Source organism: Rattus norvegicus, chromosome 6, assembly GCF_021556685.1.
Source record: "Rattus norvegicus strain SHRSP/BbbUtx chromosome 6, alternate assembly SHRSP_T2T, whole genome shotgun sequence".
NCBI classification, from domain to species: Eukaryota; Metazoa; Chordata; class Mammalia; order Rodentia; family Muridae; genus Rattus; species Rattus norvegicus.
Genome location: NC_141539.1, coordinates 100727471 through 100799387, shown reverse-complemented (window position 1 = coordinate 100799387; position 71917 = coordinate 100727471). Strand labels below are relative to the sequence as shown.

At 43.5% G+C, this 71917-nt stretch overlaps 1 protein-coding gene, 1 long non-coding RNA gene and 1 pseudogene across 3 annotated transcripts; all 3 read left to right on the top strand.

The window, feature by feature from the left end:
• Positions 1–28994: 28994 nt before the first annotated feature.
• On the top strand, positions 28995–50150 carry Sgpp1 (sphingosine-1-phosphate phosphatase 1). 2 transcript variants are annotated; one of them, NM_030874.2, is given in 3 exon segments: positions 28995–29799; positions 41968–42057; positions 47724–50150. In NM_030874.2, coding segments are annotated over 3 exon segments (1293 nt in total). In that variant the 5' UTR covers positions 28995–29148; the 3' UTR covers positions 48276–50150.
• A 555-nt stretch (positions 50151–50705) lies between these two features.
• Positions 50706–59940, top strand: LOC148005320 (uncharacterized). The gene is made up of 2 exons (XR_015623128.1): positions 50706–50893; positions 58605–59940. It is a non-coding gene; the product is annotated as an uncharacterized LOC148005320 (long non-coding RNA).
• On the top strand, positions 56795–57143 carry LOC148005321 (cytochrome c oxidase subunit 7B, mitochondrial pseudogene; annotated as a pseudogene).
• Positions 59941–71917: the final 11977 nt, after the last annotated feature.

Below are 71917 nucleotides of genomic sequence, written 5' to 3'. Positions count from 1 at the left end.
TTCAGTGTAAGATCCTCTCACTCTTCTATGCCTCCAGAACCAGGACCATGTGTGTGACATCTGGCTACCATCTGGAGATGAAGCCTTGTTCCCCTAGACTACAGCTATGGTAGCCTCTGAATCCCTAGCTTCTGGGTGCTCAGCTGAACCTTGAGGGATGGGAGAGATTTCACTGGAAGGCCTCACTCTATGGCCTGAGGCTGTCTTTGTTCTAGCATCTCTGTAGTAGTTTTTTAGCCCAGGCTGACCTGGAGCTCACTATGGAGGATAAACTTGAACTTCCGTTTCTTTGTTTCTTTGCCTCCCTTCATCTTTTGAGTAACAGTAGTTGTCACGGTCACGTCCCTAAGCACTGTTTTTAAATGAATTTGAATCAAGTACTACAGTTATCTTCTGATCTCTAGGCATGCATGCTGTGGGGTCTGTGTGTGTGTGTGTGTGTGTGTTTGAGCATGAGAATACACACACACACACACACACACACACAAGGGGTGGGATGGGGGTGGGGTTGTGATCTGGATCAGAATGGTGGTCTCTAGTTGGTGGGATAGTTTGTCACAGATTAGGATATATGACTTCGTTGGAGTTAGTGTGTCACTGGAGGTGGGCTTTGAGGTTTCAAATGCAAAGCCATTCCCAAATAGCTCTCTGCCTCTCCCTGTTTCCTGCTCCTGTGCTATGCCTGCCTGCCTGCCTGGTGCTATGTGCCATGCGCCCCACCATGACGGTCATAGACCAACTTTTAAAACTGTCAGCTCCAATATATTCTTGGTTCTATAAGTTCCCTCAGTCATGGTGTCTCTTCACAGCAACAGAAAGATAGCTAAAAGACAGACACACAGACACAAAAACACACACCCACAGACACACACCCACAGACACACACACCATACACACTAAAAGAGAGATTGGAGCTAGACATAGTGTTATGTTTGTGACCCTAGCACTTGGGAGGTTGAGCTCAAAACCAGCCTCAGAGAGTGAGTTCCTGTCTGCCTAAGCTGTAGAAGGCACTGACTCACAAACAAACAATAAAGAAATAAACAAACAAACTAGCAAACAGAGAAAGGAGTGGGGGAGAAACCCAGAGAGACGTGTCAGTGGTTAAGAGCTCGCAGGTTCACGTTCCAGCAACCATCACACGGGAGTTCACAACTCCAGGACCAGGTCATCGGACACCCTCTCCTGGCCTACCTTGGCCACCTTCATATACGTGGTATGCATGCTACGTGTAGGTCAGCATGCATACACATAAAAACAAACCTTTAAGGACAGAAGGAAAGAAGTCTGCAGAAGGACTCCACTGGCTGGATGCTGCACAAAGCCCTAGGTGCCTTCTGTTTTCAGCACCACACAGAACTAAATATGGTGACCCACACACACCTTTAGGATCAGAACTAGGAAAATGGAGGCAAGAACATAAGGCTACTAGCTACACATCACGTTTGAGGCCAGCCCGAGCTCCTTGGGACCCTGCCTCAGAGAATGCTAAAGATATTAAAATGTCTTTTCAAAGACGACCTAGTATTGTATACATGAAGAAAAACTGACTTTATGATGGAAATTTTTGGTGGCCCCCACTGTCAGCCAGTGATTATCTTGAACATCAGCCGCACCAGGACAATCAGACAAAGTGCTCCTTCTGTCGTAATACTCTAGGAATGGTGTAGGGTTGCTTAAACACATAAACCAAATTTAATTATGACGAAATGTCAGCCAAACCCAAATTGAATGCCATTCTACAAAATCCCTGACCATGCTTTCGCTCTGGGGAACTTTGCCAGGTACAAGGTGACTGCTGATCTGTCATGGCCACACAGGACACCCAATTCTGAGCTGGCTTCTGGACAAGAACAAAGAAAGATCTGTGAAGGATACTGTTTGACAGCTTATGAAAGTTGAATAGACTTTGGATTAGATATTAAAGGATTAATATTAAAAATTTTAATTTAGGTCACTTTACGGAATGTGTAAGAGAATGCTCTGTTTTTGGTAATGCACACGAAAATATCTGGTGTCAAAAGGAAAAGTTGCCTTCTAAGCCTCCTAAGAACTCGGTTTAAAAGATTCACACCTTTTAAAGTATGTGCACACAAAGACCAAACCAGTGGTTCTACCAGGAAGAGTACTGTGCTTGGCTGGAGTAATTTATGAGTCTGATGTGTATATGGGAATTCCTCAGACTAATCAGCAAGGGATTGTAAACCTCAATAGGGCAAATAAATCCTTAAAATGCTGATCACAATATATATGTTCATGTGCCAGGGCCTGTGCGCATGTTTGTGTGTGTGTGTGTGTGTGTGTGTGTGTGTGTGTGTGTATAATATGTGTGTGCACTCACTAACTGCATGGGAGTTTACTTTATTTGTGAGTTTAGAAAAAGACCATAAGCTTTAACATTAAGTTTGGAATGTTGTGATGCGGTGGTATCTATACTCTCAGGCAGGAGGATGGTTAAGAATTTGAGGCCTGGGAACACCCATATAGAAGGGGAGGGGAGTTGGGGATTTAGCTCAGTGGTAGAGTGCTTGCCTAGGAAGCGCAAGGCCCTGGGTCCCCAGCTCCGGAAAAAAAAGAACCAAAAAAAAAAAAAAAAAAAAAAAAAAAAAGAAGGGGAGGGGAAGGGGTTAGGGGAATGTTGGCCCGGAAACCAGGAAAGGGAAGAACAATCGAAATGTAAATAAGAAATACCCAAGTTGGGGCTGGGGATTTAGCTCAGTGGTAGAGCGCTTACCTAGGAAGCACAAGGCCCTGGGTTCGGTCCCCAGCTCCGGAAAAAAAAAGAACCCAAAAAAAAAAAAAAAAAAAAGAAATACCCAAGTTAATAAAGGTGAAAAAAATGTGTTACAAGATATTTGATATTTGATTATTGTACATAAAAAACCTAATTGTGGGGCTGGGGATTTAGCTCAGTGGTAGAGCACTTACCTAGGAAGCGCAAGGCCCTGGGTTCGGTCCCCAGCTCCGAAAAAAAAGAACCCAAAAAAAAAAAAAAAAACCTAATTGTTAGCAAACAATGCAAGCTTAAATAGATATTCCATTATCAGATGCAGTTAGGTGTGCCACGAGACGCAGTTTGGGTGTGGCTCTGAAAGCCTCCATAGATAAGCATGGTAAAGAATGGAAAGTTCCTGCCTATCCTAGTTTAAGAGCTGAGGAGAGCTCTGTGGTCTTTGCTCTGTGACCCAAGGGAAAGTCAGCTGCTTGGCCTTGAACTACCTCTCAGTAAAGGTGAAATGATTCAACTCCCACTGATGTAGCTTGGAACTGCCTCCTCACTTTCCCCCAATGACAGTGATGGTGATGTGGTTCAGGCGGCCAAAGTGTGGAGGAGGAGCAAGAAACTTCTTTCATAGCAATTGGACCTTTGATGGCGCTCTCTCATGGTTTGGAAGAGCCTTTGTAAGGAGCTCTGGGTAAGAGGATTTTCTCTTCCGGCTTGCTGGAACCACAGAGAAGCAGCTGGCAGGGCACAGGTAAAACAGGATTCTAGGAAAGAGCTAAGGAGCCCTCTTGGCTTTGGGGGAGCTCATGAGAAAGGTAGGCTAGCTCGGTAGTATGACAAAGAGCTTTCTGAAGAGCTAGCAGTTTAGTTGCAGAACCAGGCTTGTAGATACTTTGTATATAGTTAAGAACAAAAAGTTACCTCGCTGAGCTAGCAGGTTTTTACCTCAGTTTATGCCATCCCCCAATATTTTTATAGGTGTAAATATAAGTTAAACAGATAAATATTACAAAATCCACACACACAAAAATAATCAAACAATAAGACGCTTCTGTCTTATCTCAGGTTTCTATGACTGTGAGAGACACCATGACCTCAGCAATTCTTATAAAGAAAAGCATTTAATTGGGGCTGGCTTACCCTTCAGAGGTTTGTCCATTATTGGTCATGACAGGAAGCATGGTGGCATGCAGGCAGGCAGACCATAGTGCTGGAGAGGCAGCTGAGAGTTCTGCATCCAGATTCACGGACAGTAGGAAGCAACTGAGACACACAGACCCTGGCTTGAGTGTCTGGAATCTCAAGACCCACCCCAGTGACACACTTCCCCCAGCAAGGCCATACTTCCTACTAGCACCACTCCCTACACTCCCTATGAACCCATGAGAGCTTTTTTTTTTTTCTTTCTTTCTTTTTTTCTTTTTTTCGGAGCTGGGGACCGAACCCAGGGCCTTCTACCACTGAGCTAAATCCCCCAACCCGAGCTTTTTTTTTTTTTTTTATTCAAACCACCACAGTTTCCACACACACACACAAAAAAAAAAAAAAAAAAAAAAAAAGTAGTTAGAAGTTTGAAATAGGGGCTGGAGAGATGGCTCAGCGGTTAAGAGCACTGTCTGCTCTTCCAGAGGTCCTGAGTTCAATTCCCAGCAACCACATGGTGGCTCACAACCATCTATAATCATGTCTGGTGCCTTCTTCTGGCCTGCGCATACACGCAGGCAGAAAGCTGTATGATGTATATAAATAAAACATAATAAATAAATGTTTTTAAAAAAAGAAGTTTGAAATAGCATTGGTTTTTGTGTATGTTTGAGACAATATGTCATGTATAGCTTAGTGTGCCCTTGAACTCCTTTAAACCAAGCGCTGGGATTACAGGCAAGCATCAAGACACACACCCGAGACTCCTCTGTTGATGTATATATACCCAGGGTGTCTCCACCTCATGGTAATTCCGCCTCAGTCTTCAAGGGCTGTGATTTCAGGCTCGCAACGCCCTGCCCAGTTTGGTTATCTATGTATTCTGGAGTTAATAGTGTCCTGTTGTTTCAATTGCCCTATTTTTCATTTAGTTCCAAACCCTTTGACAACTGCTTAAATCTCCCGTCAGAAGCTTTGAGCCCAGGTACAGCCTGGCTACAGTTCTGTCTTCTGGAAAGTGAAAGCAACAGAGCCTTGATTCCCTTTCCACCAGGTCATAATTCAAGACCAGCTCTGCATGAGAGCTTGTCCCAGAAAAACGATAAACGAATGAGATTGAGGGGAGGAGATGGCTCGGTGGTATTTGCCTTGCACAGGCATCAGAGAAAGAGAGAAAGAGAGAGAAAGGAAGAAAGGAGGAAGAGAAGAGGGAGGAAGAAGGGAACGTTTCAATTTTGGAGTCATGAGCGAGTGGGCTGCAGACACTGCCTGTCTCCTGAACTGCAGGTCTGCCAGAGAGCTCCAAGCTCTACTGAATGCCATTTGACACTTTGCAGAGGCGGCTGGCTCTGTGCAAGAAGAATTGCCACAATTTTCCAAGCTCCGCAGAGAACATAATAACTTTATTGTACCTCTTGTTTACCTCCTAATGGGAACTTCATTCTCACTGGGCCCTCTTCAAACCCCGGTGTCTAGACAGAGAAGAAAATTCCATCTAGAGAGATAGACTGGAGAGAGAAGAAATCCTTTAATAGCTACCCCAGACCTGATGTCTGGGGACCATAGTCACTGGAAAGAAAGGATGTATTCCCCTAGTCACTCAGCTGTGTTTTTCCTCTCCCCTCCCTCCCTCCCTCCCCCTTTCCCTCTCTTTCTCCTACCACTTTTATGTGGGTTGTGGGGATCAAACTCAGGTCACTAGCTCAACAGCCTCCCCCTGACCTCTGCTGAGACAGCCTTACTTACACAGACGGAGAGTGAACTTCCTCAGGACTCCACTCCTCGGGCACCAGGACCCGCCACACCCAGTCTTATCGTGTGCTGGGAATCGAACCCAGAGCCTCGTGTAGGCTACAACCCCAGCCCTTCTTTCTCATTAACTACGTGGGAATTGTGTGGGTTCTGATTTGTGAAAGGCCCCACAGGCTCCTTACCAGCTTAGCACTGTTGGGGTCCTTTGGGCTTCACTGGGTCTGCCTTTGTGTTTTCGGTTGGGGTTTTGGATCATCTCAACTTGACAACCGTACGAACTGGCACCCGCTGCCCCTCCCAGAAGCAGATTCTTAGCTCCTTTCCATCTTGGGCCAAACTGATCTCTTGGTTTCAAAAGCATCTCCATAAACAAATCTTCCCGCCATTTCCCTCCGGGCTTTGTAGGCAGAGTCGCTTTCCCACTGAGACTAACCGTACAGAAAAAGTCCCCTCAGACTCTTTATTATCTCAAGATCCTCGAGGGCCGTTGGACTTTAATTCACAAGCGTTTCACAGACTTCGTGTTTCTCATTGGTTACTGGCACTGGAGAGTTTTCTGGTGGAATTTGTAAAGAGCCAAGAAAGCTATCTTTAGCTAGTAGATAAGTAGACCTAAATTTTTAGGAACGAAAATAAATTCAATTTTACTGCCATGCTGTATTATTTAAGTTTTTTATTTTTTTTACATTTTTTTATTCAAGGGGGGAAGGGGACACATGTCATGGCACATGTGTGGAGGTCAAAGGACAGACTTGCAGGAGTAGGCTCTTTCCTTCTACCACATGGGTCCCAGGGATCAAACTCAGATTGTCAGGCTTGGCAGCAAGAATCGTTACCTGCTAATCCAGTGGGTCTCACTCTTCCTAACACTACAACCCTTTAATACAGCTCTTCATATTGTGGTGACCCCTCCCACCACAAAATTTTTTGCATTGCTACTTCATAACTAATTTTGTTACTGTTATGAATCAAAATGTGAATATCTGCTATTTCTGGTGGTCTTAGGAAACCCCTGTCAAAGGATTGTTTGACTCCTGAAGGGGTGGAGATCTAGAGGTTGAGAACCACCTTCCTGGAGGTGTCGCAAGCCAACACCTGGGAGGCAGAGGCGGGTGGATCTCTGAGTTCAAGACTAGTCTGGCCTACAAAGTGACTGCCAGGGCTACACAGTGAACTCCTGTTTTGAAAAAACAAGAACAAAAGGAAAGAAAGATTTAGCTTCAGAGCTTGGGAGACGGTTCAGTGTGGGTAAAGTGCTTGATATGCAAGCATGAGGAATTGAGTTCGGATCCCCAGCACCCGTGTAAGAGCCAGGCTCCCAGATAAGTAGCTGTAACTCTAGCACATGAAGAGATCCTTGGAAGGGCTTGTTGGCAGCCAGGCTAGCCCGAAACAGGCTAGTTCCAGATTCAGTGAGAGACTCTATCTCAAAAAAGATGTGGAGAAGACTGGAATGATGCCACAGAATCTCCTGCTGAGAGATGTGCACACTGCCTGAGGAACTGACAGCTATGGAAGCAGGGACATGACTAAGGCTGACCCAGATAGAGGAAAAACATAGGGATAATAAAGGGGAGTAGTGTAAAGGAAAGTTGACAACAGTTTGAGAGTTGGGTGGCTATCAGTGTAATCCAAAAGACTCTTTGTATGCTAATCAACGAGGCCCATGGTTTCAGGGTAAAGGATGCTGCAGTCTTGCAGACCTGCCCGGCAAGAATACCTTTACCTTGCTTGCATAACCACATCTCAGCACTGTGCTAAGGGTGCTAATTAATACCAATGTAATTGGGATCATGTATATGGGTTATATATCAATCTGCATGCCACCCATGAATGAATCCTACTGCCCCGAGCCAACCATAGTGGTGTACACCTTTAGTCCCAACACTTGGGAGGCAGAGGCAGGTGGATCTCTGTGAGTTCGAAGTCAGCCTGGTCTACAGAGTGAGTGCCAGGACAGCCAGGGCTCCAACAGAGAAACCTTATCTCAAAAACCAAGCCAAAACAAAAGAGCTTACTTCCTCAATGAGAAGCAAACAAAGAACAAATGAACAAACAAATCCCTTAGCTGGGCAGGAAGGGGTTACTGTGACTGTAGATACAATGTTACAGACATAGTCTTTGTTTGTTTGGTTGGTTGGTTAGTTGGTTGAATTTCAGGGTTTTTTTTTGGGGGGGGAGTCATGAAAAAGGGCCTCTTGTCCAGATCTTATGGAAGAAAACGCAGTATTTCACTAATAATGGGAGATTATCTCCAAGTCCTTTATGGCAGCTCTTCTTTCTCCAGCTTAAGACGGCAGAAATTTAGGTCACTGACATATATTTACTGTATTTCAAGACAGGGCTCACTATGAAACCCCAGCTGACCAGGAACTTCCTATGTACACCAGGCTGGCCTTAAATGGACAATGATCCACCTGCTTCTGCCTCCTGAGTGCTGAGATTAAAAGTGTGCACTAGCATGCCTAACCTGACTTCCCGACTTCCTTCCTTATTTTCTTCCTTTCTCTTCCTTCCTTTCTTACTTCTTTTCTCTTCCTTTCCTTCCTTCCTTTCCCTTCCTTCCTTCCTTCCTTCCTTCCTTTTCTTTCTTGGACTTTGTCTTTAAAAAAAAAAAAACTTTAAAAACTAGAACATAAGATTTCTCTGTGTAGCCCTGGCTGTCTGGAATTCACTCTGTAGACCAGGCTGGCCTCGAACTCTGAGATCCACTTACCTCTGTCTCCCAAGTGCTGGGATTAAAGGTGTGAACCACCACCACCACCCAGCTAGGACTGTTTTGAAAACTAGAGTTGTAACTCATTAGATAGAGTGCTTGCCTAGCATGCTTGAAGCCCTTACTTTGGTCCCTAAAACAACATAAGCCAGCCATCATGGTACATGCCTATAATCTCAGCACTCAGAAAGTGGAGGCAAGAGGATCAGAAGTTCAAAGTCATCCTTAGCTATGTAACAAGTTTAAAACCAGACCGGGTCATATGAGGCCATCTAAAAAGCCAGGCATGGTGGTGCATGCCTTTAATCCCAGCACTTAGGAGACAGAAGCAAACAGATTTCTCTGAGTTCAATATCAGCCTGGTCTTCATAGTAAGTTTTAGGCCAGCCAGGGTTACATACTGAGATACTAACCTGAGACAGTGGGTTGGTGGGGCTTGGTGGCTTACACCTTTAGTTACAGAACTTGAAAGCTTGGGAGGCAGATTTCTGTAAGCTTGGGACCAGGTTTGTCTGCATAGTAAGACTCTGTCTCAGAAAGAAAGAAAGAAAGAAAGAAAGAAAGAAAGAAAGAAAGAAAGAAAGAAAGAAAGAAAGAAAGAGAGAGAGAAAGAAGACAGGAAGAGAGAAAGTAAGGAAGAGGAAAGGAAGGAAGATTGATTAAATTAACCTGTGTAGTAAGTATAAATAAATGTAAGCAAGTGATTCTAACCAGATCTGGACAAGTTTCCATCAATAATGATTTCTTTTCATGAATGAGAAAGAAAACACAATTTTTCGCTGTTCTCATTTGAGTTGCAAGCCTGCCAACTCCTGAGAGTATCAGAAGTGGTAATCCGTAAATTCTCTGAGCCTTGTGCCTTCCCGGGTATTAAAAGCCTCAAGTATGGGCTCTTGGATTTTCTACAACCTTTTAAAAGATTTATTTATTTTATTTTCCATGTATGAGTGTTAGCCGGGCAGTTAGCCTTTGATCCCAGCACTCAGGAGGCAGAGGCAGGTGGACGTCCTACTTCCAGGACAGCCAGGGCTGTATGGAGAAACCTTTTTTCAAAACATAAAACAAACAAACATGACAAAACCAACCACCACCACCAACACCCACGAACATTAAATGCACATATGAGTGCTTTGTCTGAATGTATGTGCGTGCACTACACATGTACAGTGCCTGAAGAGGCTAGAAGATGATGTCAGATCCCCTGGAACTGGAGGGACAGAGGGCAATGAGCCACTTAGCCACCAAGTTCATCTTTCCAGCCCCATTTTCTAGAATTTTAGACAAAGGAGAATTTTCTACCTCCTTCCAAATAGATGTACTTTATTAGTTTTATATGTATATCTATTGTATAAGATTTTATTTAAAGATTTATTTTTAACTATGTGTACACCGGGAACCTAACTCACATGCTTTGGAAGAATGGCAAGCACTCTTAATGTGGAGGCGTCTCTCCAGCACCATAACGTTCTCCTTAAGGAATTATGATAAGAATTATGATATTGTTTGCTTTTTTAGACATGACTTGTAAGGGACTTGGAAGGATGGCTCGAGGTTAAGAACATTTGCTGTGCTTACAGAGGACCCAAGTTAGGTTCCAAGCACCCACGTGGTATCTGGCACAAGTCCAGGGGATCTGATGCCTTCTTTTGACCTCTGGGAACGTGTGACACATAAATAATGCACATGCATACATGCAGGCAAAACACACTAAACTTATCAATTGTATCAGGATAATTGTCTGCTCTCTAGAATTAAATGACCTAGTACATTTCAGTTTGGTTAACTGCAAAAGAATGCTAGGGGTGTGTGTGTGTGTGTGTGTGTGTGTGTGTGTGTGTGTGTGTGTATGTGTGTATGTGTGTATATGTGTGTGTATGTATGTGTATGTGTGTATGTGTGTATGTGTGTATATGTATGTGTATGTGTGTATATGTATGTGTATGTGTGTATGTGTGTGTATGTATGTGTGTGTATGTGTGTGTATATGTGTGTGTGTATGTTTGTGAGTATGTGTGTGTATGTTTGTGTGTGTATGTGTGTGTATGTGTGTGTATGTGTGTATGTGTGTGTGTATGTGTGTGTGTGTATGTGCGTGTGTATGTATGTATGTATGTGTGTGCATATGTGTGTGTATATTTGTGAGTATGTGTGTGTATGTTTGTATGTGTATGTGTGTGCATATGTGTGTGTATGTGTGTATGTGTGTGTATGTGTTTGTATGTGTGTGTATGTGTGTGTATGTGTGTGTGTATGTGTGTGTGTGTGTGCTCGTGTTCTCTGGCACAGAGATCTCAGGGGTCTTTGAAATGTGCTGCCTGTGATATAGCAGAGGGCAGAATTCCCTATCAGTAATAAATTCCTGAGATCTCTACCTGAACGTGTCTAAAAATCCAAATCCATACCTTTCTCTATTACTAGTGATTTCACAATCAGCATTACTAGTCTACATGATTTGAACTCTTCAAGGTCTTCTGTGATTTGCTTGCCTTTGAGACAGGATCTCAGTAAATAGCCCTGGCTGGCCTGGAACCCACAGAGACCCACCTGCTTCTACTACCACATTTGAGAGCTGTGGTTAACAGTGCATACTTCCGCACCTGGTGACATTTTCAGAATAGCAAAATACTACAGAGGCCAGGCATGGTGATCCATGCCTTTAATCCCAGCATTTTAGGCGGCAGAGGCAGGAGGGTCTCTGTGAGTTCAAGACCAGCATGGTCTACAGAGGTGAGTTACAGGACAGCCAGGCTAACATAGAGAGACCTTGTCTCAAAATAAACCAACCAAACCCCAACAATAACAAAACCATAAGAGCAAAAAGAAGAAAAGGGACAAAACTCTGAAAGAACAAGAAGATTTGGGGCTGGGCTGTAGGTAGGTCAGTGCTTATGCTTAAAACATGCGAGGCCCTGTGTTTGATCCCCAAAATAAAGATAAGAAAAGGAAAAAAAAAGGATTTTTACTGAGAAGTTTACCTGGTTTACAAGGGAAGTTGCTTGGGTTTAAAGGCTCCTGTGTAGATACATGGAAGGAAAGGCAGGTGCCTTCTCAGAAAGGCTTCAGTGTTCCCAAGTGTTTATGTAGCCATTTCTCTGATTTATTGCAAGTGTCAGGGTGAGCAACTGGATTTCCCTGTTTATCAAGGAAGAGGGAATCATCATTATTGCTGTGACTTGGAACTCACAGAACTTCTGTTATCGGCTCAATCAAATCGGTGACTCTTGAAACCGGGTTACCACTCACCTCCCAGGAACCAAGGCATCAGGTAAGTGGCAAAACAATACTTGGCATACAGGTCAGTATGTTCCCTTTGGCTTGCTGTGCATGATTTAACGCACACACTCTGAACGCTTTGATGGTAAGGGAAAAGTACTAGGTGTTTCTTTCATCGTATCAAGAAGACTATGTCTCCTGTCTTCGACCATAAACAAAGCTATCAGGATGCCAGATCTCAAACCCTAGCAGATTACCTCTCCTTTATGGTCACCTTATTAATCTTTGCAATTTCCTCAGTGCCTACCATGCATGTATTTACTTAGATGTGTTTAATCGGAGGAAGGATTGTCAGCAAAGACTCATTAGCTAAACCGTCAGTAAAGTCTGTCAGTTTTATCTTATTTTATGGTGCTGTGGATTAAACCCATAGTCTTGTGGGTGCTATGCAAATGCTCTACCACTGAGTCACACGCCCCGGGCCTCCCTACATTGAAGTTGTCTGGATGACAGGAATACATCAGGCCCTGATAGCTTTTGAAGCTAAGGCCTTGCACATGCTGAGTGTGTGCTCACCACCGAACTTCAGCTCCAGATTTATCTTTTAGTTCTGAGTTTGAAATGGTCTTATTAAGTGGTTCCCAGCTGTTCTTGAACTTGCTCTATTACCCAGGCAGGCCATCCTCCTGCCTCAGCCTCCTGAGTAGCTAGAATTACAAGCCTATACCACCAGGCTTGGATCTGATAACTCTTTACTATCTGAAAGGGATTAACTCCAGGCCCCCTTTGGAGATGGAAATCTGAGGCTGCTCAAATCTCTTATGTCAAATGATCTAATATTTGCATATAACATATACATAATAACATGCTTAAATTATCTCAATTGTTTATAATACCTTTACATTGCGTCATCCATAGGAAAGAATATCAAATGTGTTGGGGGAGTCTATACTGTTTAGTATAGAAACAATGGCGTTTTGTTTTTTAGAGGCAGGAGGACAGGAGAGAAGGAGGGAGGAAGAGGAGGTCTTCTTTTTCCTCCATTGTCTGCCATGCAAGCGCTCAGCCAAGGAGACAGCTGTGCACAACCCAGACCGGTGTCATCTTAGAACTTGGCCATGATCTGATCTTGGCTTTCAAGGCTGTAGAACTGTGAGAGATGTAAGCCTACATTTAAGTCACTCAGTTTTTGGGGGTTGGAGAGATAATGGCTCAGTGTTTAGAAACACTAGATGTTCTCCCAGCAGACCTGGGTTCAATTCCCAGCACCCACATGGCAGCTCACAACTGTCTGTAACTCCACTTCCAGGGGATTCGACACACTCATACAGACATACATGTATGCAAGACACCAATGCATATAAAATAAAGATAAGTTACTACAAAAGGAAAGGAAAGGAAAGAAAAGAAAAGAAAAGAAAAAAAGGACAAGGTCACTGGAGACATTGTTACTCTAACCAAAATGCTGGCTGGCTGAGACAGCTATCATAGTAATTAAAACTCCTTATGTAATTAGAGCTATTTTGCTGATAAGACCTCCCTTATCTTAGCCTCCTAACCTATGAAAGAGGAAAATATCTCCTAGCGACAGTTGATAACCTGTAGAGTGTTGCAGAGAGACAAAGCATTGATGTACTGTAGTTGTGAAAGTCCTCAGAGGGACAGGATTCCAAAATCTGCGATGATATTGCAAAACCAAGACAGGCTCAGCTCAGACAAGAGCTTCTCTGTCAGAAATACAGCAAGCACTCAGAGACAAACTTGATGTGCCTGCACCCTTCATTTTAAACGTCAGTCTAAGGCGTCAGGCACGGCAATCCTAATATTTATAACCACATTTTAAAAGGCGCTCTAGAATAGCTTTTTAAAATAAGCTTTCACAGTGTGCTTCGTTATATCTGGGGCAGTGGGAGGAAGGTTGGGACAAGGCATCCTATGGCCCAGGCTGACTTTTAGCTCTCTCTGTAGCTCCTCGTCCTCCTGTCTCTACTTCTGGAGTGTAAGGAGCTGCCACACCCAGCTGCTTCTCCTCATCCTCCTGTCTCTACTTCTGGAGTGCAAGGAGTACAATGTGAGCTGCCACACCCAGCTGCCTCATTAAGTTTTAAAATAGCTTTTGTGACTGGAGAAATGGCTGTTAAGAGTACTTGTTTTTACCGAGGACCTGGATTCAATACCTGGTACCCACATGGGATGCACAAAGCTATCTGTAACTCCAGTTCCAGAGACTCGAACACCGTCCTCTGACCCTCTGACCTCTGTGGGCATCAGGCACATCTGGGGTGTGCCTATATGTCTGTGGGCAAAACATGCACACACATGAAATAAAAAAACCACAAAAAATAAAGTAGCTTTTCTTTTCTTTCCATCCCTTCCTTTCTTCTTCCTCTTCCTCCTCTTCCTCCTCCTCCTTTTTTGAGTTAGGGTCTTACTAGGTAGTCCTGAAAACGCATTATGTTGAGCAGGCTTGTCTCAATCTCACAGAGATCCACCCACTTCCTCTATCTCCTGAGTACTACCCCAGCTAAAAACAGCTAAGATACAAAAAAAAGGGGAAAAAACATTTACAAAAAAATATTACTACTAATTACTAAATAGTAAGAAAATTACTAATATTTTATTCAACTATTAATAGATAAAAGGGAGTTCAACAAAATAAAATGTGTTGTGTTAGGCCAAGCATAATGGCACATACTTTTAATTCCAGCACTGGAGAGGCAAAGACAGACATGATTTACCTAGCAAGCTCCGGGCCAACAGAGCTACACAGTGAGATATTAGATACATTCGGTCAGGGACTATAGCTCAGTGGGTAGAGCACTCACTAGCATGCACAAAGCCCCAGGTTCCATCACCACTTAAACCGGATGTGAAGGTACATACCTGTAACCCTAGCATTCCAGGCAGAATGACCAGGGTTCGAGGCCATCTTTAGCTACAGTGAGCTCTAGGTGTGCGTGCTGGTCAGACTTCGTTACCTACTTGGTTGCATTGAGAATCACGTGGAAGACACATGCTTGAATGTGTGAGTTTTCAAACAGGATTAACGGATGAGGAATGGATCAGCCTGGAGTGGCACCACCCATGGGCTAGGAGCCCAGACTGAATAAAAGGGAAAGAAGGAAGGCTGAGTGGGGCGGCATACGCCTTTATTTCTGGCATTTGAAAGGCAGAGACACAGGCCCAGCTCTGTGACTTCTAGGACAGCTAGGTGTTAGTGGCTTTTTTAAAATGTGTTTGTGGAAGTTAGCTCAGTTAGCTAGACTGGACTATTATATTTATTTATCAAGCTTTAAGGCCACACAGTTGAGCAGTTTTACTCTATTTTAATCTGACTACTTCTGAACCAAAATCCCCATGATGCTTGCATTTTAGTACTGATCTGATATTTTCTCAGTGTCTTGTGGACTCTGTCCCCACTCAGTGAATTCCAGGATCAAAGGCGTGTGCCGCCACTAGGCACTCTCAGTTGTGTTTTCAAAACAAGTGGACTCTAAGCATTGTAGAAATCAGTTAGATGCAAAAAGGACAGAATGTGGAGTCTCTAGTGCAAACCCTTAGTTGTCTGAAAATGGAGAGCACAGGTGGAGGAGCGCGTGAACCCTTGATGCTATCACTGTCCATCTTCCAAGGCACATATTTTTAAGTCCAGCACTTGAGAGTCTTAAAGATTTGGCCCTCAGGCTAGTGCTACAGCCAGATGGTTTTTTGAAAGTAAGGGTTTATTTTATTTTATTTAAAGATTTATTTATCATATATGAGTACACTGGAGCTGTCTTCAGACACCAGAAGAAGGCATCAGATCTCATTACAGATGGCTGTGAGCCACCATGTGGTTGCTGGGATTTGAACTCAGGTCCTCTGGAAGAGCAGTCAGTGCTCCTAACCACTGAGCCATCCCTCCAGCCCTTCAAAGTAAGGTTTTAAGCACAAAAACCATGTTCTGAGTTGACACGCTTCAGTTAACAAGAAGTTAGCCGGAAGTGGAACTACAGACACTAAAAGGCAAGTTTGGTACACTCTGAGGCTTTCCCAGAACTAGACGGACCTCGATGGATTAGGTCTATTTTAGTTTTGGCAGACAGTGTTGCCTGTGTGTCGAGCTTTACAGCCTGAATGATTCATGGAGTCAGTTGCGCTAAGGTCCAGGCCCTGTTACAGGTAAATATTTTAATAAGTTGGGGTTTGATTAATGTCTCATCCTGATTTTTATTTTATTTTAGACAAGAGTCTCACTGTGTGTCCCTGGCTGTCCTCAAATGCATGCAGTCCCCCACCATGCATGGCTTAGTGGGGTCACTTACAGAACAGCTGGTGACTAAGGGGTAACTTTGCTGCTGAAGCAACCCCACCCCACTCCCCCCAGCCCCCAGTCATTTTTTTTTTTTTTTTTGGTTCTTTTTTTCGGAGCTGGGGACCGAACCCAGGGCCTTGTGCTTCCTAGGTAAGCGCTCTACCACTGAGCTAAATCCCCAGCCCCCATTTTTTTTTTTAAATCTTCAATTTACCACAAATAGTTGAGCAACGGGAATGGTGACTGGAGTTTGGAAGAATGGGTCTCATGACCCATCTCCGAGAAGCCCAGGTCTAGCCGGTTAGCCACTCTTGTCTTTATCAGTGATGTTTGGTTTCATTTTGAGACTATCTCATGTAGTACAGGTCGGCCCAGAAACCCCTGTGTAAGTGGAGCTAGCCTTGAACTCCAGAACCTTCTGCTTACCATCCAAGCCCTGGGACTGCATCGTGAACCAGTGCACCTGGCTCAATGCTAATCATCCCCTTTTACGTTTTTCCTGTTTTGGGTACTAGGTGCATAGTCCTGCAACATAATAACGTTTCTAGATGCTAAGGGGGTAGGCAATAAGAAGAGTTTTTGTTGTTAGTGTTGATTTTTTTTTCTTTCAGATACAGGGTTTTTCTGCATAGCTCTTGCTGTTCTAGAACTCACTTTGTAGACCAGGCTGGCCTCGAACTCACAGAGATCCACCTGCCTCTGCCTCCCAACTGCTGGAATTAAAGGTGTGTGCCACCATTGTTGGGTATTGGTTCTAATGCTTTGTCTTAATCCAGCTCCCAAAAGCTTCCCTGAGGGTCCCTGCCCCTAGCTGGCTTTGATTGGTAATAAAGAATTGCTGTTCAGCCAATGGCTGGGCAGGGAGACAGGGCGGGACTTTTAGATTGTGCATGCAAGGGAAGAACAACAGACGGAATAGCCCCGATGGGGGAGCAAAGAGAGTGGACTTAAAGGTCCGCCAACACTAAGAATCTGGAAAGTGGCCCTAGGGGCCACTTCCCCGATTGTATCTGGGGTAGCAGAGATGAAATGTAGAGTTTAAAAGATGTTAACTCAGGAATACTGGAGAGGAATGAATGCTGGCCAAAAGATGGTTAAGAAGTGCACAGCCATTGATCTAGTCTAGGCATATCAAAATTAGGTATGTGTGTGTGTGTGTGTGTGTGTGTGTGTCTGTGTGTCTGTGTGTCTGTGTGTGTGTATTAGACAGACACCTTTCTGTCTGTCTAATATTCACTACTATAAGCACTGTCTGCCTAAGGTTTTGTTTGTTTGCTTTTTAAGATTGATTTATTTTTATTTTATGTGTATAGGCATTTTGCCTGCATGAACAACTGAGTAGCGTGTGTTTTGTAGTACCTTCAGAAGCTAGAAGGGTATTAAATCCCCTGAAACTGAAGCTACAGATGATTGTGAACCATCAGGTAGGTGATGGGAACAGAACTCAGGTCCTCTGGAAGAATGATCAGTGCTCTTTTTTTTTTTTTTTTTTTGGTTCTTTTTTTTTTTTTCTGGAGCTGGGGACCCAACCCAGGGCCTTGCGCTTCCTAGGTAAGCGCTCTACCACTGAGCTAAATCCCCAGCCCCATGATCAGTGCTCTTAACCACTGAGCCATCTCTTTAATACTGACAGTAGGAGTTTATTGTTCATTTGCAGGACTGGGATGGAGCTCACTTGGTAGAATGCTTGTCTGATATACTGGACTCCATTCCCCGGGACCACATAAATCAGATGTAGCAGTACAGAGACAGGAAAATCACAACAAATTCAAAACTATCTTGAGCTAGAAAGAGTTTCAGGGAGTCTGGGCTATAAAGTGAGACTCCATTTTTAAAGATGAAAATAACTTATACTTTATAAATCGGATCTGAAATTAGAAAGTTGGTGAGTCGACGGGCAAAACTGTCTTCTAAATTGAGTCCTAATTCTCAAACAATTGAGTCGGAAGTTCTTAGCATTTGCCTGGCTTCTTAAACAAAAGTCTCTTGTTTTGACTAAAGCAATATATTCTATGAACAAGCAACACAATTAACACAAAAGCTGTGGGCGTGCCCTTGAGCTATCTTTCCTAAGAAAATATGATTTCCTAGTCATTGTGGCACAACTGTCTGAATAGGTACTTGGGAGTTTGAGGCAGAAGGATCATAAAGTCAAAGCCAACCTGGCCAAGATATCTAATTCAAGGCCAGTGTGGTTTCTGTGGAGGAACTTTGTCACCAAAATAAATAAATAGAGAGATAAACAAACAAACAAACAAATAGAATTAGGGACTTTAAAAGCAACTATGCTTATAGCCAATCTTCGGACGTGAGTTAAAGTTTGCATACATGGTGTGTATTGAAGGCCCGGCGTCCAGGTGGTAGTGCTGTCTTAGGAGGCTGTGGAAAATCTGGGGTGCTAGAACCAGCTGGTGAATCTAGGTCCCTGGAGGTGGATCCCTGAGAGCTGCATCTCCCCTACCCCACCTTTCCAGGCCCCACGAGGTGAGCCGTGGAATGTCTACTCGGTGGTTTCAAGTATCTCATTCAAAACAGGGCAGACATCTGTTACCCCATTGCGTGGGAAGCAGAAGCAGGAGGACCAGAAATTCAGGCTCATCCTCTATTATATGGCAAGTTCAAGGCAAGCCTAGGCTACACCAGACCCTATTGAGAAACATCCATAGAGAGAAGAATTTGAAATTCAAATCCATATTAGAGATACAATAAAATGGTTCACGAACAACGAATGCTAGGACCTGAGCACTGAAGTCCACGACCATGGTCTGCGCATGTTCTTTTCTTTTCTTTTTTTCCTAGAATGCCTTTCTTGTGGGAACTCTATTTTAAGGGGGTTCTGCTGGGCTAGCCCAATCTCCTTTCTTATGAATTCCAACATTGTCATTGCCACAGCAGCAAATAATTCTGACCCCCCAGATTCTGTATCTGGAGGCAGCAGAGCCCAGTGGCAGAGGAGCCTCCCAGGGCTCGCACAGTCCTCTTTGCTGGCCCTGCGTATTGGACCCACTATGTCCCGACGATGACTTCAAACTCCGAATCCTCTTGCTCTTGCTTTTATTTCTGGAGTGCTGGGACTAAAGTTAAGAAAGTTTTTTTTTTTTTCCTTGCTCTTGCTTAGGCCCTGGGTTTGGAATCTGCAATATTCTTGCCTCAGGCCCCTGGGTGCTGAGGTAAAAGGCGCGGGTCACCTAGTTTATCCTTTCTAATGAGCATCTCACACGATTTAAGTTGCTAATGCTCAAAATTCAGATCAATGAATTAAAGGAAATAAATTTAGATAAATGAAATGTGGGCCGTAGGGACTGGTGGTCTAGCCCAGTGGTAGAGACTCTCCCCTACCACACTCTGTTTTCTGAGGTAGTCCTGTGTCGTGTGGCTCCAGTCTCAAACTCACTACGTAGCTGAGAGAGGCTTGATCTCGGGTCCTGGGTTAAAGTGTGAGCTACCACACTCCCACAGTTCACTAAGACCCTCATCCTACAGCAGAGTCTGGGGGAGATGACTCGTCGAGTTTGAGGTTACCTCACTGATAGTGTGTGCGCAGACAATACACACTTAACTCCCAAATGTTAAAAGCAAGCATGCACTACGGAAGTGCTCAAGGACATGCCCCCAAACACATCAGCTCTGCGAGTTATTTTAAAACACACCGGGGGCAGAAAGGGAGACCTGCCCTGTCTGTTTCTTCCTAAGGTTGACAGTGAAGCTTCCCTTGAGATTATGTCCTCTCTCTCAGGAAGGAAGAAATCCCTTATCAGAGGCCACTGCAAATCCACGCTGGGAAGCAAGCAGAATTTCTGCAATAATTCTTTTTTTTTTTTTTTTTTTTGGTTCTTTTTTTCGGAGCTGGGGACCGAACCCAGGGCCTTGCGCTTCCTAGGCAAGCGCTCTACCACTGAGCTAAATCCCCAACCCCTCTGCAATAATTCTTATCGTTCACGTCACTCCATCCCTCCCCGCTCCCCGTAGTGCCCAGTGACTCCTGTGCACGCTAACATTTCCTGACTCCAATCCCTTTTGTCTTGTCAGGTCTTTCTTTAAAAGTCACTTACTTGTCTGTTCATGCCACTTTGTAGACCTAATAGACGTGCAAAATTGATAGAAAGGATAGAATGCAGATGCTGTTCTCCTGTTCCCTCTGACATTTTATTTCTTGAGCACAGGCAAGATCTCAAGCACAAGAGAGGTATTTTTTTCCCCTCTCCCCCAACACTTCCCATAGAACTGGGCCATAAAATAAGAGTCTCTTGTGTGTGCTTGAGCTTTCCAACTGGACCATGCTTCTTAGATAATCAGATAATGGTCAATCAGTAGAAATGACACGAAGGCCAGATGACATTGAGAATTGCACCGAGTTTGACCTTATGTGAGATAATCTATTTTCCTTGTGTATTGAACTCAGGACACTACACATGGGAGAGAAATACTGTTACCTCTGAGCTTCCAGCCCCAAAGAAGTAGCTCTTTAAGAAAAAAAAAGTTCTCTTTTTGTTTTCGTTTTGTGTATACGCCATGAATGAAGATGACCCCAGAAGCCAGAGCATCGGTTACCCCAGTGCTGGAGTTACAGGCAGATGTGAGCATCCAGATGTTAGTGCTGGGAGCCCAACTTGGATCCTGGGCAGTTCTTGGATCTTAACTACTGGGCCATCTCCCCAGTCCAAAAACATCCTTGTTCTTATAAAACACATTTATGATTTCATTAACCTATTCTGGTAACCACAGTGGTCTCGTAAGGATTGACAGAAATGGTCAAGATTAGCTATATAACTCCTGTTTCAGATCAGGTTCTCTTTCCTAGTGACCAGACATACTACAAGAATTAGCTTGCAGCTCTACAGATTAAAAAAAAAAATCATGCTAAATGATTCCATACAATTCAAACTCAGGGTATAAATGTGTACTTTGTGTCAAAGTGCTTATCTTACTAATATAGGTATTTATCAGTCGTGTTCTTTGCATTTACAGAGTCATCCTATAGGATTATTCACACACATATGAAGTGGTTACTGCAGAGACTCCTAACGGGAAAGTGCTAGGCAGAGAAAACTGGTGAATGCTGGGCACCAGATAAGCCGGGTATACACCACTCTGCCCCAGTAAGTCTCTGCCGAGGAGGAGGAGGAGGAGGAGGAGGAGGAGGAGGGTGTAGGAGGTGTGGAGGAGGTAATGGAACGAGAAGAAGTCTGTCTGTCTGCCTGGCACAGCCACTGCACTGGCGAAGTCACAGTAAATCCACTTAAATTGAATTCTGGAGAGAGCCACCAGCACAATATACAACTTTGAATTTTCCCACAAGTTCATTCCTTGGTCCCTTGAGTCGTCTTCAGCTCAGATTTGATCATTTGGCCCCAGGGAAATCTGTGTCTGCTTCAGACTTTAAGAACAGCGATTTCCCATCCCAAAGAGGATATTTGCACTAATGTCATGACTTCACCTTCCTGTCCTGCGTGGCCGACAGTACCTCATGCCGGATATCCGGTGCTCTGAAACCACAGGCAGCCTCGAGTGCTGCGGCTGCTGCTCCTCTCAGCAGTAGCCCTATTAATTAATTGCGGGTGGACCTAAAGTCTTCTGGATATCATCTATATGTTTTATATCTTTAATTGATATGTCATAGATGTTTAAATTAACTCATTATTTTATTGATTTAGTAGTATGTGGTATTTTTATAAATACTGTTTAATTTTTTATACTCATCGTTTTGGGTACAGGAGTCTCTAGATACTAAATAACTAAATAACCCTATATACTTATATCTAGCTAAAGACTCTCATAATATCACACATTGTAATTACTTTTTACCTCTTCCTATTTCTAGTTTATTTGTGTTTATTGGTGTATTTTTGAGACAGAGGTTGACCCTGAACTCACAGTGATCATCCTGTCCTGCCTACTGAGTGCTGGGACTCTAAGCACAAGCCACTATACCTGTATGGGTATTTTGATTGCACATGTGTATTTTACCACATACATGCCTGGCACCTGCAGAGGTCAGAGGAAGGTGTTAGAGTCCCTGGAACTGGAGCTAGTGACAGGTATAGGCAGCCATGTTTGTGCTGGGTACTAAACCCAGGTTATCTGTAAGAGCAATAGTGCTCTTTTTTTTTCCCCCCCTTTTTTTTTCGGAGCTGGGGACCGAACCCAGGGCCTTGCGCTTGCTAGGCAAGTGCTCTACCACTGAGCCAAATCTCCAACCCTTAGCAATAGTGCTCTTAACCATTAAGCAATCTCACCGGCCCTCTCCCACAAGATCCTCCCCCCCTTTTTTCTTTTGTGAGATGAGGGTTTCTTCTAGTACAGGCTAGACCTCATTATGTAATCAAGGAGTATTTAACTCAGTCTACGTGCTTTCAGCTCCGAAGTGCCAGTGTTGCATGTAACCCCAGCAGAACACACGCGTGCATCCTCTTAGAGCTTAACACCAGCAAGTCATGCAGGTTTTTTTTTTTTCTTTTGTGCACCAAAATAACATACCCTGGTTGATACACTTTAGTTGGTAAGAATACTTAGCAAGAAACAGAATTACAAAAGCCAAAAACTCAAGGTTGATACATTTAGGGACTTCCCTGGATTCTGGATCTTTGATGGATTAGGTCTTTGTTCCCAGTTTGACAGGTGTTGGGGCCTATGCTCTGGATTTAAAAGTCAGAATGGTGCCTCTAACATAGTGTCAGTTGTGCCGGGGTCTGGTATAGGCCAGTGTCCTCATAGACCAATAGTTTGCCAACGTAATTTTTGCTTCTTTTTTGTGACGTTAGGGATTGACCTAGCCATGTGCTCTATCATTGAGACATTTCTTTAGTTCTCCCTCCCTCCCTCCCTCCCTCCCTCCCTCCTTCCCTCCCTCCCTCCCTCCTTCCCTCCCTCCCTCCCTCCTTCCCCCTGTGCCTCTGTCTCCCTTCCTTCCTTCCTTCCTTCCTTCCTTCCTTCCTTCCTTCCTCCCTTCCTTCTTTCCTTCCTCCTTCCTCTTTCATGAACTATGCAGTCCTTATTGACCTAGAACCCATGGCCTCAAGGTTCCCCCTGCCTTAACCTCTTGAATACCAGGAGCACAGGCACATAGTACCATGCATCGCTTCCATACAATTTTGTTTTTGGACTTCAAAGAAATTGAACTCATCAACCAAAAACGTGCTTCAATCACTGTTTTAGTTCTCTGCATTTTCATGACTTTAAAAGTGAAATGTATCCCCCCCCCCATGATTGTAAGTGAATAGTTCTGAAATTGTATTGAATACAAGTGACTGATTAATGAATTAAACATCACCCCAGTGGATTGGTACATCTAGAAACTTGAAGAGAGGCACAGGGTTCTTTTTGTTTTCACTTTTCTCTCCTCCCCGCCTCTTCCCTCACTCCCTCAGCCCTCAGCACCGATTGGACCCAGAGTCCCATACATGCTAGCTTAGTTCTTTCCATTGAGCTACAGCCCTAGCCCTTCTTTCCCTTTTCTTTTCTGTCATTGTCTCAGGAAGTCATACTGGCTGGCTTTGACCCTTATAGCCCAGAGAGGCCTTGAATTTGGGATCATTATGCTGTGCATGGCCTTCCAAGGCTAACAAGCCCTGAGCCACCAGGCCTAGTCTTAGCACTCTCTCTCTCTCTCTCTCTCTCTCTCTCTCTCTTTCTCTCTCTCCTTTCTCCTCCTCCTTTTCCTTCTTTTGAGGATAGGGTTTTCTGTGTAAAAGTTATATCTCAACTGGAACTTCTTTGGTAGACCAGGCTAGTCCCAAAATCAGAGGTAGGACTACCTCTGCCTCCAGAGTGTTGGGATTAAAGTTGTGTGCCACCATACCTGGCCTACCATCGAGTTTCTTATAACAATGGAATAGTAAGACATGGTAAGCCAAAGGGAAAACTTGCGTTTAGTTCACTCAACCGGAAATGCTTTGTTACGCAGACAGATGAGGTGTGCATGTGAGTCATGGTGAGAAGAACAGTTTCATGGTCAGAGCTGAATCAAACCCAGCAAGATTCAGAGGAATTGCTCCAAAGAATTACTTCCCTTATCCAGTAGGAAGGGACCAACAGAAAGATAACTGATCGATTAGTGTCAAGGAAGTTCGAAGGCTTAAGTTTGTTAGCTTGGTTTTGAGACCAAGGTCTCAGTGAATAGCTCTGGCTGCCTGGAATTTGCTATGTAGACCAGGCTTGCCTCAAACTCACAGAGATCTCCCCGCCTGTGACTCTGGAGTGCTAGGACTAAAGGCGTGTGCTGCCAGCCCAGCTTGGTAAATCATTATGTAAGAATCAGGGCACAGGACAGTTCATTATCATTGTAACTTTGATCTGTTCCCAGGTGAAATCTAGACCATTAGTTATCTTTCTCTTTCATTTCCTCAAAGGCCAGGTAACAGCTTAGTTCCTCTTTGGACGGGGAACTTTGATATGGGTGACTGGATTCGGATTCCGAGCTTGGTCTATCAGAAACGAGTGGGTCATTAGTCTAAAGCAACAGCACGCAATAAAATTATCTCATCAGTTTATATTCCTATTCACTCAACCCATTTATATTAATCTGTTTGCAAATGTTTAGGAAGAATGATATACTCGTGTATCCCTGTAGTCTCAGGGCTCAGGAGGAGGCTGAAGCAGGACCATTGAGTGTCCCAGGACAGCCTGGGCTACACAGACATGCTTTGTTAGAAAAAAAAAAACAAAAACAAAAAAAAAAAAACAAAACAAAAGTCCAGAAGGTGGTATCAAATACCTTTAATCCCAGCACTAGAGAGGCAGAGGCCAGCCTGGTCTACAGACGGAGTTCCAGGTCAGCCAAGGCTATACAGAGAGGTCTTTGTTCCCAGTTTGACAGGTGTTGGGGCCTATGCTCTGGATTTAAAAGTCAGAATGGTGCCTCTAACCTAGGGTCACTTGTGCCAGGGTCGTCATAGACCAATAGTCCAAAAAACTTTCAGGGGTTCAATTTCTCCTTTGAGGAAGTACTTATTCATTTGCATATGTGAATTTGATCTCTCTCTTAATGGAGGCTTCCGAAGTTCATAGTTAATGAATGCCTGTCAGGGGCTTGGAGACTTATTACACTAGTAGAACACTGCCTTGGCATGTGCTAGGTCTGAGTTAGAAGTCAGCACTTCGAGATGAGATGGGGGGAAAATGCAGAGCTCAGATTTATTCCAAGGAAAGGCTTTTAGCTATAGTGTTATGTCTTATGAGTGCTTTGACCTTACAGCCCTGCCTAGAACTTTGTTCTGAGCGTCCAGCAGGAGTGAAAAGGCAAAGAAGACCCTACCAATACCTAGCAGACAAGGTCCCGTTCCATCTCTACCACTTTCTATTGTTTCAATGGCGCTGGTGAAGTGGCTTAGCCAGTAAGGGCTCCTGCAGTCCTAGGATGCCAGCCTAAGAAACTGAGTTCATAATCCTCAGGATCCACATAACGTGGAAGAGAACAGACTCCACAAAGTTATCCTGACTTTCTCACGGGCATGATAGCCTGAGTGCCCCACACCAGAATAAACAACCAAAATAGGCTGGAGAGACGGCTCAAGGGTGGAAGAGTGAAAACAGTTCTAGCTGAGGACCTGAGGTTCATTCCCAGCACTCAAAGGGCTGCTCACAGCCACCTGTAACCAACACCCTTTTCATTCTCAGCATTTTTTTTTAATCAAAAGATTGCCAATTAAAAGGTCTCAAGAACCTTTTACTCTCCCCCACCTAGTAAAACAATTGTGTACGAGAAGGGTGATAGCCTCAGGCAGCTGGACCCTTCACCTTTTTGTTTACTTCCTTTACTCAGATTCTTTTAAAACTAGCCAGTCTTGAAAGACTGTGAATTCAGACCCCAGCCAATGGGGAAACAACATCACCACCTGCCTTGAAATTAAAAAATAAACAAAAAAACCAAAACAACAACAACAAAGCCAAGTGTAGCTGTGTTGAAACTGTGTGTGTTGGAGCAAGCCCTTAAGCCCAGCGTTCAGGAGAGTTGGGCTATCTCTGAGTTTAGAGCAGCTACATAGTGAGTTCCAGGCCAGACAGGGGTGTGTGTGTGTGTGTGTGTGTGTGTGTGTGTGTGTGTGTGTGATCAAGAATATTTGTTTTCAACACCTAGAAATTAAGTACAGTTCTTTAGCCCACTGTGGTAGCACATGCCTTTAATCCCAGTACTTGAGAGGCAGAGGCAGGTGGGTTCTAGTCCAGCCTGCTCTACTACATGGTGAGTTCCAGGGCAGCCAGGGCTACATTGAGAAACCCTGTTTCTAACAAACAAACGAAGTAAGATTCCTTAGCAGAACTTTTAGGTCTCTTTACAATGAGATTTCACATTACTCCTCCCTCGGGTGAACTCGTTGAGCTGTTTTAAAGCCTCACTACCAGTCTGTAGACCACAACAATTTAAAGATTGTCAATGAAAAATATTTAAGTAATATTTAATCTTTATGTGTAGGCTGGAGGTTAGTTCTACAGAAGTCAGTTCTCTTCTCCCTGAGACTGAACTCAGGTTTAGTTCCCCGGCAGACCCTTGCTGCTCTGAACCCTCTTATCAACCATCAGAATGTGCAGTTACGGGGTTGGGGATTTAGCTCAGTGGTAGAGCGCTTGCCTAGCGAGTGCAAAGCCTGGGTTCGGTCCCCAGCTCCAAAAAAAAGAAAAAGAAAAAGAAAAAAAAAAAAAAGAATGTGCAGTTACGGAGTTAAATTTCTTCTAAATGCACAGCCATTTCCAATTTCTGTTTAAATTTCACCAGATTTCTAGAAGTGTTTTTCTTTTCCTTCCAGAGGCTACAGGGCACAGAGTTTTTACAATGTATACAAGACCTTATTACAAAAGCTGCCTTTGTTTAAAGGCTGTCATGGAGGTGGTGGAAGACACAGGGTCAGGAGAGTAATAACAAAAAGTGCTTGTTCCTGCTAGAGAAGGAGTAGGATTTGTGACAGAAATTCAGACAGAATTTGGAGGAGAACTGGATTTGAGAGACAGAAAAAAGGATATACAAGCACGAAGTTAAATAAAAGTTACAGAAGATCTTTATTTTAGACAAGGCCTTGGACTAGGCTCAAAACAAAAACAAAAAAGGACTAATCAAAAACAGAGACACTAGGGGTTGGGGATTTAGCTCAGTGGGAGAGCGCTTGCCTAACAAGCGCAAGGCCCTGGGTTCGGTCCCCAGCTCCGAAAAAAAGAAAAGAAAAGAAAAAAAAAAAAAAAAAAAAAAAAAAAAACAAAAAACAAAAAACAGAGACACTCCCTGCTAAAGGTCTGTGCCACAAAACCCAAACTGTTTCTACTCCACTTCTGCAAGGAAGAGTACCTTAGAAACGACCACTTTCCCACATTTTATTGTTTGAAAATACTTTGACCCTCCTGCCTCCCAAGTGCTGGGACTCTAGGCAGGGAAAATCATACCCAGTTTGTAGGCATGGGTTTTTTTTTTAATTCATGCATTCACTTTTATTCCTTCAATTATTTGATATTTGTGTTGGGTGCTAAGAATATAGAAATGGAGGGTAGTGTCCCTGAGGCAGAGGCAAGAAGATGCTACAAGTCTGAAATCAGCCTGGTTTACACAGCTAAATTCCAGGACATCCAGGCCACATAATTAGACCCTAGGGGTTAGGGGACATACAAAAAATTAATTGTGATGGTTCATCCTGTGACCCTACATTTTGGTCCTCTGGGGTTTCAAGACAAACAAAAGGCCCAGTTATAGTAAACACCTGTTAGCTCAGTACTTGGAAATCAGAGCCAGTAGGAACTAGCAATTTCCTGGCCGGCACAGTGTGTTTTATTATAGATTACTTTCACCAAATTCTAAAGTTTATAATAACGGTCTAGATTATTCAGAAACATCAACTAATCACACTACTCTGTGTATGTTCTTCTGGGATTAAACTCTTGGGGCTTCCTTCTTGCTGGATAAGTAGTGACACCCATAGCAAACCATGGTTACTTTGTATACCATTCTTCAGGCCCAGTATTCCTTTCCTCAGGCTTTTACAGGGCTGTACATGCTTTTACTTATTTTGATACAGTATCTTGTTATGCAGCCCCAGCGGACCTCAAACTCCAAATCTTCACCTGTCAGCCTCCAAGTCCTGCGATTAACCTGTGCCTTGTCAACCTTTCCAACCTCGCAATTTGAGGGCCAAAGAGTAGAGGCAATTCTCTTTATGACTGCAGCAAGTGAAGTGGAAGGAGTCGGGAGCAGTCTTTCTCGGGAAATGAACATATTTCTAATGACTTACCAGCATGGAGCATTTTCCAGCTTCTTTCTTGGAAGTAGTTCAGCCTTTAATTATAGACATTCGCTTGCCTTGCCTGAAATAACTTCCCGAAATTAAAACTTTGAAATCTTTTAATAAAATCGGTTCCATCTAGAAGTTAAAGTCAAGTTTGTGACTTGCAAGACAGTGATGTAAAGAGTCTAGATCAGCCTATCAGATTCAGACTTCAAACCTGGCACGGTGCCGCAGTAACCCGTGTCTTGGGAGGTTGCACCAGAAGGATCAACAGTTCAGGGCCAGCCTTAACTACACTTAACTACACAGCAAGGCTGAGGCCAATCTAGGCTAAATGACATACCCTGGTTCAAAAACAAACAAAAAACAAAACCCGGAAGAAAACAAAACAAACAAAAAAATACCCGCAGAATTCTCCACCCTGCGTTCTCCCACTAATTATGTGCTGAGCGATCTTGCTAGGTGCTAGAATTTATTAGGAAAGTTTACACTTCAGTTCGCTTAAGAAAACGTACGTGATGAGTGACAGCCTGGTTTGACTTTGTAGGCGACTGGCTTTTCTCTTGCAGACCACAGCTGTGTCAGCGATCACATACCCAGGCTCTGCCCTGGATTATCTAAATCTTTCTAATCTTGCCACCGCTGGTCAATTGGCACGTGGCTTTCCGGACATCAACCATCCGAGACAGCTCTGAAATTAGTTGCTAATTAATGGCGTGAGTCGGACGATTCCGGTTTCACGGCGGTTACTTCGCCTCCATTCATCACGCCCCAGTTGATTCCAGGCTAATAAAACCTGCGCGCGGCTCCTGGGTCATCAGCTCTGCCTAGGACCACAGGTTCCGCACACAGCAGCCTGGGGCACCGGAAGGCGGGGCTTCGGGGAACAGCTCCGGGCTGCGCGCGCGGCGCGGGCCTCCGTGAGCGCGCGGGGCGGGGAGCGCGCCAGGGGAGGGGCGCGCGGAGCGCAGGGCGCGCGCGGCGGCCGCTGCGGCCTGTTGGCGCGGTCGCCGGCAGCCTCGAGCGAGTCGAGCTAGGCACCGTGGCGGCTGTGGCTGGCGGGGAGCGCGTGGCCGGATCAATTCCCGAGTGGCCCGCGACCATGTCCCTGGGGCAGCGACTGGCTCTGCTAGCCATCCGTCTGCAGGAGCCGCAGCGGGTGGCGAGCTTCCAGCGTCTGTGTGGGGTGGAGGTGCCGCTCGGCAGCCCGGCGGCGGGCGAGGATGCAGAGACCGAGGTTCGCGGAGCCCCGGGAGACCCCCGGCGACGGCCACGGCAGTCGGGCGCTGACGGCAGCCCGGCCAAGCCCGACTGCTGCGGTGCACCGAACGGCGTGCGAAACGGGCTGGCGGCCGAGCCGGGCCCGACCGGGCCCCGCCGCGCGGGCTCGCTGCGGCGCAACTCGTTGACGGGCGAGGAGGGCGAGCTGGCCAAAGTGAGCAACTTGCCGCTCTACTACCTGTTCTGCTTCGGCACCGAACTGGGCAACGAGCTCTTCTACATCATCTTCTTCCCCTTCTGGATCTGGAATCTGGACCCCTTTGTGGGCCGGAGGCTGGTGATCATCTGGGTGCTGGTCATGTACCTGGGCCAGTGCACCAAGGACATCATCCGTTGGCCGCGGCCGGCCTCGCCGCCGGTCATCAAGCTGGAGATCTTCTACAATTCGGAATACAGCATGCCTTCCACGCATGCCATGTCCGGCACCGCCATCCCCATCGCCATGATCCTGCTCACCTATGGCCGCTGGCAGGTACGCTGCGCCCCTCACTCAGCTGCACGGACGAGTTTCCAGTGCTTTCTGAACTTTTTTTCCCCCTTTTTTAAAAATTTGGCTCTTCCAGTCCAAAATACCCATAGGTTCTCATAGTACCAAAGACAGGCCCTGTCAGAGTTCTAGAAAATCAATGAAGGATAATTAACTACTAAACTGTATTTCAATACAGTTAAGTGTAGTTTCTTAGACAACCCCCACCCCCACCCCACCCCCAAGCCCTAAGGAAACACTTTCCCTGCCTTTAACCCTTGAGCTTGGACTGAGTTTTTAAACTTAGTTCGTCTGATGCACAGTGGTCATGTGGTTTCCTTAAAATGAAACACTTGGTAACTGAGACCCGGTTTCATTGTATACTTGATGTTTACGATGTAAAACTAGACAGTGTTTTCAAACAGTAGTGTAATCCCGACATGGGCATATTCCAAGCACTGAAGAGATGACAGTTATGACAAAAGGTGAAGGAGCGGAGTCTCTGGAAGCTCGTCAGTAAAGGATTGATCGCAGAACTACTGAGACACTTGACTGCACTTCTCTCTCTGGACTGGATAACTAGTTGTTAGTTGCTACACTGTTACTATGGCCGTAATTGTAACCATGCACGGCTTTGCCTTCGGAAAAGCTGGATTGGCTATAATGGCATATGACATCAGGGGTAATTTGACCAAGAGTTTTGTTTGTTTTGTTGGTTTTTGTTTCTGTTTTTTACTTCCCTCTTACTCCTTCCATCAAGAATTTTTAATGGTAGTCATTTTTTAATTTTCCTGCTTTTGCTTTCCCTAATTTAAGCTTCCTCGGGTTTGTTTGCAAGTGATACTTGAGTTTACAATTTAATTATCTTTCACGCAGAAGCAAAATATATTTGTCTACTGGTCTTGCTTTTATCTATCTTAAATTGTATGACTTGTTAGTCTTTCGGACCAGTCTCTTAAGAATAAAGTGCATAGTTTTGGAGAATCTAGGGAGACTCATTGTCTCTTTCTAACTCCCTCTCATTGCATAAGATTGTGAAATGCCAACTGTGTTGTAAAACTCCCTTCTAGACTTACTTAATCCACGCTGAGTTTCACTATGGGTAAATCTTGCCTGTATCATTCCAGCCCCCCTCTACTGTGCAGTTCATCTCTTTTAGAGTTACAGAAATCAGGCATGCACCCAGAAAGAATGATGGAATTAGGAGGGGAGACTAACATAGAAAGTTCTTTCCTATTTAACCCCTGGTGATACATGGTCACATTTGGATTGCAAAAGCAGTGCTGACTGTTTGGGAGCGTGGTGGGTGGGGGGACCTATCTAAAAATTCCCATCTGCTCTAACAAATTCAGAAAGTGAGGTTGTCCGTGTGTTCTGCATGCTGTATACTGTGTGTGTATGCTGCTGTTTGTCTTACTGATGGGGGACTTTCTACTGCCTGGTTCCTGATGGGCTGCTGCTAATACTGCCATGGGGGACTGGGGAAAGGAGAGAGAGAGGGAATGAGTTGGTTCTGCTCTTCAGTAATTCAGGACACATGCTAACAGGAAGTCTGAAAATAGTTCTGCTGAATTGTTTATGGGGTGTAGCTATCAATATTTTAACATTTCAAGGCCGCTTGAATAATCAGGCTAAACTAATATTCTAGTTTTTGTTCTGTTTTTAGGCAGGATCTCACTGTAGCCTGGAACTCACTTTGTAGTTCAGGCTGGTTTCAACTAGGAATTATACACAACCTACTGTATTCAATTCAACATTGGCAAACCATACAGGCTTTGAGATTGCAGCTAGGCAGGGCGATAGAAATCATCTGGTCTTAAACAGATAGATCTCTAGGCAACCATCAACCCACTCTATTTATATAGATTTTCCTATTGTGAACATTCCATCCTGGAGGAACCTGCACTATAAAGCCAGTTTAACAGGATTTTTACTTAGCTCTTTTTCTTCTTTTGGTTTTTTGAAACAGAGTTTCTCTGTGTAGCCCTGGCTGTTCTGGAACTCTTCACTCTGTAGACCAGACTGGTCTGGAACTCTCAGAGATTCCCCTGTCTTCCAAGTGCTGGTATTAAAGGCATGTGCCAACCCCATCTGGCATTTACTTAGCATTTTTTTTCTTTTTTTTTCGGAGCTGGGGACTGAACCCAGGGCCTTGCGCTTGCTAGGCAAGTAAAGTGCTCTACCACTGAGCTAAATCCCCAACCCCTTACTTAGCATTTTAAAGATTTTTTTTGAAAGATTATATATATATATATATATATATATATATATATATATATATATATATATATATACTGTATCTACCTTCAGACACACCAGAAGAGGGCATCAGATCCCATTTCAGATGGTTGTGAGCCACCATGTGGTTGCTGGGAATTGTGGGAATTGAACTCAGGACCTCTGGAAGAGCAATCAGTGCTCTTAACCACTGAGCATCTCTCCAGCCCTGATTTTTTTTTTAACAGCTTCATACATGGGCATACTTTTTTTTTTTTTTTTTTACAGTTTACCTCCCCAGCAACTTATTAAAGATCATATTGTAGTATGTACCGAGGACTTGGGCCATTTTTATTGATGAATAGTGTTTCTTTAAAATGTATACTGTGAGTTGGTATGAAAGCACAGATTTGTAATCCCAACTACATGGGAGGATGAGACATGCATGTAATGTTACCTTTATGTATTTTCTTCCATCAGTTGGTGGCCATTTGAGTTTTTGTTTGTTTACTGATTAATTGGTTGATTGTGTATTGCTGATTGTGTAGCCTAGCTGGCTTGGAATTCAGTATAGAGGAGGCCACTCCTAAACCTATAATCTTTTTCTATTAGCTTCCCAAGTGCTATGATTACAGGTGCATATGTGTCAGTATGCTTGGGTTGGTAGACTTTTATTTCTTAAAATGATTTATTTTATTTGTTTATGCATGTTAGTATGTATGTGTACATGTGTGTACAATATGTACTCAAGTGTCCATTGGTAATCAGAAAGAAGCATCAGATTCCCTGGAGTACATTTATTCGAACCCTGTGATGTAGGTACAGGGTCCAAACTCTGGTCCTCTGCTAGAGCAGCAAATTCACTTAATTGCTGAGCCATCTCTCCAGCCCCACTTTTTTGATGCTCGTGGCACTGCCCCCCACCCCAAATAAACATAATAAAATATAAAAAACTAAAATCATCATTTTTATTATTGGTTCTAGGAATTAAGCTGTGTAATTGCAAAGAGAATGTGTAGCTATGAATGGAAGCATTCACCTTTCATTAGTTTTATTTTTATTTGAGAAATGAATCTGGTATAATTTCTTCCACATAGATAATTAGCTGCCCTTTTATCAATTTTGAGTAGTTCATCTTATTTATTTTTAATGTAATGCCACATCTATTGTGCATCAGGTTCCTTGTGTATGTGGCTCTGACTGGGTTCCAGTCTGTATCACTAGTGCACTCATCTACTCTGTGTCGGTCCTGTACTTGTCCTTCCTGTCACTGTTTTAGACCAACTGCCTATTCAGGTAAAGTTAAGGTTGTGATGGCTAATTTTTTTTTCTTTTCTTTTTTTTGGAGCTGGGGACCGAACCCAGGGCCTTGCGCTTGCTAGGCAAGCGCTCTACCACTGAGCTAAATCCCCAACCCTGTGATGGCTAATTTGAATCTTTGCTTTTAGCTTATTTTGTTTCTTCCATGATACTGATTGTTGAAACCTAGGCTTTTGGCTGCTTCCATTTAGTGGTGTGTGTGTGTGTGTGTCTGTGTGTGTGTGTGTGTGTGTGTGTGTGTGTGTGTGTGTTTAAGTCTAACCATTTTTCATTTTGAGACAGGGTCTTCTAAGTTTCCCAGATTAGCCTTGAACTCACTCTGTAGCTGGCTAGACTCCAACTTGGAAATCCTTCTGTCTCACCCTCCCATGTAGTTGGGATTACAAGTCTGTGCTTCCATACCTAACTCTCAGTATACATTTTAAAGTCAACTCTTTAATTGCCTTGAAATCCTGTGAGCTCTATTATTGAGCTGACCCAAGATATCCTTGTTAAAGTTCCTGTTAATTTAATAATTGGTACAGTAATTTCCACACCTTCCTTCTACAGGAAATCTCATCAACTGGGAATAGTGGTGGTTGTATTTCTTTCATTGCAATTATATATTTTTATTCTCCCATTGAATAAAGAGCTTTAATCAAGATGACACTTGTCTCAACAAATAAAAACTTGTCAATTTCTCATAATCTGTGCCGCATAGCACATGTGAATGTGAGAAAACAGATATTGTTCTGCTGAGGGGAGTAGATGGATATTCTGGGATGTCTTCTGTCTGTAGCCCAGGGAAAGTTCTAGATCACTGGGGACAGGGAGAGCAGTTCACAGAGAAGATGCTTTTGCCAGCTCAAGGGAGAGGCAATAGGAATCTGTCTCCCTGTTAGCTCTCCCCAGCAAACAGTGGCCCGCAACCTGGCGTTGTCCTGTTGCATTTTGGTGTTGAGTGGCATCAGAGACTGAGCCCAGGGCCTCCTGTGCTGAGCATGGATTTCGTACTATACCCCAGTTTGCTGTCTGTTTTTTTTTTTTTTAATGGCCTATGAAGTATGGGTGGATTTTACATATTTAAAGAATTGAGAAAGAGCCAAAAGAATGTTTTATGGCAGGAAAATTATGTGAACCTCAAAATTTCATCTGTAGTTAAAAGTTGAGAAACTGATCTTATCCATTGTGTCTAGTGTTGCTTTTTTGTTTCTATTTGTGCTGCTGGTAGCTGTGAAAGTACACAGCTTCAACAACTTGGACTGTGTGGTTCATGAAGCATAATAGACTTTCCCCCGGTGCTACATTTTTAATTTATATTTTGAACAGGGTTTCTCTGTGCAGCCCTAGCTGTCCTGGAATGCACCTGCCTCTGCCTGCTGAGTGCTGGGGTGAAAGGCATGTGCCACCACCACCAGGCCGCACTAAGCTTATCTTGAATTTGATAGATTTGTTTACTTTTGAGGCAAGGTCTCATTGTCACAAACTGGTCTCTTTCAGAGTCCTGCCTGCTCTGCCTTTGCTGGAATTAAAGACATACACTACCACCAAACCTAGCAAATTTCCTAGTTTTCAAAGGTAGAATTGACAAGTCTTGATGATCATTGGATCTGTCATTAAGGAGGGAGAAAGAGTATGTCCAAATTTCCAGTTTGGGAAGTATAATTTGTGAAGGGGCAAAATATGTACATATACATACACACATGCACACATATATATGTATATATTAGAAGCATCTTGTATTGAGTGTGCGGGGTCATCCAGGAGCTGGTACCTTTGATATCCTTAAAGCAACCACCTGAAGTGATGAGGGAGGCAGTTCTCTCAATGAATACAGACTGGTGCCAGCACATAACTGCCAAGTGGAATCGTGAAAATGAAATATTGTCCTCAAAGAGGACACACAATGAGAATTTCAGGTCCAGGAAAATACCTCTCTCTCTTTTTTTTTAAGATTTATTTATTTTATGTATACAAGTACACTGTAGCTGTGTTCAGACACACCAGAAGAGGGCATTAGATCTCATTACAGATGGTTGTGAGCCACCATGTGGTTGCTGGGAATTGAACTCAGGACCTCTGGAAGAGCAGTCAGTGCTCTTAACCACTGAGCCATCTCTCCAGCCCCAGCAAAATACCTCTTAAGATATCAACTTTTTAAAAATTTTTTTTATTTTATGTGAGTACATTGTAGCTATCTTCATACACACCAGAAGAGGGCATCAGACCCCATTACAGAGGGTTGTGAACCATCATGAGGTCGCTGGGAATTGAACTCAGGATCTCTGGAAAAACAATCAGTGCTCCTAACCACTGAGCCATCCTTCCAGCCCCAGAATGGCAACATGAGTGCCTACCTTAAAAACAAAACAATCAAAAACAAACACCCTCTTTACCATAAAAAAAAGTGCCTTTATATATAAGTACCAAATATTTGTATCTGGTCTTATTTAAATAATTATAGGAAAACAAAAAAGAAACATATGAACATATCCTAAATTGATACTTCCAAGTTTTCATGATTAACCAGTGTCAGGACAAAGACATACATCAGGGCTGAGCCATCTCTCCAACATTTATGTCAAAGCCAGGCGCAGAGGCTTGAAAAATGGCCCAGCAATCAAGCATCCATACTGCTCTTGCAGAGGACCCAATTTCCTGCAGCGGGTAGTACACAACCCCTGTAATTCCAGTTCTTGGGGATCTGGTGCCACCCTCTCCTGCCTCTCAAGAGTACCAGTACTCACGCGCATCTACTCTCACATAGAACTAACATAGAATTAAAAGTAAATCTTAAAAAACAAACTCCATGCCAGGCACGATGGTGCAAGCTGTGATCCCAGCACTGGGAAGACAGGCACAGAGATCCCTGGGACTCCCTGGCCAGCCTGTAGTTCCTTTGGTGAGTGACAGGCCAGTGTAAGATCTACCTCAGCAAAATGTAGTGGTTCTCTTGAAGAACAACATGCCAGGTTTTCCTCTGGCCTCCACATGTAGATGCACAGGCACACATACGTGCAACGAGAAACGTAGACACACCCATCAATATTTAAGGAATGGAAATACGGGGGTGGGGGGACACAAGCATATATCTTGGGACTTGCGGAGATGGTTCAGCATTTAAGAGCACTTGCAGCATTATCGTGAGGACCCCAGTTGGGATCCTAGCACTCACATAGGCTGGGTGACCTGAGCATACCTGTAACCCCAAACCCCTGGAGGGAGCAGGGGCTGGATTGCTAAAGGTTGCTGGCTTCCACTTTCACTGAGAAAAACACAGGCCCCAGGTTCAGGTAGAGATCCTGCCTCAAAGAATAGGCAGAGAATAGTGACACCCCCTTCTGCTCTCGATGTACCCATATAGGCACACTCACCCACACAGACAGATGCTGTCTCTCACATATACAAATAAGTCTTTTGAAAAAGAAGATATCTTAGAAATATCTAAGGTGAGGTAGGCATGTGCTTCTTTAAACCTAGCACTCAAGAGGCAGAAACGGACTGATCTTTGAATTTGGTGCTAGGCATAAGGGAGTCCCATTTGAGGGTCAGGGTGGGGGGAGAAAAGCGGCAGAGAGAAGGAAGGAAGGACAGGGCATCTGAGATGTATGGAACTCAGGGTGTGCATGCAGGGTTCTCAAAAATTGCATCTTGACTGGGTTAAGAAAAAAGAGGAAGTTGATTTGCAGAACATCTGGAACATTTTGTAGAAACCAAGTGCAAGGAAGTACTGGGGGTTTGGGGCCAGGCTGTGGAACAAGACTGCCTCAAAGCACACGGTATGCCTCTGTACAGCCCTCTCTCCTGTGCCTGGGCATGCGTGTGCTCTCCTCATCCGGCTCTGCATTCTCTACAGATTCAGACAGTAGAGACTGTCTCCAGACAGTCTGCCTGGTCAGGGCCAAGTGTCCACACTAGACTCAAATATTGATGGTCAGATGAATAGTGTCCGTGCTTCTAGGGCCACAGTATAGGTCTGCCCAACACAGTAAGATGAGACAATACCTTAAAAAGACTATGCCTTAGACAAAGCCAGAAGTGAAAGTAAGAGAGCTCTTGTTCTGGAGAAGCCCTAAGCATCGGTAAATTCAGCACAAGCACTGAAAAAAAAACAAAAAAAAACCAAAAAACAAAAAAAACCCAGACTTTTCAGAGGCTAAGGAATGGTAAGAAATGTGTGTCTTTTTATCATTTGGAAATGATTGGGACTCTATTGTATATCAGGTTCACTATTTTGTATCTGATAGAATTAAGACCACATCATATGTCATGCTTATTGTTTTGCTTAATATTGTGTTCACGTTATTTTTGCTAGGTGACCGTATGCAGCTTTTTTTTTTAGTAAAATTAATATCTTTATTTCCAGTAAATTTTTACTAAAGCAGATCACACACACACACACACACACACACACACACACACACACACACACACACACACGGTTTTTCAAGGCAGCATTTCTCTGTTTAGCCCTGGGTGTCCTGGAACTTTATAGTAGACCAGGCTGGATTTGAACTCAGAGATCCACCTGCCTCTGCCTCCCAAATACTGGGATTAAAGAGTTCTACCATGCCCAGCTAAAGAATTATGTTTAATTTCTAGGTGCTGGAAACAAATATTTTCAGTATCACCCAAAGAATCACACAAACAAAAGGAAAGTAGGAGGCAGAAAGTTCGCTTGGTTTTGTTCCCTTTTGGTTTCTTTGAAACAATGTCTTAATATGTAGCTCTGTCAGGCCTGGAACTCACAGCTGTTCTAAACTCAGAGCCCAGCTCTGCCCAGTGCTGGGATTAATTCAGGGCTTGCCCCATCTATCCCAGCTTATTTGGCTTTTATTTCAAGGCAGGTGGAGATGTTGTTTCCCTATTGGCTGGGCTCTGACCCCACAGTCTTTATAAAGACTAGTTTTAAAAGACTGTGTAAAAGGCAGTAAAGAAAAGGAGAAAGGGTCCAGCTGCCCCTAGGCCATCACCATTTGTGTAAGCAAATGTTTTACAAGGTGGCTAAGACTTAGTTTCACGTCATTTTGTTAAGCTGCCAAATGCCTACCATTAGTGAGTATTAGCCCTTGAAGAAGCTACCCTTGAGTGGAAAAAAGACATTTCTTACATAGACAAGTCAAATGAAAAGAACAAAAAGGTGAGAAAAAAGCAGTTTGAGTTTGGAATAGTAAATTTCTTTAAAAAAAAAAAACTTTATTTTTTGAGACTGGTTTTTCTGAGTAGCCCTGATGTATGGATCAGGCCTTGAACTCAGATACAACTGGCCGTTCAAAAGTCGGTTCATCACTTTAAAAAATTTATTTATTTATTTGGGGGTGTGTGTGTCTGTCTATCTGTCTGTCTGAATCAGAGGACAACTAGGTGGGAGTCAATTCTCTTCACCTGTCCATGTACTGAACACAGGTAGACAAGCTTGCCATAGGAGAGAGAATTTTGCCAGCAAATTCCTTCAGACTTGAGCGACACCTACATCCTTCCATGGACCTTCAGCCTGAGAGTTTGGCTCTTGTGAGCCTCCACAGTGGCATGAGCTAGCTCTCCCATGTAAACCTCTTCCTATTTATAACGTACAGACTTGTTCCATAGGTTACTTCTCTGGGGCACCATGGCTGAAACGTGTCATTACATTCTTTTAATTCATACACAATGCTGTAGACTCAGCCAGGCTCTCCACTGAGGTACCTGTGAGTAACCTCCTTTTACTGTGTGGACCACCCTTACTTTGACTACCCATCTTCCCGCCTCGGCTTCCCAAGCAGATGATGTTTTTACACTGTAGGCTTGGTACTGTCCTAAACACTAATTACCTCCTTTTAGACAGGAGGAACCTGAAATAGAAGGATATTATGTGGCCACCCCAGGGCCCCACGGCTGAAGAAACAAATCAACCTAGCTTACAACCCTGTAAACCCCCACCTTGCCTCTGACTCTTCTCCGAGTCAGATAGGCGGGGTGAGGATGGATAAGTGAGTCTCCCGCACTCCAGAAGAAGCAAATTCAGAAGTTGTCATCTGATGACTGGACTGGAGAACCCAGAAAGAAGCCTGTTTCTGGAAGAAAGAAAAGGCAGCATTTGTGTGGAAGGAGGGACGATCCTGGCCGAGCAGCACACACACGGCTGGTGTTCTTCCACCATGGGTTCTCTGAGACGCTCTGACACTGCTGCAACTCTCTCTCTTCCATGATGACTTAAGTTGATTTTTGTGGTTCACGTTTGAGACTCGAAAGACATGGATTTTCTAAATGGCAGGTAGTATGTCTGTGTATGTGTGTAGGTGACTAGTGAGGGAGGTAGACAACGTTCCTCTGTACAAAGATGCCAAGCCCCTCTGTGTCTGCACTGAGTGATGGAAGCCATCTTCTGTCAGTTTTTTTTTTATATTATTTATTTAATGTATATGAGTATACTGTAGCTGTCCTCAGACACACCAGAAGAGGGCATTGGATCCCATTACAGATGGTTGTGAGCCACCATGTGGTTGCTGGGAATTGTATTCAGGACCTCTGGAAGAGTAGTCAGTGCTCTTAACCACTGAGCCACCTCTCCAGCCCCCTTCTGTCAGTTTTGATATGTGACTCCTTACCCACATTTCTGTGCTTAGTACAGACTCCCAGAGTTGCCTGGTCATTGAATACGCATGTATATTGTGTATGTGTGTATGTATGTATATTGTGTATATATGTATATGAACATGGATAGAATGTATGATCTCTCGCATACTGATGTGCTTTCCACACAAACTACAACTTTTGTTTTGTTAGGAAGAAAAATCTGTCATGAAATGCGCCACCACTGCCCTGTTGTGTGAGAAGCTATCTGCTTACTGGAATTCACAATGGATTTTTTTTCCCCTCTGCTTGTCTGTGTTTGTCCCATATTACAATTATTCTGAACAAATTAAATTGTACTTAAAAGGCCAGAGTGTAATTTGTCGATAGAGTGCTCCCTGGCGCTCAGCCATTGGTTCAGTCCCTTAGTGTCTCCAAAAAAAAAAAAAAAAAGAAAGAAAGAAAGAAAGAAAGAAAGAAAGAAAGATTATTTTTAAGGACAGTTTTTGAAATTGGTTTAATTGCAAGTCATTTTATTAGCTATTTTTGTGCCTCCTCCCCCCCATGCTAGTGAGTGGAAGGCGCCACAGTGTACCAGACAGTTCTGATCATGTGTGATAAGCAGCGGGGAAAGCATATCGGGCTGAATAGAGCCATTTTGTAGAATAACTGAAGGAAATGTTCACTTGGGTTTCCTTGTTATCAAGGTCACACTGAAAAAGTTAACAGAGCTGTGAGAGTAAAAGTACCTGGTGCCTCGTGCCTGTAATCCCAATGCTTGGGGAAGCAGAGGCAGGGGCACCAAATTCAAGGTTATTGGTCCTTACACAGTGAGTTCGAGACCAGCCTGGGCTGAATGAAACCAAAAGCAGCATCTAGGACAGGGAGAGATGGTGGCACACACCTATGGTCTCAGCATCGGGAGGCTGAGGCAGGCCTGGCATGGGAAAGCCCTGGGTTCCATCCATTCGTAGCGCCGTAAGAAAAAAATCATTTAGCTACCATATGATTTGTTGGGCTATATTTTTATGGAAATAGTGTAGAGCACTTACCCATGCGCACTTCATTACCGGCCCTCTTTTTAATTTAAGGACAGGATCTCACGATGTAGCCCAAGCTGGCTTCTCACTGCAGCCGTCCCCCTGCCTCAGCCCTTTGAATATTAGTATTCAACTCTTCTCACTCTCCTTCTCCAACCACTGTCTGTGTGCAGTTTCACTTAGGACCTGGAAACCACCAGGCACACACCACCAGAACACGCTCTTCCCACATTAACCGTGCTCCCGGTCAGTCCTGTTTTTCTTCCCTCCAACCACAGGACAAGAAGCCAGCTCTGTCAGCTGATATCAACTGATTCCAAGAGCAGCCTGTTTGTGCCTTTCCCCTTTTTATGTTTCTGCTACTCATATAGCCCTGGCTGTCCTGCAAGCACCATGTAGGCCAGTCTGGCCTCAAACTCATAGTGATCCTCCTGCCTCTGTCTTTCTGTTGCTAAAGTTACAGGCATGTGCAATCACCGTGCTCCATTCCCACCCAAAATTTCCTCAATAGGATTGCCGTATGAAGTTTAATGGAGAATGCAGAAGTAGAAAACTACAAAGTATTCCTCCAAGGAGGAATTGCAGATGCAGCCACTCCTGGATGGGAGAGAGTGAGTGGCAGTCTTTCCTCCCAGGGAAGTCCGAGTCCTTAATAGAGGCTGAATTTGGGTGGTGTTCCAGAGCTCCTGCACCTTGGTTAAAGTGTGTGGGGCCCCATGGTGAGTGCACACACTCGAGCAGGCGCAGACAATTTCAGAAGTGGTGCACATCTCAGCACTCAGGAGGCAGAGGCAGGTGGATCTTTGTGAGTTTGAGGTCAGCCTGGTCTACACAGCAAGACAACCAGGGATACACAGAGAGCCCCCGTCTGGTAAAACAACAAACCTAAGTCGTTCTTGGTAAAAGTGTTTTGTTAACGTCAGCTGTGTATCCTTGGTTAGGCACTGGGGAAATAGTGGCGAGGAGAAGGCATATAGTTCTCGATAGGGTTTTATACCATGGTGATTTGCTTTCTTATTTGCTTGTTTGTATCTGTCTAACTTGATTTTTTTTTTCTCTCCTTTAGTATCCTCTTATATATGGGCTGATTCTCATTCCCTGTTGGAGTTCTCTAGTTTGCCTAAGTAGAATCTACATGGGAATGCATTCCATCCTGGTAAGGAAAGCAGGGTGTCCGTGCGTGTGTGTGTGTGTGTGTGTGTGTGTGTGTGTGTGTGTACATACCTATAAAATATAAAAATATAAACTATAAAATTTTTTTTTCCTGACACTGGTAGAAAATTTTAGATAGATGGGGTTGGGGATTTAGCTCAGTGGTAGAGCGCTTGCCTAGCAAGCGCAAGGCCCTGGGTTCGGTCCTCAGCTCCGAAAAAAAAAATTTTTTTTTTAGATAGAATCTCAAGTCAAATGATTAGTATGACCTGTTGTCAGTACAAAGGAACACATGAGCAAAGCAAAAAATAGTTTGGGGAGGCAGTTCTGTTTGTAAAAAGGTGTGCTGAAACCAAGCCAGCAAGCTCACTTGGTTTTGACTTTGTTTTTTTTTTTTTGTTTGTTTTTGTTTTGTTTTTTTGTTTTTTTTTTGTTTTTTTTTTCTTTTTTTTTCGGAGCTGGGGACCAAACTCAGGGCCTTGCGCTTGCTAGGCAAGCGCTCTACCACTGAGCTAAATCCCCAACCCCGGTTTTGACTTTGTTGTAGGTGGTGTCCTATTGGCTGGGGCAGTCTCAGCCTTTCTGGACAGGCTAGTCTTCAAAGAACCGCTTCAAAGAAAATGAAGAAATCAGGGGAAAGGGTCAGCCTCCCAGGCCATCAAGTTCCAGGCACGGGTGAAGGGCTTTGTGTGTACAAGAATTTTACTAAGTGTGGGAGATTAAAAGATTTACGTAAAAGTTTTACAAGGTGAGAGAGATTAGTGGAGTATTAGATAGACCGGGAAGAAATAGCATTTCTCCGAACCCTGAAAGAGAAAATCCAGTTGAGTCTTCCTCATTAGCAGAACTATCAGGGTAATGATTTGTGGCTCGCTGGCGTCTTTCTCTGCCTTGTATCTCACTTTCCAAACTCCAATGCTGTGAGTGCTCAGAAGCCTCAGGAATGCTGTGACCTCTGGTGAGCTGCCTCTCTCCTCTCTGAGATGCCTGCTTCCCTTCCTCACAACCTTTCCCACATTCTCCTTCTCCTTCTCCAGGGTGGCCAGGTGCCTCTTCCCCCATTTACCCTAAACTGGAATTGCTTCTTGCCTTTCTGTCATCCCACAATGGACTGTGGGTTCCTTAGATCTAATGTGCCTTGTCTCTCGGCGGTCAGCATCTCCCCAGATGCTCTAGGGATATTTATTGCCTGTTAGCTTGGAAATGAAGGAACCAAAAAAAAAAAAAGAAAAAGAAAAAAAAAAGAAAGGAAAGAAGGAAAGAAAAAGAAAAAATAATACAGATGGCAAAATGTGAACTAATGTATGAAATCCTAATAATTTTCTCTGGGTCATACTGAGTTGTTGTTGTTCTTCCTCCTCCTCCCCCCCATCCTCCGTACCCCCTCCTCCTCTTCCTCTTCTTCTTCTTCAGAATGTCCTTTTTACCTATCACTCATGTAATAGCTAACTTTATTCGGAGCATCAGACAGTTTATACCATGAGGGCTAAGAAGGGACACTTAAGTAACATTCTCAGGAGCTCAAGCTGTATATAATCACAAGGAAAATCACAGGGCAAAATCATGGTTTCCGTAGAGGCACATGACTAGCAACAGCTGAAGTAAGTTCAGGCCTACCTGATCCACCTGGAGGAGCACGAGAACACATTCCATGAACAGTTCTGTGCTCTGAAGAAACTGAGGTCACAAGGCTATTGTTTTCTTGGCGTTTTCTCACACGCACTCAGGATTCTCACATGATTCCATTCTTGGACTGTGTTCTGACAGTGTTCTACTTGTAGAACTGATCTCATGGCTTTAGGAATATTGGCCTTGTTTTCACTACTCTTCCTATTTTATAATCAGACTACACATTCTTGTGTGACTAACATTCCCAAACTCTGCTACTTACCACACTCTGTGCCTTGTGATTCCTTTCCACCTCCACAATTAGTGGTATCACTTCTAAAAAGTTACCAAATGGTTAGACTGTTTCGTTGTTGTTTGAGTGTTGTTTTGTTCTAGGTCTCACTGTGTAGGCCTGGCTAGCCTCAAACTCTGAGAGATACTGCCTCTGCTCCCTAGTGCTGGGGTTACATGGTATCTAGATTGTTTTTTTAAAGTTATATTTTGTTTTGGATTTATTTATTTAATATATATGAGTAAACTGTAGCTGTCTTCAGACACACCAGAAGAGGGCATCAGATCCCATGACAGATGGTTGTGAGCCACCATGTGGTTGCTGGGAATAGAACTCAGGACTTCTGGAAGAGTAGTCAGTGCTCTTAACCACTGAGCCATCTCTCCAGCCCTGTTGTTTTTAGTCTTAATTTTTGTGTCCTGGACATGCAAGTCCTCCACCAGCTGAACATATCTTCAGCCATGTTTGTACTTTTTTTTTTTAGTGAAGAGGGAATAGTACTTTTATCTCTAAGTTTATTATCATTCCAAGAGGAATAAGAATCTTATTGTTGGGTTGAGGATTTGGCTCAGCGGTAGAGCGCTTGCCTAGCAACCGCAAGGCCCTGGGTTCGGTCCCCAGCTCCGGAAAAAAAAAAAAAAGAATCTTATTGTTGCATATGTGATCTCAAAAACACTGCTTTTGGAAGAAAGATGAGAGAGAGAGAGAGAGAGAGAGAGAGAGAGAGAGAGAGAAAGTAAGTGAGAAAGCTAGGCACTTGCTTTTAATCCCAGGACTCGAGAATTAGAGACAGGAAGATCTCTGTGCATTTGAGGTCATCCGGGACTGTATACAGACCAGCGAGGGTTGCATAATGAAACCCTATCTCAAAAACAAAAACCCAACTGATCGGATATTCCTGCTGAATTCAGCTTGCTCTTTATAGACCGCATGTATTCTTGAGTCACTTGGAGTAAAAGCAATATTGACATTAGTATTATTTGACATTTATTTTCTTTTCTTTATGTACGTGTGGGGAGGGTGTGTGCACATGACTGCAGGAGCCTGCAGAGACCAGAGACAGCAGATCTCTGGAGCAGGAGTTCCGGGTGGTTGTGAGCCACCTACATGGGCTGGGAGACAAACTTGGGTCCTCTGCAAGAACGGTGCTCTCTCTTAACTGCTGAGCCATCTCTCCATTCCTGACGTACTGCTTTTCAGTTTGTGAATGGGCACGCCTGATTGTTCATGTATTAAATTTCACTTTATTTTGCTTTTTATTTATTTCAGTGCCAAGGATTAAACCTAGGGACCTCACATGTGGCCAGGCTGCCCTATATGCCAGATTTTTTTTTTTTTTTTTTGAGACAGCATCTTAGCCAGATGGCCCATGCAGCTGAACTCCTATAACTACAACTGACCTTGAACAATCAGCCCTCCTGCCTTAGCTTACTTAGTCCACCCAAGTAGTTGGAATTATTTTCCTATAGTAATGCCAGGGAACCCTGATTGTCTGTTCAATGACTAATTGCTCACAAAGAATATATGATTTGCCTCATTAAAAGTAGCTACAAGGTAGGGCTGGATAGATGACTCATCAGTTAAGAGCACTTTCTCCTCTTACAGAGCACCGGAGCAATTCCCAGCACCCATGTAACCACTCACAACTGTAATTCCAGTTCCACGGGGTCTTTTGCCACCTAGTGATCCCCAAGGGGTTCCTACCTGAGCGCAGTACACGTGGACAGACACACACATACACACACACACACACACACAAGAATAGGTACAAGGCCCATGGAGATGACTCACTGGGCCACGCCTGGCAATTTTCCTTTTCAGAGTAACACCCGGTACAACTTTGAAGTATTACAAATAATAATTCTGTGCAATGACTGTGGCTATCATTACTAGTCAATAATATATTGTTTGTTTGATATTTTGTTTTTGACATAAGGTACCATGTACCTAGGCTGGTTTTGAACTTGTGGGCTTCTGCCTCTGCCTTCTGAGTGCTAGAATCAGATTATGAATCTGATAATATTCCCTCAGTTTGTACTTTTCATATCTTTTAGTATTTGAAATAATTGCTTGTGTTTTGAATTTTTTTTAAAACATCTGGTGTCTTCACTGTTAAGTATGAAACTAGCATGGGCTATAGATAGAGTGTATCCCAGACACCTCACAGACACTCAGATTCGACACTGCCTGAGTTGTTATCTTCCTTAGCATTAAGAGCACTAAGGTAATGTCCTAGGAATAATGTATAAGGAATACTTCATTATCACTTGACACAGTTTATCAATCTGAGTCAAAGAGCAAACGTTTGTTTTTATTATGTGCTTTCCTAGTCCCCAGAAAAGTAAAGGTTATTGTATGTTTTTTCAGTCATTACCAAACATAGCTTTCAAAGTCCTTTTTTTTTTTTTTTTTTCAAAACAAGATTTCTCTGTATAACCTTGACTCCTTGAACACACTCTATAGACCAGGCTGGCCTTGAATTCAGAGATCTGCCTGCTTCTGCCCCTGTGCTGAACTAAAGGCATGAGCCACCACACTGCCCGACCAAAATTCAATTTCTAAAACACATTTTTTTGGTAAGGGATTATTTGTATGTGCGGAGGTGCTGAGAAGCCAACCCAGGTCCTCTGGAAGCTGCAAGGGCTCTTGATGGACCACTGAGCTACCTCTCCAGCCATTTGTTTGTTTGTTTGTTTGTTTGTTTTAAAGCTGCTTTTTTGGTACAGGGTCTTGCTGTGGTCTTCTGGCCTCGAATTTTCTGTGTGGTCTAAACTGGCCTCCAATTCACAGTTCTTAAAAAAGAAGGTCTTTAGAAGACAGAGACAGAGACTCGGGGTTGGGGATTTAGCTCAGCGGTAGAGTGCTTGCCTAGTGAGCGCAAGGCCCTGGGTTCGGTCCCCAGCTCTGAAAAAAAGAAAAAAAGAAGAAGAAGAAGAAAAAAAAAAAAAGAAGAAGACAGAGACTCGATTTTAGTACTAACATCACTTACCTAAAACTGGAATATTTATGTTTTCTTGCTAACATTGTTATTTCCGGGTTTTCCCCAAAGCATAAACTTCATGACAGCACACATCATTTCTTTGAGTAATAAGTACAATGTTTCTTCTGCATGTCAACATCACAGTAGCAAACAGTGTTCAGAGCCTGACTAAATTCACATACATTATATATGTAGTTAATGAAAGAGTGGAAAAATAAAAAGTCTTTTATTATTATGAATAAATCCTTTTTATTGGCCATGCGGTGGTGGCGTACACTTTTAATCCCAACACTCACAAGGCAGAGGCAAGTGGATCTCCGAGTTCCAGAACTGAGAGTTCTGGTCTACAGAATGAGTTCCAGGACGGCCAGAGCTACACAGAGAAACCCTATTTCAAAAAGATTAATTAATTAATTAATTAATTAATTAATAGAATCCTTTTTATCATTAAAATAAGTTTCGCTGCAATATATTTTTTAACATTTTATTTTGTTGTTGTTTTTTTTTTTTTAGACAGGGTTTTGTATAACCCTGGAACTTCTGATATTCCTGCCTCTATTCCCCCCATCCCACCCGCTCTGCTGGGATTATGGGTGTGCAACAGTATGCCTTATTTTTGCAGTTCGGGAATCAAACCTAGGCTTCCTGCATGCTAGGCAAGCACTCTACCCATCAGGCTACAGCCCCAGCCCAAGTTCTAATATCATTCATACAATAGTATGTTGGTTTGTAAGGCTTAAAGTTAAACACCAAAGTAGCATTATACTAACTGTACTTTTATTCTTTCTAGGACGTCATTGCTGGATTCTTGTATACCATTTTAATCCTTATTATCTTCTACCCATTGGTGGACCTGATTGACAACTTCAACCAAACTTACAAATATGCCCCGCTCATCATCATCGGGCTTCACTTGATTTTGGGCATTTTTTCTTTCACCCTTGACACCTGGAGCACATCCCGAGGAGACACGGCTGAGATTCTGGGGAGTGGTGCTGGGATTGCCTGTGGCTCGCACGCCGCTTATAACCTGGGTATATCCTTAGACCCTTCTCTGCACACGTTACCCTTAGCTATCCCCCCTCTTACGGTAACTCTGTTTGGAAAAGCCATATTACGGGTCGTCATAGGGATGTTGCTTGTACTGTTCGTAAGAGATATCATGAAGAAGGTCACCATTCCTCTAGCCTGCAAACTCTTCGGTATTCCGTGTCATGACCTTCGCCAAGCAAGGCAGCACATGGAAGTGGAGCTGCCCTACCGGTATATTACCTACGGGACGGTTGGTTTCTCCATCACGTTTTTGATCCCCTACATATTTTCCTTTATCGGTATCTCTTGATGGAGGAACACTGGTTATTATAAGAAAGGAGGCTACCAGCTATATCTAAAGCTATTCTCTAGGTAAAACTTGGATCAGAGGCTTTTGCAAGAATTTATCTTAAAGAAGGAAGTTCTGCAGCCAGTGCATTGTCATTGCACACCAGACGCTGTTTTAGGTGGGCGGAGCTCTCTCAGTACTGAGAAATGACACGCCCATTTAGAATGTTCACAAAATGTTTGGGGAGTTCCGGTCTGTTACAAATTGCAGTTCTATATACTATATATTAAGGTGCACAGTGTGCAAGTGTGTATCTAGTATATATTATATGTACAACTCTTTACCTACGAACAGTGGGGTGAATTGAAAAATCAGTAACATTATGCAGTTGTGCCCAGGTCTTTGGAATTAAGGCAGGCATGTTGTTAGTAACAAATAGGTTGAATGTTTCTTTCCTATGGGAGCCATTTTCTCATTGAATTGGTAATTACCAGACAGAAATCCACATGCTACCACACACTGATTTACTGCCTCTTCCTACACTGCCATCCCCCTTCTTGTTATCCATGACGTTGAACATGAGAGGCATTTTTAATGGACCAAGTTTTGGGGGAAATTTGCTTTTTTGGATTTCTTCTTTCTTAAAGTTCTGTACACTGTGTTGAATGTACTTTTTTTTTTTCCTCAACCATTTTGGTCACCAATTTAATAATTCAGGTACTGAATTTTATTGCTTGCTAACTGTGCCTTTCTTTTCCTGAATCAAGAGACACCATGTATACTGTGATGTAAAAGTGACACTCTAATTCTATCTTAAGCCACATCATCAGGAAAGTATTTTAAAAATATATATCAAACTAACAGAATTAAAAGTAAACGACCCATAACTTTTAAGTCGGTTTTTTGTTTTTTGTTTTTTTAGAACAAAATGTGGAGTCGCTAAGTTTTCTCACTAATTTATTGGAAAGCTAAATGGATAAGTATTTCCATTTTTGTAAGTATTTTTCTGTGCATTGCAAGTTATAGGAACAGTATATATCTATGTACATCATCTTGACTGTATAGTACAAGTAAATATTTCCAGTGAGTGAAAAGGTAACTGAAATTTATAGATGAGACAGTGCACACCCTTTCTATGTGCACAAGCCATTTTTCTAAATTATTTGAAAAGGATTAGATTTCCCACTGTTAACTTTTAATACCCCACTCTTTAGCAACCTAAGGTAGATTATCAAATCCAGACGTGAAGGATCGGTAGCTTAGATTCTGTTATTTTCCCAACTAATTATTTTTACAGTGGAAAATTTGAGTGTAGTATTAAACTATTCTTTTCCTGTCTGTGCCTTTCTATTTTGAAGTGTGATTGCAACTAGGTTAACTTACATTCATGCGCGGTAAGCTTTTTGTAAAGAAGAGAATTGATTTCCATGTGAATGGCCGTCAGGGGTGGAGGTAGCGACTTCAGTGCAATAACCTCTTGGTCATTCAGAAGGAAAATGCTCCTACTGTGGACAACATAAGTATTTGAGCTCATATTTTTATAATTCTGATTGGAAGCTTAGGGGCCTGGTAGTTTTTACCCAAACAGAGTCTGATCAACTTTAAGCAAGTAAATTTGAACCCTTTGGCCAATGGGAGACTAAAGCGAGGTGCTTAGAAAAGAATCGGTACGCAGGGAGCTTGGAAGCTGCAAAAAGTGGGGATTCCTCATCAGATGTGCTCTGTGAATTGAGCTATAAAAAGGGTCCCACACTTTGGGTCTGTTATCCTATTAATTTTTGTGTGTAGCTTAAAAAGAATTAGAAAATATTCTATCTCTTTGTGTTTATGTTTTGTTTGATGACAGTTCTATGCTAAATGTATTTTAAAATAAAAGCCAAGATCAATACGAAAATCTGTTTGCCTGTTGTGTACATGTCTGTTGCTTTTTTGGGGGTTGGGGGACAGGTGTTTGAGACAGGGTTTCTCTGTGTAGCCCTGGCTGCCCTGGAACTCACTCTAATCCAGGGGGCCACGAACTCACAGAGATCAGCCTGCCTCTCCCTCCTGAGTGCTGGGATTAAAGGTGTATGTATACCAACCAGCACTTTGAAGTACACTGAACACATTCTTAAGAGCCACATTTTCCCTTAAATTTATGATTCATTATATTTTGAAACAGGATCTCGTGTATCCCAGGCGGACCTGGAGCTCCTGCTCCTCCTTCCCAAGCAGGGGAACCACAGGCCACGCCCCCACGCCTGATTTTGCTCCGCTTTTAAGCCTGCTGGAATTCTACAACTCTGTAGGAACATGCAGAGGAAAAATTCAAAGACAAATAAGAGATATTCAAAATATGTTTAAGGAAGTAAACATTTAATCTCATAGTTCACCTTCAGTTGGCCTTCCCCTGCCTCCTCCAAATAGAGAATTCTGCATCTAGCAGCGTTGAGCTGAGAGCGGTGTCACGTGGTCTGTGAGTCTTGTGACTTGTCTTATGCAGAGCTTCGTGGTGCTGTGGCTTACACCCGCGACAGCCTGAAGAACCAGAGCTGTGTCCCTCACCATTTCAGTCCTGCTGCATCCTGCACAGATGTTTAGAAAGCTGACTCCTGCTCATAGCCAGGGACAAACACGAGAGCAAATCTGATTTTCTTAAGGTACCTCTACAGTTTTCTTAAGAAAACGATTTTAAGTCTTGTATAGCTTTGGCATCCTCTTCGTTTGTTTACTTGTTTACTTTGAGGCAAGGTCTCTAAGCCCTGGCTATCTTGGAACTCACTATGTAGACCAGGCTGGCTTGACGTCACAGAGTGATCTCTGCCTGTCCCTGCATCCCGAGTGCTGGGATTAAAGGCATGTACCACCATGCCTAGCCTTTGCCGTTTTTAAAAACGTGTACCAGTGGTTTGTCTGTGCACTTGGGTGTGCCTAGTGCCTATGGAGGCCAGAAGGTGTCAGGTCTCCTATTGGAGTTACAGGTGGTTGCGAGCTGGGGTGCTGGGAACCGCACTGGAGTCTTCAGCCAAAACAGCAAGTGCTCTTAGCTACTGAGTCCTCTTTCTAGCCACAACTGGTTAATTACTTTTTTTTTTCTTTTTTTCGGAGCTGGGGACCGAACCCAGGGCCTTGCGCTTGCTAGGCAAGCGCTCTACCCCTGAGCTAAATCCCCAACCCCGGTTAATTACTTTTTTTTGTTGTTGTTGTTTATTTCATGTATATGAGTACACTATTCAGACACATTGGAAGAGGGCATCGGATCCCATTACAGATGGTTGTGAGCCACCATGTGGTTGCTGGGAATTGAACTCAGGACCTCTGGAAGAGCAATCAGTGCTCTTAACCACTGAGCCATCTCTCCAGCCCGGTTAATTACTTTTTAAATTTAGTATATTTCTTAGATAATTGTGACTGCCCCTGCTTGCAATCCCTGTAACCAGGAAGTGGAGGCAGAATAAGGAACTTGAGTCTTGAATATATAACCAATGGGAAACCAGTCTGATTGGATGCATAAGGCCCTGGGCTTCAATTCTAATATTTAAAAAAATGAACCAAAAATAAACAATTCATTATCTTTCCTATGATGTCACCTTCACGGGGTGTAAAGGTACTTGTTCATTTATTTCTGCCATCTCTGGGATATAACAGACATTCAATGGATATATTGCGTTCAATGGATTGATTGTGCAGTCATTTGATAAGTAAATGCATTTGCATGCAGACATGCACATGTTAGTAGGGGACATTTGTAGCATTCTGCAGATTCGATAAAAGTTTTAAATTGCTTTTTAGCATTTTATTCTTTGCTTTGTTGGAGGTTTTTGTTTGTTTTTGTCTTGTCTTACTTTTCAAGAAAGGCTTTCTTTGTGTAGTCCCGGCTGTACTGTAGACCAGGCTGGCCTGGAATTTAGAGATTCTCCTGCCTGTGCCTCCTGGGTTCTGGGATTAAAGGTGTGCACCACCAGGCCTGGCTGAAAATATACATGTGACATGGATTCCTAAAACTCGTTTTCACTTTCTTGAGGTGGTGGGCAGTTGTAGAGTAAAGAAGCATTTTAGGGATCTTTGGGGTCTTAGAGCAGCGTATAAGACCTTTCAAGTATTAGCAGGTAGCCATGTGTAATATCTTGCCTGTTTATCCATAGATACATGATCCCCTGTAGCCCAGGCTGGCCTGGAACTCACCCTATTTAGTTCAGGATGATCTTGAACTCAAATCTGCCTCTGTCTCCAAAGGGCTGGGATTATAGGCAGGGCAGAAGACATCACACTGGGTGTGCCTTAGAATATTGATTAGAAAATATCCAGTCAGGCCAGTTTAGCTGTAATTTGAAGGCATTGAGAACTCTCATTTGCTGGACATTCAAAATTCTTTTTCTGTTTGGTTTTTTTAATCTGTAATAAGCGAAAATACGCATTTCAAGTATTCTTTGCTAAGATAATTTTTTTGTATCAATCTTGGGTTTTGGTGACACGCTATGACTGCTGTTACTGCAGTTGTTTGGAAGAGGAGCCCAGAGGAGTAAGGGGAAGCTCTGACTCACTGCCTTCCAAATGTTCCTAGAGGCTCAGGGAGCAAACTCAAAGGCACACCCACAACCCTACCCAGGATGATGAGGAATCTCATCACAGGGCTAAGGATCTTTGCCTCCAGCTCTGAAAGTCCTTGTGCTCTGCAAAGAAAGGCTCCTCTAGGGTTTGCAGACTTGCCCTGGGAAGGAAGTTAAAGTTTATTTTTTATGATGCTACACGTAAAAGACCACAGGACTTCCTGCAAGTGTTGAAATAAAAACCAGCCACACATCTGGTTCGTCTGGACTTCTGGAGACTCCCTGCTTTACCGCCTTTACAGAGTCTGACCAGTGAGCTCTCAGCAACCCCTCATCTCTACCTACAGTGCTGGAGTTAGAGGCACTGGTGGCCATGCTTAGCTTCTTACGCAGGTGCTGGGAATTCAAATCCAGGTCTCCATGCTTGCAGAGTAGGTACGATTTTTTCCACTGAGCCATATCTTTAGCTCCAAAACAGCTGCTGTAATAACTACACAATATGATGTGTTGATGTTGCGCGCCCAATGTCCCGCCAGCAAGAACGACGCGCCGCAACAGGATTCTTCTGCGAGCAAGCCTTTACTGTGTTACAGCTCTTCTTAGTGTTACAGCTCTTCTCAGTGTTACAGCTCTTCTCAGTGTTACAGCTCTTCTCAGTGTTACAGCTCTTCTCAGTGTTACAGCTCTTCTGAACAGGGACCCCGAGCAGCAAAATCGCTTGGCTTATATAGACAACAGTATGCTAATTATCTCTTAGGGATTGGTGGGGCTTGGATCACCCCACTACTTGTCCTCCAGGGATTGGCGGAGAATGAATCACCTCATTAGCATATTAACGGTCAACTAACATCTGGTGAATAAACCACACATGTGCAGTACCGCTGTTCACCACTAGAGGGAGCCCTAGCAAGGGGACAAGCCTGCACATGCGCAGTAAGTCGTTTATATCCAGACAAGGCTGGATGTCGGCGCCATCTTTGTTTCGCCGCGCCGCTCTCTACATGTTGAGCTAGAAAAATAGCTTGGTTGGTATAGTGCTTTCAATGAACGCACAAGGACCTGCCTAGGTTAGAGCCCCAAAATCCACGCAAAAAATGCATATTGTGACATAAATGAGTAATCTGTCAGTGAGAAGGCAGAGACAAGCAGATAGATCCCCGTGACTTGACAGTCGGCTACCCTGGCCTACTTGGCTTAGTTCCTCCAAGGCAGAGACCCAATCTCAGAAAACAAGGTGAATGACACCTGAAGTACATTGACCTCTCCCTCCCACATGTGCACACCTCACACATACACGTGTGTGTGTGTGTGTGTGTGTGTGTGTGTGTGTGTGTGTGTCCCAAAGTATCTTCATACACTGAATCAGCCTTCCTTGAACATACCTTTCATCTCTTACGTTTGCTGGCATAAGGCAGTTCACAAAGTTTTCTAGGTGTTTGACAAAACAACACTGTAGCAGTTTAATCACCAGTTGTTATTAATTTACTTTCTCCCTAGGCAGCTGCAGATAACCTTGAACTTCTGAGTCTTGTTTCTGCTATGACGGGGTTATAAACGTCTGTTTCTACACCATCATGCCCTAGCTCTGTGGTACTGGAAATCAAACTGAAAGCCTCGCCCACATGCCGACTCATAACCCTCGGTAAAGTCCAGATCTAGGGAATCTGAGGCCTTCTCTCGTTCTTGCAGGCACCAGGCATGTACACGATGCTTTTACAGACAGACAGACAGACAGACAAAATGCTTATACACAGCAGATAAACATAAGTCACAAAAATATCACAGAGCAGTTACAAAGGGATTTTTATATATTGGTTTTCTAAATGCATTAAATGAGCAAAGTTTTATGTCCTCTCCTTTTCTTTTTTCTTTTATCATTTTTCTTTCCTTTTGGATCTTCTTGAGACAGGGTCTCACTGTCTAGCCCTGGCTGTCTTGGAACTCACTCTGTAGATCAGGCAAGCCTCAAACTTACAGAAATCTGTCTGCCTTTGCCTCCAAGTGCTGGGATTAAAACCATGTATTATCATGCCCAGCCAAAATTTTATACATATTTTTATTTTATATGTATAAATGTTTGAGTGTTTTGCCTGCATGCATATATATGCGTTATGTGTGCTTGGTGCCTGAAGAGGCCAAAAGAGAGAGTGTGTCAGATGCCTAGGAACTGGAGTTACAGATGGTTGTTAGCCAGCATGCAGGTATAGGAACGGAACCCAGGTCATCATTCCAGCCCAAACAGGTGAAGCAAGAAGTTTGACTCCAGGCTGGAGAGATGGCTCAGCAGTTAAGAGCACTGACTGCTCTTCCAGCAGACCTGAGTTCAAATCCCAACAACCACATGGTGGCTCACAACTATCTGTAATGAGATCTGATGCCCTTTTCTGGTGTCTGAAGACCGCTATAGTGTACTTATATATAATAAATAAATCTTTAAATGAAAACCCCTATCAAAACCTATATAGCCAATACAAATCTTTGTTAATTAAAGGAGACTTACAACTCAATGTAGGTTACTTTTGTGCAAACTGTATGTCATAGTGTTCTGTTGCTGTGAAGAGACGCCATGATCACAACTCTTAAAAAGGAAAACATTTAATTGGGGCTGGCTTACAGTTTCAGAGGTTTAGTCCATTATCAGCAAGGTGGGAAAATGGTGGCACACAGGCAGACATGGGACTGGAGAAGGAGTTGAGGATTCTACAGTGGATCCAAAGGCAACAGGGAAAGCAAAACATTGGTCCTGGCATGGACTTTCAAAACCTCAAAGCTCACACCCAGTGACACACTGTCCAACAAAGCCACACCTAGCCCAACAAGGCTACATCTGATAATCACTTCAAATAGTGCCAGCCACTCCCTACGCATTCAAACACATGAGCCTATGCAGGCCACTCTTACTCGAACCACCACACTGCATTCTCACTAAGATTTTTTTGTAGGATGCCTTTTTTGTTCTTGTTCCTCTAAAATAGTAGTTCTTAAAGTCAGGACCCCTTTGAAACCTGAATGACCCTTTGACAGGGGTCGTTTATCAGAAAGCCTACCTATCAGATATTCACATTATAATTCATAACAGCAAAATTGCAGTTACAGTGTAGCAATGGAAACAATTTTATGGTTGGGGGTCACCACAGCATAAGTAGCTGCATTAAAGGGTCACAACATTAGGAAGGTTGAGAAGCACTGTGCTAAAATATCTGCTTCAGAGATAATTTCTTTTTTTTTTTTTAAAGATTTTATTTTACTGTATATGAGTACACTGTAGCTGCCTTCAGACACACCAGAAGAGGGCATCAGATCTTATTACGGATGGTTGTGAGCCACCATGTGGTTGCTGGGATTTGAACTCAGGACCTCAGGAAGAGCAGTCGGTGCTCTTAACCGCTGAGCCATCTCTCCAGCCCCAGAGATAATTTCTAATTAATGGATTCAAAGCACTCTGTGTACTATGACATACACCCAACAGACACCTTTTTAATAGCTTTTAAGAAGGTAAGACAGGGCCGGGTGGTGGTGGTGCACGCCTTCAATCCCAGCACTTGGAAGCAGAGGCAGATGTATTTCTGAATTTGAGGCCAGCCTAGTGTACATAACAAGTTCCAGGATAGTCAGGGCTACCCAGAGAAACCCTGTCTATCTCAGAAAAACCAAAAGGAACCAAAGGAAGAAGGTGAGACTGTACGGGTTTATTAGGCTTTTGAAGATATAGTTAAATTTAATCTACATTGATGAGAGAGAGAAGTGAATCTTGGTAAGCCTTTGTGATAAATCACTTTTGTTGTCCCTGCTGTAAAGCAGCAGCAGGATCTCCCTCCCTCCTTCCTTTCTTTCAGAGTAGACATTTGAGAGCCCAAAGCCATTTGATCCCTAGGAAACCTGGGTTAGGCCAGGCTTAGTTAAAGATCATGAATAACCATTTAAAAAAAAAAAAAAGAGGTATAAGGGGGAGGGGAGCTAGAGAGATGGCTCAGTGGTTAAAGCAGCAGCTGTTCTTTCAGAGCTTCCAAGGGTAGCTGGGGTAAATTTGTACCAAGGCAGCAGCTGTAGTCACCACGATTCCATCTTCGTCTCCGAGATGTTGCCCTTGGCCAAAAATACACTAAGCTTTCTCCAAGTCTGAAGTATTCGGCAAGTGGTGACAAGGCAGAGCCATCAGAAGAGGACACCTAATTTCCAGGACAAATATGGAAATGCGATGTTAGGAGGTGGAGGCATCTTCTATATTTCTACATGGACATATACAGCCACACAAACTGGAATAGAATGGAATCTGTCCCCCATTGGCAGAGTCACCCCAAAGGAATGGAGAGATCAGTAGTCATGCCAGCTGGTAAAATAATCAAGGAATTGTTTCTAAACAATAAATGAATGCCAAGTCAAAGAATCAGGTACTCATTAAAGTATGGCAGATTGAAGAAAAAAATAAAGAAATTGCCTTTGAAACCTTCAACAACAACAAAAAAGGAGATAGGGAGAGAGTGGGCAGCCTTGTCTAGTCCCTGATTTTAGTGGGACTGCTTCAAGTTGCTCTCCATTTAGTTTGATGTTGGCTACTGGTTTGCTGTATATGGCTTTTACTGTGTTTAGGTAAGGGCCTGGAATTTCTGTTCTTTCCAGGACTTTTATCAGGAAGGGGTGTTGAAATTTGTCAAATGTTTTCTGAGCATCTAATGAGATGATCTTGTGGGTTTTTTCTTGAGTTCACTTACATAGTGCATTATGTTGATGGATTTCCGTATACTGAACCATCCCTGCAACCCTGAGAGGAAGCCTGCTTGATCGTGATGGATGATCTTGGATTCTGTTTGAGAGAATTTTATTGAGTATTTTTGCATTGATATTCATAAGTGAAATTTGGTCTGAAGTCCTCTTTGTTTGTTGGGTCTTTGTGTGGTTTAGGTATGAGCATAAGAACACACATGGTGTGCACTCATTGATAAGTGGATATTAGCCCAATAGCTCCAAATACCCAAGATACAATTTACAGACCACATGAAGCTCAAGAAGAAGGAACACCAAAGTGTGGATGCTTCAGGATGTCATAGAAGGGGAAATAAAGTACTCACAGGAGGAAATACAGAGACAAAGTGTGGCGCAGAGACTGAAGGATAGGCCATCCAGAGACTGCCCCACCTGGGGACCCATCCCATATGCAGACACCAAACCCAGACAGTATTGCAGATGCCAAGAAGTACAGACTGCCAGGGGCCTGATATAGCTGTCTCCTGAGAGGCTCTGCCAGAGCCTGACAAATACAGAGGCAGATGCTCACAGAGGCAGATGCTCACAGAGGCAGATGCTTGCAGCCAACCATGCTGGACAATGGTGGCAGATGCTTTTCATCCCAGCACGTGGGAGGCAGAGGCAGGTGAGTCTCTGTGCATTAGAGACCAATTTGGTTTACATAGTGAGTTCCAGATCAGTCAGAGCTATATATATATAGTAAGCTATATATATAGTAGAGAGGACCTGTCTCAAAACAAGCAATCATAAATGAAATAAAATATCTTTTAAATTTTTTAATGAAAAAAAAAATGAACCTGGGGCTGTCGAGATGACTCATTGTGGTATAGGTACTTACCGTGCAAGGGCAGCGGCCTGAGTGCTGCTCATGGAACTCACAATAATGGTGGAAGGAGAGAGCTGGCTCTAAAGTTGTCCTTTGACTTGCATGTATGAGGCCTATGTACTGTCCCCTACCTTCTGAGAGCCCTCTCAAAAAAAATGTACAATCAAGTTTATTTTAATTATTGAACTTGAAATATTTGACTTTGGAAAAGTTTTGGGGCCTAAGTCAGGATATTTATTTCTGTTACAGAATGAAGCCACACTAATTAGTAAACTAACAGTGTGAAATTGGACTTCTGTTCTGCTGCTGAGTTGAAGACGCCAACCAAATCTCACAGGCTCAAGGGCTGAGCAGAGGGGAGGGCCGTTCATCCAGGTCTGAAATAAGTTAATAACAGGAGGATGACTTGTTAATTATTAACTCCGAGGTCAAGTGCTAACAGCCCAAAGTATTCTTTCAAGCTTGGGAATTAACCTTTGCTGCCAGGCACCCAGTTCTTCCTGCTCAGAGAGCGTAGGCCACGCTGTGATGGCACCTTCCCGGTGCAAGGACTGTCCGGTGTATGGTTGGCACATTAACCAGAAGTGTCTTAGTTAGGCTTTTATTGCTGTGAGGAGATATCATGACCAAGGCAACTTTTATAAAGGATAATATTTAATTGGGGCTGGGCTCATAGTTCAGTTATTTAGTCTATTATTGTCATAGCAGGAAGCATGGCAGCATCCAGGCAGACACAGTGCTTGATCTGAAGGCAGCTTGGAGAAGACTGTCTCCATACTGGGGGGAGCTTGAGCACTAGGAGTCCTCAAAGCCTGCCTGCACAATGACCACACCTCCTAATAGTAGCACTTTCCACGGGCCAAGCATATTCAAACCACCACCACACCAAGATATCGTCGTCGTCGTCGTCGTCATCATCATCATCATCATCATCATCATCATTATTTTGGTTTTTTGAGACAGAGTTTCTCTCTGTAGCCCTGGCTGTCTTGGAATTTGGTCTGTAGACAAGGCTAGCCTTGCACTCAGAGATCCACCTGCATCTGCTATTGAGCGCTGGGACTGAAGACATGCGACATTACTACCAGCTCCAAGGTCTCATCAAATAAGTATTTCTCCAATAAGAGAAACTTAATAGAAACTCTTTCGAGAGATGCTGGCAAGCCTTAAAAAAGATTCCATTCTTTTTCTATAGATGGTATTTCTAGACTAAAAATCTCAGCCTCGGTGTCCTTGACAGAACAAAAAGAACATTTTCACTTTGAAATGTCAGCAATGCGTGCAAGTGGAGGAGAACCATGGTTACTTTTCTCAAAGAACAAACTTCTGAAAGCCAAGTATCATGGCATCCTTGCAAGCCCAGCACTCGAGATGCCTGAGGCAAGAGGCCTATGATATGTTTGGGCTATAGCATGGCTTCCAAGCCACCCTGAGGTAGAGTAAGACCCTGTCTCAGAAAACAACGACGATGGCATGGAGACAAACCTGCTTTCCTTACCCACCACCAACACTGGTTGTATTAAAGGATTAAAAACTCTCTCATTTCTTTTTAACTTTAAATAAAAATGCCTCAGGCTAAAAACTACTTTATTGCCAAAACTTAACCTTTGATTTGCTCTGCATGTCTGTGTTTATATTAATTTTTAAAAAATTTACTTCAGAAATTCTATGATTATTTACATGCACAGGTGCACGTGCACTTACTTGTGTGCATGTGGAGACCAGAGGTCAACCTTAGGTCTGTCTTGCCACTTTTCTACCTCAGTTTTTGAGCCGGGGTTGGGGGTGGGGATGGGGGTGAGGATGGGGGTGAGGATGGGGGTGAGGGTGGGGGGTCTCTCTCTGAACCAGGCACTCACTGCTTGGCGAGGCTGGCTGACTGTTGAACTTCAGGCAGTCACTGTTTCCGTCTGCGCGTGCCAGGATTACGGAGGTGCTGCCATGCCCAGTTTTACGTGAGTGCTGGATCCAAACTCAGACCCTCAGACCTGCGTGGCAGGCCCTTCACTGCCTGACCTAGCTGCCTGCCCCATTCATTTCTTTCTTACGATTACTTTGTCTAGCTTCTTCATTTTACCGTCCCTTTCTATATGACATATATTATATGATATTATTCTAAAGGACTATTTTCCTTGTTCTGGTGTTAAGACAGTGTTTTATGTATCTCCGATTAGCTAACAGTCGCTGGGGGATGGCCTTGTGCTGGGGTTACAGCTGTGTGCCTTCGTGACCAGTTTGTGGAGTATTAGGAAGTAAACCCAGGGCCTTGGGCATGTTAAGGCTCTACCTACTGAGCTACATCTCCAGTCTTTTTTTTTTTTTTAACCAAATCTCACTATGTAGCCAGAGCTGTTTTGGAATTTATTATGAAAGCTTCTGCCAGCATACCTAACTTTGCTTCTTTTCTTCCTTCCTTTTGGTGTTTTTTTTTTTTTTTTTCTTTTACAAAGTCTGACGTAGTCCAGCCGGGCCATGAACTTTGTATGTAACCAAGGTTGGTCTCGACCCCTCCCAATTGCTGGGATTATAGGTATGTGTTACCACAACAGGCTAAGGGACTGTTATATACGTCAATAGCAACAAACAGGAAGACAGATACATATAAACCTCCATGAAATTAGTTCCAGACGTATTTCTAAGAAAAACCAAAGGGGAAAACCACCCCATTTTGTTCTCCAACCTGCTGTGTATCTCCACATCTCTGTAAGTATTCGTTGTTCATTCTATAATTTGTATGTGCATAGAAATACCATAGAGCATTTCTGGACAGCTATCTGAAAGACTGGCCCATGGGAGTACGTTTGTGAAGAGGAATGGAGGGTTGCTGGGAGGGAACTCAATGGTTTCCCATCCTCTTTTGAGATAAGGTCTCTTGCAGCCCAGGGTGGCCTCAAACTCACCAAAGCCTGGAGAATGACCTTGAATTTTGGCTCCTCGTGCCTCCACACCTCAAGTGCTGGGGTCATAGACATTCACCTCCATGCCTGGTATATGTGTCAGTGGAGACTTAACCAGGGCTTTGAGTATGTTAGGCAAGCAGTTTGCGCGCGCACACACACACACACACACACACACGCACACACACACTTTTTGAAAGAAGCAGACAATTCAAATTCAGCTTTTCTTCAAACAATGATCTTCTAAAAATAATCTTTTTAGAACTATTTATTTTTCGTGTGTGTTTTGCCTGCACGTACATATGTAGACCACTGATGTCTGAGGAAGTCAGAAGTGGACCTGACTAGTCCCCAGGACTAGAGTTACTGACCACTGTGAGCTGCCATGTGGGTGCTAGGAATAGAAGCTGGGTCCTCTGGAAGACCTGCCCATCCCTCTCCCAGCCCCTCAGCCTTTTCTGACAATCCCATTTCACCCAAAACTGCCTGTTGTACACTCCGCTTTCTCTCTGATGTGAAACGTCACCTTTATCGTGTATATTCCCAGGCTTGCAGGTTTTTTTTTGCTTTTTCAAGACAGGGTTTATCTGCCCAGCCCTGGCTGTCCTGAACTCACTATGTCCACCAGGCCGGCTCTGAACTCACAGAGAGCCACCTGCCTTTGCCTCCCAAGTGCTGGGATTAAAGGCGTGCACCACCACCTGCCTGGCTTTCCAGACTTTTTTAATCCGGCCTAATTGATTTGTCTGATTGCAAAAGCTTCAGGCACTCTGGCTTTGTAAAGAGAGTTATTAAGCCTAGTACCTATTTGCAAACTGTACTATGGGTATTCTTAGATTTCAAGATGACTTTTACTCAGATTTGTCTGAGTCAGGTGGGGCTAGGACTAGAGGTGAGTTCTTGCTACGTAGCTCAGGTTGGCCTAAAACCCACTTTATAGACCAGGCTGACTTCAGATTGTGATCCTCCTGATCCTTAGCCTCCCGAGGATATGAGATTACAAGTGTGGGTTCTCGTGCCTAACTCATTAGTCAGCTTTTGGATTCATCCATTTCAGTTTGTGGCGTTCACATTATTGTGTAATCATCGCCAGCATCTAATTCTACAATCTAGATAATTCCAAACCACATTTTGTCAAATTAAAAAAAAAAAGTTGGGGGGGCTGGGGATTTAGCTCAGTGGTAGAGCGCTTACCTAGGAAGCGCAAGGCCCTGGGTTCGGTCCCCAGCTCCGAAAAAAAGAACCAAAAAAAAAAGTTGGTTTCCTATACATAGCTGAATGTACACACAGTCATAACATATGTCTAATACGAAACCTTTCTATCCCAGTACAATATGTATCTCTCTACTTCATCCATCCATCCTTTGTTCACTTAATAGATATTTATATATTTGTTACCTACTGCATCAGGAATTCTGCTAGAGCTCACCGTGACTCATGTGTCTGTCATCATGCATGATAGGAAACCTAGGAGTTGTATTAGAGCATGACCATACAAATAGAGAATTGTGAGGTTGTAGGGGTTGTAGGCGGAGGCCAGACAGTGTATCCTGAAGAAATGGCCCAGGGCAGGCTGCCACTTCCTCACCCAGTGCTCTCTTAACAAACTTAGGCTCTTCCTACTCTGTTCTAGAAGTTGACTCCTTCCACCCACCTGTCCACCTCCTCCCACACTAGCCTGCATGGGAAGAGGCAATTTCTACCCTCCTCTTCCTCACTCCCCAGGATCCTTGCAGGTTTACTGCACAGGCAAGGGCATGTCTGAGGGATTCTAGCCAGGGCCACTCCGTGGTGTTGCCAGAGGGCTCTCTGTTCCTGCTCGAGCTGCTTACTCTAGGAATATTCTCTCTATATCCAGGACCTTGGAGAACTGCATTGAATCTCTGGGGACTCCATTTCTGGCTGGAACAATTCCTCTGTGAAATCCAAAGACCTTCCTGTTTTCCCAGACAACTCTTATATTCCTGAGCCGAGAGGGACTCTGCCCCATTAACAGACATGTCAGGGGAAAGAGCCTTTCCTTGCAGGGAGGGTCTCTGTCTGAGGCACCGCTTTGGTATAACCTGAAGACCTGGGACAAGCTGGCTCTGTCGCTCAGCCTGGAAGAGAGAAGACTTTTCCTTCTGCGAGTTCTTTCCCCAGCACGCACCGAGCTTCCAGGTGCAAAATGCGTTCTGTTTTCTTCCCTTCTGGTCTGTTTGGCTCGCCTGATCATCTTGTTCATCTGAGGCTTTCTCTGGGACATCAGATTGCGTCCAAGAGTTCCATTTTCTAGATCATGTTTGACAAAGCTTTTAGTCCCTTCCACCAGACGTTCCACTTCCCTTAAGATCACCGCACCAGAAGACATAGATCTGCTACTAAATTCTAAGTATGGCTCTCTTTTCAGGGAACCCCCCTCCTTCCAGAACCCCTGCCAGAGTAATAAAAGATAGATATTGGGAACGCGCCCCTACTCAGCTTGAAGAAGTTAACCAAAGAGGCCTGCGGTCAACTTCCCAAGGTTGGGCTTGTGGCTCCATTAGCAGGGAAGGGTGTGGGAGGGCCAGGATGGAGAACAGACCGGGAGGAGTTCCGGTGTAAGCATGAGGTTTCATTCAGGTCTTGGGGCAGAAAGAGCTAACCAAATCGGCCTCAGCCCAAGTCCACAGAGTTGTCTTCAGTTACACGGTGGGAATTGCGTGGTGTGACATCGCAAGCACAGTGGTTCATCTGCCCAGAAGCAAGCAGCAAGCGACCAGGATTGCCTCATTCACACCGCAAGAATTACACTCGCAGAGATGCAACCTGCACGTAAAGTGGCTTGCCCTGACAGACAAGCTAGCCCCACCCTGAGACCCGCCACCACATGTGAGTGGTTCTTTTGTCCCCTACCATGCCTGCAGTATATTAAAAAACAAGACAAAAAAATCTTTTTCTTTCTTAAGACAAAAATTACAACTGGACAGACTTCAAAGAACACAAAAAGTCCTCTTCAGTGTTCTCCAGTCCTTTTCAGGGAACCGAACCCAGGGCCTTGCGCATAGCTAGGCAAGTGCTCTACCGCTGAGCTAAATCCCCAACCCCCGACCCTGAACACTTCTAAGAGTTGGCCCTGCCTCTTTTTTGTAACTATTGGCTTCTTTTGTTTTCTTTTCTTCCTTTTCTCTTTTCTTTTTCTTCCTTCTGTTTTTGTTTCATCCTTCCTTCCTTCTTGCCTTTCTTTTTTAAAGATTTATTCATTTATTATATATAAGTACACTGTCAGTGTCTTCAGACACACCAGAAGAGGGCACATCAGATTCCCTTACAGATGGTTGTGAACCTCCATGTGGTTGCTGGGATTTGAACCCAGGACCTCTGGAAGAACAGTCAATGCTCTTAACCACTGAGCCATCTCTCCAGTCTCTCTCTCCTCTCTCTCTCTCTCTCCCTCCCTCCCTCTCTCCCTCCCTCTCTCCCTCTCTCTCTCTTCCTTTCTTCCTTTCTTTCTTTCTTTCTTTCTTTCTTTCTTTCTTTCTTTCTTTCTTGTTAGTTTGTTTTATTGAGACAAGGTCTTTCTAGCTTTGGTTGTCCTGGAACAGGTGGATCTCTGTGAGTTCTAGGCTAGCCTGGTCTACACAAGGAGCTCCAGGACATCCAGGGCTACATAATGAAACCCTGTTTAAACAAACAAAACCCTCACAACACAACAAAATAGTCATGTCTATCAAAACGTTCATCTTTCTGGAATTATCTTTTTTCTTCCTTATAGCAGGGCTACCCTTGATCTTGTCATCCTCCTGCCTCTGCCTTTCAGATGCTGGGATAAGACGCATAAGCTGCCATGCCTGACTAGTATCTTTGTTGAGGAGACTTGATCTGTGAGGGGCTATGGCTCCTATGTGGCCCATCCCTATAGCTAGCAGGGAAGATGGATTCTAATTAATTTATTTGTGATGTTTTTAAAATTTACTTTATGTATACAAGTACGCTGTAACTGTCTTCAGACAGACCAGAAGAAGGCATTGGATCCCATTATAGATGGTTGTGAGCCACCATGTGGTTGCTGGGAATTGAACTCAGGACCCCTGGAAGAGCAAGCAGACAGTGCTCTTAACCACTGAGCCATCTCTCCAACCCCCTATTTGTGATTTTCAAATATTTTTCTCTCACTAAAACATATTAATAATTTACTATTTCATTTAACTTCTTGGTTTAACATCTCCTATATAATGCTACTCAAAGGTCTGGTTTTATTTTAATTAATTTATTCTGTAATTTTATATGTGTGTAGATCAGAGGTCAACTAGTAGGACTCAATTCTTTCTTTCTACCTTCTGAGTACCAGGGATTGAACTCAAGTCAACAAACTTGGCAGCAAACATCTTTACCTGACGAGCCATCTCACTGGCCCTCATTGGCCCTGACAGTCTGGCTTTGTATTCAGTTTAATTCCTGATGTCCATGTCTACCTCAGATGAAAAACTGTCTCAAAATGGTATAGAGCTAGGCATAGTGGTAATCTGAGAACTTGGGAGGCAAAGGCAAAAGGGTCACAAGTCTGAATCGACATTGTGTTATGCTTTGAGACCCTATCTCATAATAATTTTTTAAAATGTTTATTTGTTTATTTATTTATTCGTAGGACTGCTCAGTGGTTTAGAGCACTGGCTGCTCTTTCAGAGGATTCAGGTTTGATTCCCATTACCCACCTGGAAGCTTACAACATCTGTAGCTCCATTTCCAAGGGACCCAATGCCTTTGTGTGACCTCTGAAACCACCGGGTATGAATGTGACGCACAGCTGTACATGCAGGCAAAAAACTCACACATAAAACGAATTAATCTAATAATAAAAAAATTCAATGTAAGTATTCATTCGGAAAAATTTCCTGGAGGTTCAACAATTTGGGTTCTAAATGTCAGTATGCTTGAATTGTTTAATGGGGACATATCGCTTTCAAAAATAAGACCAGAGAGCCATGGGAAGATTTTAATTGTACTTAGCTTTGATAAGCATCATCTCTTCATTGCTAAAGACTACCATTACCTCGAAGGAACCATTCCTATTGTTTTTGTTTCTGTTCCGCAAATACTATCTGTCAATACTGCATACAGCCGAGAGCCACTTGCCAGGCCTGGAACAGCCAGTGCCAACTGAGGTGTGAAGCATTTTTAATAAAAGGAAATTGCATAATGTATCCACACTGGCAGAATTTAAGTGTGCTAACACAGCATGCCAGTGACCTCTCTGTTTTACCCAAACGATTTAGTCTGACTTTAATCACATTTTTAAAAATACTCCAAAAATACTTGTAGAGTGGTTCAAGCTTTTAATCCCAGCACTCAGGAAGCAGAGGCAGGCAAGTCTCTATGAGGCCAGCCTGGTCTACATAGTGAATTATATAAGCCATTCCAGGCTATCTGTTGATAACCCTTCATGGTGAATACTACAAAATGACTCTGACAAAATTTTAAGGGATTGTTTTTATTAAAACAAGTAACCCATAGGCTGGAGAGATGGCCCAGATACTTAGAGCTCTAGCTGGTTTTTCAAAGGACCCAGGTTTGATTCCCAGCAGCCACAGAGCAGCTTTACAGTCTGTAAATCGACTTCTGGAAGTCTGCTGCCCTCTGTAGGCCTCCACAGGTACTGCATGCAGGCAGTGTACCAATGTACTTGCAGGCAAAATGCATAAAATAAAGTAAATTTTAAAAAATTAAAAACTAGCTCAGTGCTGTTAGGGGAAACATTCTGTATCTGGCCTCAACCTTCATGTCATAACCTGTCAATAAAGAAAAATGTTATAACCTGTCAATAAAGAAAAATGTGGATACATTAGTATGAACACAGCTGTATTAAATGAGAGTATTGTGGCTAGATTTCACATACTACAATCTTTTTCTTCTTTCTGTGTCCCTTCTTTCATGGCCCCACCATCACATTGAACCACATCAAGACCTTATCGTATTTCACCCTCAACCTAGTGAAACAATCCGTTTGAGAAATACAATCACGCTGATGAAGCCCATTAGGAGCATAAGAGCCCTGAGCCCTGGGGCTGGAGAGATGGCTTGGCAGTTAAGAGTACTGGCTGCTCTTCCAAAGGTCCAGGGTTCAATCCCCAGCAACTACATGGCAGTTCCAGCTCCTGGGGATCTGATGCCTTTGCACAAATATATATATATATATGAGCAAAACACCAATGCACATAAAGTATAGATAAATAATTCTTTCAAAATGAGCCCTAAGTATCTAGGGAGATTAATCAGTGATTTCAAACATTTGTTGCTTTTGTTGAGGACCTGGGTGCAATTCCTAGCACCAATAGGGTGGCTCACGACCTTCTGTAATTCCAGGTCCAGGGGGTCAAACACCCCTTTGTGACCTCTGCATTCATCAGGCATGCATGTGGTACATATGTATACATGCAGGTAATACACTAATACACATAAACTTGTTTTAAAAGTATAATAGGGCTGGAGAAATGGCTCACTGGTTAAGAGCATTGACAGCTCTTCCACAGGTCCTGAGTTCAAATCCCAGCCACCACATGGTGGTTCACAGCCATCTGTAATGAGATCTAATTCCCTCTTCTGGTGTGTCTGAAGACAGCTAAACTGTACTTATATATAATAAATAAATAAATCTGTTTTAAAAAGTATAATAGTCCTTTAATTTTGACTGGCAACCAAGATTAGGGTAATGCCTCAGTCTCAAAGGCAAAACCCACAAAAATCATGATTGCATCAAGGTTAGATGAGGGTCAGAGTAAGCTTACAACATTTGTTTAGACAGAACACAGTGATTATTCAGGCACAATATGACAATTTCCATTTGTACTCCTTTCTGCTATTCCAGTTTATGTTTAGTTTGTATAAACATTAAATATTTTTGATTAGTATCTAGACCACAGTCAGGGTTCATGGATATCCCAGAAGTGTTGCCAAGGTAGATGTGGCCTTGGTGGGGTGTGAAGGCTTTGTGATTGGCTGGTGTTACAGGCTGAGATGTTTCTAAGCAGACACAACATTGGAGTCAGGACAAGATGGCATTACCTGAGTCTCCCCACTAACTCTAGCTCCCTGCATTCAGTCCCAGAAGACTGTGCATAGGGACGAAGGGCATTTTCATGTATTTGTGCTTTCTTTAGTGGTATGCCTGCCCCCACCCATCAGTGCTTCACTGTAGTCTTCCAGGCGCCAGCATTATCTTAACAGTAGCCAGTGTTTTACAAAGGCAAAAACCGACCGACCAAACAACTACAACAGCAACGAAAATCCAACTCTTAACTCCACTCCACTCCTTAACTAAACATTCAGCAAACTTTTGGTTATTGATAAAATGAAGCAGAAACTACAGATGTAGCTCAATTGGAAGCCCTGGGTTCAATCCCCAGCCCTGCAAGAGACACCTGAAATTCCAGTTTGAGGGGATCTGAGCCCTCTTCTTGTCCTTTGTCAACACGCATGAAAACAAAAATGAAATCCCTTTTAAATTTTTACAAATCATTTTTCTTCGATGTGCATGGGCGCTTTGCCTGCATGCGTATCTGTGTACCGTTATGTGTGCGGTGCCCACACAGGCAAAAGAGGGCTTCAGATGCCTTGGAGCTGGAGTTACAGAAGGTTGCGAGCCTCCATGTGGGTGCTAGGAATCGAAGCTCTGACAGAGCAGCCAGTGCTCTTAACTCTTTTTTTTTTTTTTTTAAAGATTCATTTATTTAGGGCTGGAGAGATGGCTCAGAGGTTAAGAGCACTGTCTGCTCTTCCAGAGGTCCTGAGTTCAATTCCCATCAACCACATGGTGGCTCGCAACCATCTATAATCAGACCTGGTGCCCTCTTCTGGCCTTCAGGCGTACATGCAGGCAGAAAGCTGTATGATGTATACATAATAAATAAATGTTTAAAGAAAAAAAAAAGACATTTGCTTAAAAAAAATTCATTTATTTATATGAGTACACTGTAACTGTCAGACACACCAGAAGAGGGCATCGGATCCCATTACAGATGGTTGTGAGCCACTATGTGGTTGCTGGGATTTGAACTCAGGACCTCTGGAAGAGCAGTCAGTGCTCTTAACTGCTGAGCCATATCTCCAGCCTTGCTCTTAACTCATGAGCCATCTTTCCAGCTTTGGAAATAAAATCTAAAGAGGAGGAAGAGGAGGTAAAGAGGAGGAAGAGGAAGATGTAGAAAAGAAAGAAGAGGAAGAGAAAAAAGCGGAAGATGTGGAAGAGGAGTAAGCCATCCAGTTCCTAGATCTTAAAGACTAGAATTCTGGGTAAGTAACCTGGAAGGATGCAGATCCACTCAGCAGCAGTCAGATTCTCTATTCTTTTTATTTTGAAAGGCTGGGAATCGGACCAAGGGCCTGACACATTCTCAGTAGAAGTCTATCACTGATCTGTACATTCCCCCTCCCCCGCACCATCCTTCTTTCTTTCTTTAAAAAAATGTACTTCAAGCCCATGAGTCAGAAGGCATAGGTTAAAAAAGCAAAATCTCCCTTCTAAGCCCAATTGTCAGTCAACCAGATTCTTGGAGGAAACAGGTAACCGCATTACCAGGGTTTTACTTATCATGCCTTCCAGAAGGATCCTAGTATACTAACGAGCATGTGACATACAACCAATGCTTTACATTTGCTTTTCCTCAATTGAGGCTAAACATTTGGCACATATACAAAGCAAACGTTCCTATAGTGCCGGTCATTGTGAGTAAAGCATAACTGTTTATTTAGTTTTTATCATGGCAGATAATGCCACATGCTCATTTCGTAGGCACACAATCAGATGGCCTTTTAAGTTGTTTGAAACAGTTATTGAGTCAAAGGCTGTGCGTGTGGGGCTGGACAGATGGCTCAGCAATAATGGGCAGGCCCTGCTCTTCCGGAAGATCTGGGTTTCATCCTTAACATCACACCAGATGGCTCAACGGTCCCTGTAACTCCAGCTCCAAGGGGACCTGAGTCTCCTCTGGTCTCCAAGGACACCCGCATGCATGTACCTTCACACACACACACACACACACACACACACACACACACACACACACACACAATTAGAAATAAAAAAATCTAGAACTCTTTAAAGATGGGCTGGAGAGATGACTCAGAGAATAAGACTGCTCTTCCAGAGGTCCTGAGTTCAAATCCCAGCAACCACATGGTGGCTCACAACCATCTGAGATGGGATCTGATGCCCTCTTCTGGTGTGTCTGAAGACAGCTACAGTGTAGATAAAATAAAAAAACATGTTTTAAAAAATCTTTAGGGGTTGGGGATTTAGCTCAGTGGTAGAGCACTTGCCTAGCATGCGCAAGGCCCTGAGTTCGGTCCCCAGCTCCGGAAAAAAAAAAAATCTTTAAAGAAATAAGCAGACATGCATTTTGTGTTTTAATAGTTACTGCTGAAACTGACCTCCATAAATTATCCATTCAGCACAATGTATTATGAAAATATTTTCCTTGTCATCTGACAAATGAAAACATGGAATTACATCGTTTTAGTTTATGTTTATGTTATGAGTGTTTTTACATTTCAATGAACTACTTGCGCATTTCTCTTTTTTTTTTTTTGGTTTGGTTTGTTTTTTACTGATTTTGGAAAACATTTTCGTTTGGCTTCTTTTAAAATTATTTTTGTCTATATATTTGTTATATTTATTTACCTGTTTGGGGCGTCTGACATGTGCTACTCGTGAACGTCAGAGAACAACTTTTATGAGCTAGTTCTCTGCTTTCATCGTGTGGAAGCCAGGCATCAAGCTCGGGCTGTCAGGCTTGGTACAAGTGCCTGTGTTCACTGAGCCATCTCTCTGGCCCTTGTTTGTTTCTTGGAGACAGGATCTTAGGTAGCCTAGACTGGCCTTGAACTTGTACAACTTCAGAATGACCTTTAAGTCCTGAACCTCCCACATCCACCTCCCTAGTGCTGGGATTACAGGCCTGGATGACCACCGCTGGCCTGGTTGTGGGTGTGTTATATACAGGAAAGGGGGACTCTGGTGCGTGTGGAGGTGCCTATGTATCGTGTGAAGACACTGGGAAAATATGGAAGCAAGGAGCAGCTATAGAAGGGGGAGTGGAGAGACAGACATCACTGTTTTCAGTCTCACAAACTGTCTTAGGTTGTATTCCCAGAGTACTAAAGAGTGGTGTAGTGACCCTCAAGTGGGGTTCACAAAAATGACTTGTTGAGATTCAGCGAGACAATATTAGAGCTTCCATTTGTGTTCCCTTTTAAATGTCAAAGGAGAAAGCTAATGCTCATTAATATTCAGAGTTCAGATTGAGGTCCACATCTTCACTAGATGCAGATGGTTATGCAAGTGAGGGGCATCCGAGGGGAAGAGTGTGAGGCTTTTGTGCTTGTTTCTTGCCGTCAGGTTATGGACGCACTGCATGATGGTTAAGTAAAAGATTTACTAATTGAACTGTCTAGCTTTAACTAACCTAACCTCTCAAAACCAATGTCAGTGCCCTGCCTAGACCTCACTTCATGGCCATTACCCCACTCCCCACAGACCTTGGATAAGCATCAGTGTGTGCTTATCTCCCTCCACTTGGGTGAACTGACCTTGAATGTTGGGAGCCACTCACTTGGAAGGTTGTATCTCCCCTACCTTTCTACCTCCTTGGCAGCTTATAGGTTGATAACTGAATGATTATAGACTGCAGAAGGCTTGCCTCAAGGCAAGAT

Bases quoted from the DNA above. Each gene is read 5' to 3' on its own strand.
- Sgpp1 (XM_087554879.1), top strand. From the start codon at position 41,432: ATGGAGAATGCAGAAGTAGAAAACTACAAAGTATTCCTCCAAGGAGGA. The intron at 41,513-41,967 runs GTGAGTGGCAGT...TCTCTCCTTTAG, and splicing joins CCACTCCTGGATGGGAGAGA to TATCCTCTTATATATGGGCT. The intron at 42,058-47,723 runs GTAAGGAAAGCA...TATTCTTTCTAG, and splicing joins TGGGAATGCATTCCATCCTG to GACGTCATTGCTGGATTCTT.